This window comes from Arachis hypogaea, chromosome 1 (assembly GCF_003086295.3).
Source record: "Arachis hypogaea cultivar Tifrunner chromosome 1, arahy.Tifrunner.gnm2.J5K5, whole genome shotgun sequence".
NCBI lineage: Eukaryota > Viridiplantae > Streptophyta > Magnoliopsida > Fabales > Fabaceae > Arachis > Arachis hypogaea.
Window position 1 is genome coordinate 26,132,713 of NC_092036.1, and position 72,089 is coordinate 26,204,801.

General features: G+C 36.1%; 2 protein-coding genes and 1 long non-coding RNA gene across 6 annotated transcripts; all 3 read left to right on the plus strand.

Moving 5' to 3' along the window:
- Nucleotides 1-12,299: 12,299 nt before the first annotated feature.
- Nucleotides 12,300-15,386, plus strand: LOC112760932 (callose synthase 7-like). The gene is made up of 10 exons (XM_072233771.1): nt 12,300-12,379; nt 12,498-12,618; nt 12,833-12,977; nt 13,064-13,167; nt 13,247-13,343; nt 13,428-13,579; nt 14,044-14,132; nt 14,707-14,806; nt 15,078-15,122; nt 15,277-15,386. Exons 2-7 carry the CDS (start codon nt 12,539-12,541, stop codon nt 14,075-14,077), a joined length of 612 nt encoding a protein of 203 aa, XP_072089872.1. The 5' UTR covers nt 12,300-12,379; nt 12,498-12,538; the 3' UTR covers nt 14,078-14,132; nt 14,707-14,806; nt 15,078-15,122; nt 15,277-15,386.
- Nucleotides 15,387-38,192: 22,806 nt separating this feature from the next.
- LOC140183935 (putative callose synthase 6) lies at nt 38,193-39,908 on the plus strand. 4 transcript variants are annotated; one of them, XM_072233774.1, is made up of 6 exons: nt 38,227-38,394; nt 38,630-38,753; nt 38,840-38,921; nt 39,023-39,119; nt 39,204-39,355; nt 39,820-39,908. In XM_072233774.1, the coding sequence occupies exons 4-6, from the start codon at nt 39,027-39,029 to the stop codon at nt 39,851-39,853; spliced, it is 279 nt and encodes a 92-aa protein (XP_072089875.1). In that variant the 5' UTR covers nt 38,227-38,394; nt 38,630-38,753; nt 38,840-38,921; nt 39,023-39,026; the 3' UTR covers nt 39,854-39,908. The 4 variants fall into 4 exon arrangements, 3 of the variants coding, with proteins under 3 accessions (XP_072089873.1, XP_072089874.1, XP_072089875.1); XM_072233772.1 differs by lacking the exon at nt 39,820-39,908 and having other exon boundaries at nt 38,193-38,394; XM_072233773.1 differs by having other exon boundaries at nt 38,226-38,394; nt 38,840-39,119.
- Nucleotides 39,909-40,405: 497 nt separating this feature from the next.
- LOC112761989 (uncharacterized) lies at nt 40,406-41,162 on the plus strand. The gene is made up of 3 exons (XR_003182702.2): nt 40,406-40,582; nt 40,854-40,898; nt 41,053-41,162. It is a non-coding gene; the product is annotated as an uncharacterized lncRNA (long non-coding RNA).
- Nucleotides 41,163-72,089: the final 30,927 nt, after the last annotated feature.

Sequence of the window (72,089 nt, forward strand, 5' to 3'; positions counted from 1 at the left end):
ATTTAAAGGAAACCGAAACCATACCTTACCGATTTTCTCCCAAGCACAAAATCATCAAATTGATCCTCAAACATGTTCAATAATGCTCAGCCACCAAAATCAACTCCAAGCAATCCAAATCACCAATATTAACTCCAATCAACATGAATTTACTCTAATATCATACAATACACCCAAATTAAAACTATGATTCACAAATACATCAAACCACAAGGTTTTGAAGTGGCTTACCTCACCCAATGGTATTTGGGGCAAAATTCAACAATTTTCCAATGTTAGTTGATACCTAAAGAACCAAAATCACAAAACACACTCAACCACCATAGGCAAAAGCTCAAACTCTATTAAGACAGAGAAACGGGCAAGAAATTAAATTTTATTACCACTATATTTGGCTAGAAATAAAGAGCTCGCCGAGAGCTTCATGTGGCCGCAAACAACACGCAAATCGGAGCTCCGTAACTCAAGATATGAGCTAAGGAAGATGATGAGTGAATAGTGACTAACCCTCTCTTCGCTTCTTCCTCTCTTCACCGTCCCTCTCTCTCACTTTCAGCAAAGGGAAATTAGCTAAATGACTTATTAATGATGCATATATATGTTGGGCTTTGGCCAAACTTGGATCTGGTCCAACCGGTCTATATTTTTAGTTCGTTTGGCCCAACTTTAAGCCAAAACCTTTAAAATTAGAGGCCAATTTTCAATTCTAAATATTTTCTAAGTTTTTTTTGCAGTTTTGATTTCTCTTACGCAATACCGGACAGACCTGAGCCGGTACTGCCAGCTAAATTATCGGTATGCATTTTTCGCAGAAAAGTACACCTTTTCTCTCAAAAAAATCCGCTGAATCCAATTCTCACCTTCAAATTTTTAAATTAATATTTCTAAATTTTTAAACCTATTTCAGACAATTAAATTATGATTTCATTTTAATCAATCGGTTAATTGAACTTCCGGTTCTAACGATAAGCCTAGAGCTTCCTCCAATTAAACACACACGCCCGACTTCTGATCCACAAGCCCGACGTCTCCTTCTTGCTCCAAGCACAAGCTCGGCATCCCTCATTCTAAGCCCGAAAACCAAGTATCCTTAGAGGTGCAAATTGGGCCTACAAATTTAAGGATATAAGCACGACATGCCTCAAGCCTCAACTCCCAGGATTCAATACTTCAACACTTGACAAGGCCCAAATTCAGTTATCAAATCATTAGAAGCCTAAATCACATATGAAGATTGAAGATTCAAGATTCAAGAAGATTACCTATCATTATTTCCTTTTAAAAATATAAGGGATCTGGTTGTTAGGATTCATTTATAGATTAGATTTGGATTATTATTTTAATTTGAATTTGAAGAAGGTAGTTAACTATCTTATCTTTCCAAAAGATAAATATATGATTAGGGTTAATTTTGAATTTAAATTCTAGAACTTAGGCTATAAATAAGTGAACCTTGTTCATAGAGAAGGTATCACCCATCCATCAGACACCTTTCTCATCATTGGGATTAGTTTTCTTCATGAGTCACTAAACCTCCTCCGTTGAAGGTTAGGAGCTTTGTTTGGTTTTAAGATTAAAAATGTAAGTGTTTTCTTTATTTCAATACATGCTTCTTTACTTTTACAATATTGAGTTTTTCTCTTCATCAATAAGGGTTTGAACTATTGGAAAATATTTCTATATCTGTCTTGGATTCTAATTTTATATTTGGAAAAATTAATTTTGAAATTTGCTTAAACCTCATCCCATAATCTTTACTTATCTAGATCTAGTTCGAATACGTGACATATAATTTGGCTAGTGATAGTTCTTGAATGTTATACGACTTAAATCGAAATCGTTCTTTACCTCTTCTCTCAATTAGTTGACCAAGGGATTAGCTATTAATTAGATTTAGAGAAATTAAATCACCAAGAGATTGGGATTTAGTTATAAATGATCTGCTGTGAAAAGATTTTTGCATGAAATTAAATAAGAGAGCATAAGTATTGTTCTTCCAAGAATCAAACATCTCCGAAGCCTTCGACATTCTCATCTATTGATTTCTCTCAACATCAAGCATTCTCCCAATTCTCTTCTTCTTTTTCTACTTTTCTTCAAGATTCACAATCCAAATTCTAAGGTTGGATCAATCTAATTAGATACTTAATTAGACGTTGCTTGCCTCAATCCGTTAATTCTCATGGGAATGATATCCACTCACCGTGGTATTACTTAAACAATCTGGTGCACTTGCCACTATCCGTGAGCTTTAATTTTCACACATCAGTAGATAATAAAATTGAAACCCCAGAAGTAATTAAGTTTTCCAAGATCTTTAAGAGAAAAAATTTTGTTCAAATCACATACAAGAGTGTTAATTTTTGTAAATCACTTCTGGTAACTACAATGACATCAACATATGCTATAAGAAAAATAGTACAGCGAGGTCTATGATAAACCATTATTTTATGATTTATATTGTGTTTGATTGAGTGGTTTTACCAAGCTTTCACCCACTTATTCATATGATTAGCATGTATTTACAATTCCTTTCCAAATTGTTCTATGATTGAAAACTTGCTTCCTAAAGATCTTTTAATCGTATATTTTTATTCTCCTTTATACCATTCGATACCGTGATATGTGTGTTAAGTGTTTCAGGCTTCATAGGGTAGAAATGGCTGAGAGAATGGAGAGAAAATTCGCAAAAATGGAAGGAACACAAGAAATTGAGGAGATGTCCAGTGAGAAGCGACGCGGGCACAGGGCTCACGTGACCGCGCGAAATGGAGGAAAATGCAGTGACGCGCTCGCGTACCTGACGCGACCGCTTGGATTGGAAGCTGCACGAGTGACGCGAATGCGTGGACGATGCGCACGTGTGGCACGAAAAATGCTGAGTGACGCGAACGCGTGACTGACGTGTACGCGTGACATGCGCGATCTGCAGAAATTACAGAATACGCTGAAGGCAGTTCCGGGCCGCGTTTTGACCCAAAGTTTGGCCCAGAAACATAGATTAAAGCCAGGGAATATGCAGAGACTCAAGGTAGACTCATATTACACTTTTCATAATTTAGATGTAGTTTTTAGAGAGAGGTTCTCCCCTCTCTCTTAGGATTAGAATTAGGATTTTTATTAGGATTAGGAATATTTCATCTTCATCTCAGGTTCAATGTTTTCCTTAGCTATTTTCTCTTTTATTTGTTTAATGACCATTCATGCTATGATTTTCTTAATTAATATAATTTGAGGTATTTCAGACTCATGATTGCTTTTTCCCTATTTATAATTTAGATTATTTACTATTGGCTTTGGTTGATTAATTGGTAACTCTTGAGTTGTCAAACTCATCGTGATTGATAATTAATATCTTTGCTGATTGATTTAGATTCCTATAACTCTAGTCTTTCCTCAGGAGTTGACTAGAACTTTAGGTGTTAAATTGATTTGTCCACTTAACTTACCTTCGTAGTTAGAGGTTGACTTAGTGGTAGCAAAAATATAATTCTCATCACCATTGATAAGGATAACTAGGATAGGACTTCCAGTTATCATACCTTGCCAAGAGTTTTATTAGTTATTAATTTATTAATTCACTGCAATCTATTTCTCTTATTCAAACCTTTTTAAAACCCCAAAATATACCTTTGCATAACCAATAATAAATCATACTTCCCTGCAATTCCTTGAGAAGACGACCCGAGGTTTAAATACTTCGGTTATCAATTCCAAATGGGTTTGTTACTTGTGACAACCAAACGTTTGTACGAAAGGATTTCCTGTTGGTTTAGAAGCTATACTTACAACGCGATTATATTTTTATAAAATTCTTTACTAGCAAAAATCCTAACGTCAAAATGGCGCCGTTGCCGGGGAATTGCAAATGTGTGCCTTATTATTGGTTATTGTAAATATTTTTCAAAAAAAAATCAAATTTTTATTTTAAAATTTTTATCTTATCTTATCTTATTTTTCAAAATTCAAATCTTTTTAAAAAAATCATATCTTTTTCAAAATCTTATCTTATCATTTTTCAAAAGATTATATCTTTTTCAAAATCTTATCTTATCTTTTTTCAAATTCTTATCTTATCTATTTTTTTCCAAAAATCATATCTTTTTAGAAATATTTTCCTTTTTATTAATTTTTGTTTTTATTTTCTCTCACTACTATGAACTCTCACCCCTTTGGCTATGAGTCTGGTTATAATTATGTTGCTGGAAGAGGAGATTATAATGACAACATGCACCATGGTTGGAACAATCAAAGATGGGAGGAGCCACAAGGATTTGATCAACCCTCATGGCAACAACCACCTCCAATGGACTATCAACAACCATTTTGTGATGCATATCAAGGCAATGGCTATGGTGAACGCTCTTTTGATTATCAACAACCACCACCATATGCTTATGAACCCCCTCCTCAACATGACTTTGGACCACTATACTCACAAGCTCTTTTCTGCCATTCACCTCCATATGACCCTAATCCTTATCCACCACACCAACCACCATATGAACCATACCCAGAACCACCACCTCAATATTCACCATCTCCATATTCTTAACAAAAAGAACCACCTCCGTATTATGAATCTGTTTCCCAAAATAATGAACCCTCCTATCCACACCAAACCTCCATGGAGAACACACTTACTTCTCTCACTAGTCTCACCTTTACACTCCAAAATCTTATATCCCGTATGGACCAACCCTCCACCTCCAATGTTCAACCCTTAAGCTCCGGTGCACTTCCATCTCAACCACAGAATGATCTCTCCATCCCATCACCACCATCCATAGAAGAGCACCCACATCCATCAATCCAAGAGCAACATGATCCCAATGAAGCTATTGACATGGAACAAGAGAGAAGGGATCGTCTTCGCAAATCCATACTTTATAAGGAGCTAGAGGAGGCACTAAAGGTGAAGGTAGAAGAGACCTTTGCAGATGAAGGAGTAGTTGAAGGGAGTTATCATATAAAAGAAGCCATCAAGGAGGAATATAATTTCATACTTAAACACCTGGATCAAGTGATAAATTGATTACCTTTCCGACTTTCTGACATTCAAGGAACCCCCATGGCTTCATATGGAGAATCTAATGAAGAACGTAGCATGAATGAGACACTAGAAACTCCAGTGGACAATAAGGAGCGTGATTTTGTACTGGAACAAGTGAAGGAAGCTGGAATTATTGAAGAAGAAGGAGTGGTTCAAGACTCAGTGGATGCTGAACCTCCATGGGAAAGTCAAGTTATAGAGCCCCCTTCAAAGACGTTTGAAACTGATGTTGAAGAGGGAGTACAACCTCTAAGGCATCTCATGATTGAAGACTTTGAAAAGGATGGTCAAGAGATGGATTTGATCATTCATGAATTCTTATCTACATTTGTATCCTCTCCCACTGGACTTGACGTGGAGATGAAAGAAGAGAAAGCACAACCTCCCATGCCCTTGGTGAACAATGAAGAAGAGATTGAATTGGAAGATATCCACCAAGAGGAGGAGGTTGATATTGAAGAAGATTGCAAAGAGGTGGAAGTTGTCAAAGAAGAGCACAAGGGAGTAGAGCTTGCAAGATCATTAGAAACACCTCTCCCAAGGCCATTACCATCCAACACAACATTCAAATGGAACAAGAGGAAGATGGTTAGTGGTTGGAGTTGTCAAGCAAGGTTCAACATGGTTGTATGCTCCAAGTTGAAACGCAAAGTTTGGTGTAGAGCTCAATTGAATGGGTCTAGGAAGCTGTTTGGCTGCTTTGGTGAGAATTCAGATTGCTTACTACCTGGATGGAATCATGATGATCAACAAGAAGACGGGTGCAAAAGCAAGGTTTGGGACCCCGGAATTTATTCTAGCAATCAACACTCTTGGGGCCTTGCCACTTGCTTTAACTTACTTGAAGGCTTTCTGCGCCTAGTTTGGGATCCCGGAGGCTACTGGAATTCCAAACATTGGTGGAGATTTTTGGATGAATACAAGCACAAGCCACCATAACAAGGAGCTTCCCAAATGTCCATCTTAAGGACTTTAACTAAAAATGCTAGGTGGGAGACAACCCACCATGTATGATCGTCCCTTTTTCAGTTTTAATTCTAGTCTATTTTGTTTGTTTTTTAGTTTTGATTGAACCTGTAATCATGCATAGCATTTATATTAAACATTGCATTCTGCATACTGCATAAAAAAATTTCGTACGTGACGCGACAGCATCGCCGACGCGTCCGCGTCATAGGTGCATTGGCAAGAAAACAAAATTGAACAGAGAGTCACGCGAAAGTGCAGCTGGAGGCGTGCCTTTGGCACAAATTGGTCCATACGACTGCATCGATGATGCGTCTGCGTCACCCACGCGAACGCGTGCCTCAAAATCGACGTAAAAAGGGTGTATGGCCGAAAGTTGAGCTAGAATTGGGCTGGACTCGTGCTAGAAGCACAAGCCCTGCCACGCGTACGCGTGCCCCACGCGTTCGCGCGGTTTTCAAATTTAGGCCATCCACGTGATCGCGTCAACCACGCGACCGCGTCACCCAAAGATTTGGCAATATGAATTTCAAACAGAGAGTTGTGCGACCGCGAGGCTGCCCTCGCGCTAATGGCACAAATCAATCCACGCGACCGCGTGGATGATGCGTCCGCATCATTTCATATAAGCGCTATCCGCGCGAACGCGTCACTCACGCGTCTGCGTCACCTGCGCCGCACAGCTTATCCAAATCACCGCCAACTATCTTATCTTTTCTTCCCCATATCCTTCTCTTTCTTTTCATTTCTTAGTTCTGTCTTCTTCCTCCTTTACTTTCTTCTATTATCTCCACTCTTCATCTTATTGATTTTTTTTCTTCTTCTCTCTTTACTCTCTTCTTTCTCTTCTTCTCCCTTCCTTTTCTATATTTTCTGTTTTACATTGATGTTACAATCTTTTTACTCATCTGTTGCATATCTCCTGTATTATTTTAGGTGCTTCTTAACTTGTTGCTATCTAGTTGACATGCCATGTGCTTCTTTTGTTTTCTCACTTGCATGTTGTAGCTACCATGTAATTGAGACCCTCATTATTTGGCATTAACCCACCCAGACTTTATTTATTTTCTTATCTTTATTTCTGGGTTACTTTTTCTTCTTTTTCCTCTTCTTTCAGGCTGGCCACCAAGAGGGAAAAGACGAGCTTCTAACTGGAACAGTGAACAAGTCTACCGCACAATCTATGGGGAAAGACATCTGTTGGAGCAGCCCGTCCACTTGTACATCTCTGCATGCACCGAGGACGGTGCAATCTTTAAGTGTGGGGAGGTCGATACCGATCTCCGCGGGTTAGTTAGTCCCTTCTCAACACCAATTTTTATTTTTATTTGTTAGTTCATTGTTGCATTTGCATGTTTGTTTGATTTTATGCATTTAAGTGCTACTTGGTTGAAAAATAATAAGTTTCTTTTTAAGACCATATTTTTGAAAAATTTCACTAATTTAAATAAAAAAAATTTAAATTTTCTATGGGTTAAATTTGTTTGAAGATTGTAAATTGGAACATGGTTTTTGAGCTAAAGAATATACAACCCGTGAGATTTTGAGCTTAATTGCATGGTTACATTATTTAACCATAATATTTTATTCTTGTGTATTTTCTTATCTATGATTGCAATCTTTACTTTGTTCCATTCTATATGTCCATTGTTTAGTATATTTACATGCTTGCATATGATTGAGGCCACATTTTATTATTACCTCACATATCCCAAATAAGCCTACCCTTTTATGCCATCCTTGTTAGCCCCCTTGAGCTTTTTAACCCCCTTCTATTTTGTAACCACATTACTAGCCTTAAGCAGAAAAACAAAATAAAAATCCCAAGTTGAATCCTTGGTTAGCTTAAGATAGATATTGTGTATAATTTAAGTGTGGGGAATTTTATGGGGACATGAGATGATAAAAAAAAGTAGGGAATTAAATTGAATAAGTTATTTGAAAATTTGGGAAGCATGCTCATGTGAAATGACCTTGAAAAGGACCTCATGATGTTTGTATGTATACATTAAATATTTGTTGATTGGTTAGATGGAGAACAAGGTTTAGAAAGCATGATTAGAGAAGAATAGAGTGATTACCCTATACACTAGAGAGACTAGAGTGATATACACTACCAGTGAGGGTTCAGTGCTTGATTCTATGTTCCCTGCTTTCATGAGCTATATTCTTACAAGTTTACTTGTCTTTTATTCTGTAATTTGAATTAGTGGAATTCGATTCATATTTGTCTTGAAGAACTTTTTTACTCTTAACCAAGTAGGTAGAACATTTTGCATGTAGTTGCATTCACAATCATAGGTTGCATTGCACGAGTCTTGCTTTTTCCTATTCATTTATTTTATCTCCTTGAGCTTAGCATGAGGACATGTTAATGTTTAAGTGTGGGGAGGTTGACAAACCATTATTTTATGGTTTATATTGTGTTTGATTGAGTGGTTTTATCAAGCTTTTCACCCACTTATTCATATGATTAGCATGTATTTACAATTCCTTCCCAAATTGTTCTATGATTGAAAACTTGCTTCCTAAAGATCTTTTAATCGTATATTTTTATTCTCCTTTATACCATTCGATGCTGTGATATGTGCGTTAAGTGTTTCAGGCTTCATAGTGTAGAAATGGCTGAGAGAATGGAGAGGAAGTTTGCAAAAATGGAAGAAACACAAGAAATTGAGGAGATGTCCAGCGAGAAGCGACGCGGGTGCATGGCTCACGCGACCGCGCGAAATGGAGGAAAACGCAGTGATGCGCTCGTATACCTGACGCGACCGCGTGGATTGGAAGCTGCACGAGTGACGCGAATGCATAGCCGACGCGCACGCGTGGCACGAAAAATGCTGAGTGACGCGAACGCGTGACATGCTCGATCTGCAGAAATTACTGAATACGCTGGAGGCAGTTTCGGGCCGCATTTTGACCCAGAGTTCGACCCAGAAACACAGATTAAAGCCAGGAAACATGCAGAGACTCAGGGTAAACTCATATTACACTTTTCATAATTTAGATGTAGTTTTTAGAGAGAGAGGTTCTCCCCTCTCTCTTAGGATTAAAATTAGGATTTTTATTAGGATTAGGAATATTTCATCTTCATGTCAGGTTTAATGTTCTCCTAATCTATTTTCTCTTTTATTTGCTTAATGACCATTCATGCTATGATTTTCTTAATTAATATAATTTGAAGTATTTCAGACTCATGATTGTTTTTTCCCTATTTATAATTTAGATTATTTACTATTGGCTTTGGTTGATTAATTAGTAACTCTTGAGTTGTCAAACTCATCGTGATTGATAATTAATATCTTTGCTGATTGATTTAGATTCATATAACTCTAGTCTTTCCTCAGGAGTTGACTAGGACTTTAGGTGTTAAATTGATTTGTCCAATTAACTTACATTCATAGTTAGATGTTGACTTAGTGGTAGCAAAAATATAATTCTCATCACCATTGATAAGGATAACTAGGATAGGACTTCCAGTTATCATACCTTGCCAAGAGTTTTATTAGTTATTAATTTATTAATTTCCTGCAATCTATTTCTCTTATTCAAACCTTTTTAAAACCCCAAAATATACCTTTGAATAACCAATAATAAATCATACTTACCTACAATTCCTTGATAACATGTTTATGCCGTAATTCCACATTTACATCTTGATTTTTCTTTACGTACAAGGTATTTTAGGTGCTACAATGTTACATGAATTATGAAGAGATTGACTAGAAGATGTAAAAGAATATAAAGGAGCATATTTAGGAATTGAAACATTGTCAAATTTGTAAATGCCATTTCCAGCTTTGCCTTGGAGAAGACACTTACGAGAAACCTGGTCACGAACAACATAAAATCGTGGCCAAAATTCAAAGAACACTTCATTATTATCTTCAAAAAATTTAGAAATGCTTAATAAATTATGTGTTATATTTAGAACATGTAGCAAATTTGTTTATAAAAAGACTCAAGTTTTAATTTTTATTAATAAGAACTATAAAAACAATGGCTAAATTTGCATATATTGGCCACAATCTATGTAAAGATTATTTGAATCATATGTTGATGGTGTGGTAGTTAAGAGATTCATGGATTTTGGAGTGATGTATGACTAGCTCTAGAATCTGGACATTAGAAAGCACCATCAAAATTTGAAGGAGTGACCAAGAACGGGCGTGATTGATGGAAGGAAGCGGGTGGTGGAGGTTGGGTTGTGGTATATGAAATTTGAGATGGTAATGATGATTCAAAGATGATGATTAGAAATAAGGATCAAACCTATGATAGCAAGATTGGACAACGTGACCTATTTGGCCACAGAATTGCCACTGTGGCCTAAGATTTGAGTAGTAAAATCTTTCTCTATGAGCACTTTATCCTGTTTTTCCTTCTATCCATGGCTTGTCTTCCTCCTAGTACATGTAAGAAGTAGTGGATTGATAAGGATGTGCGATGGGAAAGCCTCTCTTAGGGCACTTGAATCAATCAAGCATATCTTCGTATGCAAGCAAGAATGACTCTGCTTCAGCGACACGAAAGGATTTGAGTATCGATATTATTGAGGTGATAAAGCCATTATATTCTTCGGAAAGGCCATTGAGAATTACTGCAATGTGATAATCTTCTTAAACTCCATACGCATTATAGAAAAAAAATGAGTCAACCAACTTTTGGAGTTTTGCCAAATATTCAGATGCAGAGCCTATCTTCTTGATAGATTTTAATTGGGATTTTAGGCTTTGAGTGCGTGTTGATGAAGAATTAGTAAAGTAGTCATTGATAAATGTCTCTTCATGAAACTTGCGTCGTGAACAATCTTGTTTTTAAACATGGTAGATATGGAAAAAGCTAGCAGGTAGACAATGTAAGATCACGAAGCCTCCATTCTTTGTATTATGTGATTTATGTTTTGAGTCTTCTTGGCTTCATCTACTTGAAATTGCTTTGGAAGGATCTAAGTGATCTTCAAAATCGAGGCTTTGTATGGTGAGTAATGCAAGATGTCTTTAGATTGTAAACTTATTATCATTGAGCTTTTCAATAATGGGTGAGATTTTTTTTGTATGTTGAATCACTGATAGTAATATACATGGTGGTGGGAAAAAAAGAATGACTCTTGATATATACCATGTAAAGGTTCTAACTTAGATGCTAGAAGATGCGAAAGAAAGAAACAAAGAAAATAGCGAGTAGAATTGAGAGAATCAAAATCTTGAGAAGGAAGTAATCATTTGTCACACATGAATTAGTGTATTTGCACTTATTAGCCACGGACGCTACACGGAGTATGGATGCCTACAAAGGACACTTTAACTCTTGAGTCATGTTTATGGTTTTTCTTTGGAATATATTCAAATGGAATTAGGAACATACCTGTTTTTTACACTCTAAAGTTGGATTTATACGTATTTGAGAATATAACCACTACAAAAAACTGGTATAAAATGGCATCAACAAAATGGCAATTTTAAAATACTGCCGTTATATTCATAAATTGAGGCGGTTTGTGTAGCTGCCATAATTTACTGGTGGAAAGCGGCGGTTTTTAGTGAATTTGGCGGTTTTAAACGCCAGTATCTCATTATCTGCTTCCTTAATATAAAACCTAACTCTTATTTTACTAATAAACGCTGTGCTACTCAATCTATCGAAACTCCATGGCAACGTGAGAACCAGGAAGAAACTCCATCGCAGCGTGAGATCTGCGATCTCATCCACGACGCTCTCCTCTGGCGGCAAGCTCCTCCATCAACGCTTTTCTTCCAGCTGCGATCTCCTCCATCAAAGTTTCCTACTCCATCGTGTTGTGTTCTGTGAAGCTTCTCCTTCTCCATCTTCGTTGAACTAGGTTTATATACAAATCCACATTCTCTTCTTTTAATTACTCATATTTTGTATTTGCTAATTGTTACTACTTCTATATCTTTAATGCTAGGTTTTGATTTTCTCTTTGTTAGCAGAAATTGGGGGTAAGGTCTTCATGAAATTCCTTCGATTTTTTTTCTTACATGCATGTATACAAATTTGCATTCGTTTTGCGGTTTTGATTTGTAAATATGCTTTTGGTTGGTGATTTATTGATTCGCATAGAACGTGTTTGATGAATTGCTTGAATGCTTATCTTTTTTGTTCCAAGGCAATCGAAGATTCTAGAATTTCGATCGTGGTTTTCTCCAAATGCTATGGGAATTTGACGTGGTGGTTGAAGGAATTGGAGAAGATAATGGAGTGTCGGAGCAGCAAAGGTCAGAAGGTTGTGCCGGTGTTTTACGGTGTTGATCCATCAGAAGCTGGGGCAGCGTTTGCATACCGGGAACCGCTCAAGGAAGCTGCTTGCCTTCCAGTTTTTGTTACATATATCAGCAGGTACTTTTAAGTTTTAAAGCTATTTGATTTGAAGAGAAAATAATGCTGAACTGAAAATCTTTTTTTTTGTCTATGCATTTATTTAATCATTGTTGTATGCGACATATCTCTTTTTCAGACATATCAACAAATTCTTTTATTAGCTTGAATGATAGCTACATGTATTCAGCAGTCGTCGAATGCTATGAATCTCTCAAGGATATCATTTATAACCTCCTGCAACATGAGGAAGATAAGATGTAAGGGAAAAAAAGATATCACTATCTCGCATGCTTACATATTTAGTTTCTATTTTTATTTCCTGATTTCATTTTTAGTATTCTCTGTTAGGATTTTGCGAAATCAGAAAACATGATTTTCTTGTTTTCAACTTTTTTCTTCTCAAAATGTGAAAACATAAACGAAACAGTAACTTTCTTTCTGCTTTTACCGAAATCCTCTTGATTATTCAAGGTCTTCCATGTATTGTGATAGGATTGTAAGCCATATTTGTGTTAAAGTTGAATGGAGCATACAAGAACACACATTTGTCAAGGAATTCAAGATGAGTGGTTTGCCTTCACTTAGTGAGAAATTGGAGAAATTCCTAACTCTATTGGTAACTCTTTCCTCTCAGAATATCTCAGTTTCCTATATAGACCCTTTGAAGTCTTTGTAATACTGTCTTCTCATTCTCATTGGCAGCAAGCTGAAGACGACAAACTCGAGACACTGAAGCCCCAAATAGTCAATGTTCTGCAGGATATTGTAGAAATTATCTTACAAGGTGTTATGCTTGATGGCCATTTGTATGTTCAAAACTTTATATATATTAAACATCATAATAAGTGCTGCATTATGATGTTGATCTGGTTTTGCTTTCTCCAGAGTCATGGAAAATCTTCGTCTCAACACCAAAAAAAGAGGACAGAGATTTGTCAACATAGATACTGATTTTACTGTCAACAAATCAGTGAAGGAGAAGGTAGTCTTCACAAATAAACTCCGGTTGATTCGCTGTATTATTCTTTGTGATTTTGTTTACTAAGTCTTTGTTTCTTCTATGTAGGTTATTAGGCTTCATTTGCTTTTAACAGTAAAGGAATCAGCCATCAATGTGCCTCAAAATCTGGATGCTCGCCGCCATATCACATTCTTTGCAAATTCCTTATTCATGAATATGCCGAAGGCTCCCAAAGTTCGAAATGTGTTGTCCTTCAGGTTAGTCATTATGTTTCTCTTTTCTTTCATTATAGCTCTGTTTCTTTTATTTATGTTTATGTTCACAATTTATTGATTGATCATTCCTTAATGAAAAATGATGGTTCTGGTTTTTAGTTCATGTTTCTTGTACCATCATAATTTTTCTTTATAGTTTGAATTTGACTAATTAATTAACTATATTAATAAAGGATATAGAAACGGTTAAATCCGTTTGGCCTAATTAATTGCAAATAATTAGATAACTATATTAACTATATTTTCAATTATATGCCTAATTTTGCAAATAATTAACTAATTTATTTTGGCCTGTTTAATTAATTTATTAATCCAACAACATACATAAATCAAAGATAATATATTTATTTACCTATTGTCCATATTCATTTTTCTTATAAATTGTAATTTGAGAATAACATATTTGCTCTATTTATTTAATTTTTTTGTCTCTTTTTATCTTGTAGAAAAAAATTAATTTGCATATACACAACTACTTGAGAAGGAAAAATTCACAAAGCCACTGTTACGACCACAAAATTATCATTTGAAAGAGGTAATTATAATTTTTTTATAGTTTCTTTTAGAATACTATTTAAATATTTAGAATTAAAAGTAGTTAGAAGCTGTTTAGTTAGTTATACTAGATGAATAGTTAGACTTAGCTAAGTGTAACTCATACATGTCTATTAGCATACCCTGGTAATACAGTGACCGTGCATTGATTAGAAAGTTTGGCTTTGTCATGACTCTAGATTCATTACTGAACTTTCAGTTGTAGAAATCAGTCATATGCTTATTAGTATCCATCAGTTGTAGATCATTTGCTGCTTCCAAGGTTTTTGTCATTACTAACCTTTCTAGCTGATTTATTATGATTTATTATGATTTCTTTAATTCTTTGGATGCTGAGAATGTGATCAAATTAATAACAAGTATTAGAATGCACTGTTACTGTTATAAACAAATTAAAGTTGGTTAAATTTCACTCATTCAACCTTTTAAAATTTGAGTTGTTTTGAGGCTGTGATTCTCAGCTATTTTGAGGTGTTGTGTATCTTGGTGAATATTATAAATCATGGCAAACAAAACTTTCAACTTCAGTGTTCTGATTTTTTTTTTTTTTACAGTTGAATGATTTAAGATGGGATTCAGATTTTGAGAAACTGTGGAAGCCTCCACCAAATCCTAGCTTTCTGCCCTGCACTAAGCTTACTCCTAATTATACAAGTAAGAATTCTAAATTTTTGTTGCAACTTTTCAACCAAATGCATACCGGAGTCTGATTTCTATCTCAAGTTAGCTCTCATATACAAGCTAGAGTTTGATTACCTAGAGTTTGATTTTGGTTTGTTGATTCAAAATCTGGTATTTGGTCTTGCCTTTAATAACTGAGTTCACTAACATGTGCCATGTTATTGCAAGTTCTTTTTTATTTAAATTACAAGTTCTTTTTTTATTTAAATAAATAGCTAAGCACATAAGACTTCTTTTTGGGCAGTGTGAGACTGTGCCTGAGCCAGGAAATAATCCTACCAGTGGGAAGGTATATTAAAGCAAATTCCATTACCTCCAGTATAGTTATTGCTACAATATTCTGCTTAAAAATGGCATGAATTTATAACAAAGATCCATGTAAAGTACTAGATATTTACCGAGCACTGAATATTTAATAGTCTGTATCTATTTTTTTATTTCAGAATGGATCATTCCTAGGGCTGCTGTCTGCCGTAAGGTATTTATTTATCTGATCAAGGCAAAAGCAAGTTCTCATACCTTTCACTCTCACCTTCCACAAACAAGGCAAAGCAAGGTATTTATTTATCTGATCTTCTCCCGTTTGAACTAATCATGATTCAGAATCTATATGCAAGTTGATGGTAAGCTTCTCTTAATTTGGTGTTTGCTTTCAGAGTTGTTGATGATACGAATCCAGAAGAGATAGAGATAACAACACCTGCTTTTAACGAAGCAAATTTTGAGAGGGTTGAAAGGCTAATCAAAGGTTGGTGTCTATTTCTTCCCTCGATACATATATATATATATATATATATATATATATATATATATATATATATATTTGAGATTTGTTTCTTGATTTCTTTATGCTTATGATCAAATGAGCGGAATTAAAATAGAGGAAATGTAGACAGACAATGAATTAGGAATGAAGGGAATGTTAGTTATTTCTCATGTCACAAAAGAAATATTTTCGGGACTGTAGACTCACTGAAGTCCTAATTCTGCTTTTTTATTATTGTCAGGTTGTGCCTAATACACGCAGTAGAAGTCAACTTTGAAGGCAATGCTAGTCTTTTACTTTTTTATTCCTAGTTTGACATTGTTGAAGAGAAGGTGTAGAGAACTCAGCATCAATCGCTGGCCTCATAGGAAAATCAAAAGCTTGCATTTACTCTTACAAAATCTTATACTTATAATTATTGGGCTGATCAATGATCGAGTGAAAACTGATTATTTTAATTGAATGTAAGAGATGAGTTTGGATGATGAAGTTGGAGTGTTGGAGCAAGAAACAAAGATGTTGGAGTAAGTCTCGGGATGGAAGTCACACAAGAGACCAAGAAACTAAGGCACTTATTATTTTCTTGTATATTCATATTCTAAGTAGTAAAAACAGCACTTATTAGATGGTTTAAATACATTATTAAATATTAACATAGTTTAGGGAACTCGATGGTAAATTTGACTAATTAGTGCTTATTGCAATGCTTGTATTTTGGTTAGTTTAGTAAGACAAGTTTTTGTATAGGAATTATTACTTTTTATTTCTAATAATAAAAAATTATATATTATATTAACACTTTGTTTATGAGTTATAATATTTCATTTATGGATTATGATTTTTTGTTGTGAAATTTTAATCATAAAATTATTTATTTAACGCGATAAAAACGTTAGGAAAAACAACATTTTTAAACGATAAAAAATGTCACTGTCAGGGTAAAATGGCGGTTGAAAACGCCATTTTAATCAACCAAAACGTCATTCTGTCAGGGTAATAACGGCGGTTCAAACCGCCATTTTAACCTATTCAAAAACCGCCGTTTTAACTCTAGAAATAACGGCGGTTTGAACCGCCGTTTTAACCTATTCAAAAAACCGCCGTTTTAACTTTGGAAATAACGGCGGTTTGAACCGCCGTTTTAACCTATTCAAAAACCGCCGTTTTAACCCAGGAAATTGTGGCGGTTTTTAAAAAACCGCCGTAATAACTAGAATGGCGCCCAGAATTACGTCGCTTTACAAAACCGCCATTCTTGGTAATAATGGCGGTTCAAACCGCCATAAATACCAAAAAAAACCGCCGTTTTTACCAGAATTTTTTGTAGTGAACTATCTTTGTACAAATGATCAATTACCAAAGGTGAATATAAATGATTATTTACGTTAATGATTATTCTCATGAACTAAGTTATTACATGTAACTCATTGATTTCTGAGTTGGATTTATACGTGTTTGAGAATATAACTATCTTTGTGCAAATGATCAATTACCGAAAGTGAATATAAATGATTATTAAAGAAGCTGGGAATCTAAGAGACGCAGCCTACAAGAATAGCACTGGAGATGGCTGACAAGTCTCAGAAGCAAGCGTTTGGGATAGTGGAGAACATATTGGTAAAGGTTGGAGAACTATTCCTCATGGCAGATTTTGTGATATTGGACATGGGTGAGGATACAAATGACTCCATCACTCTAGGAAGGCCACTCCTAGCCATTAGAAGAGACCTAATTGATGTTAAGAGAGGTGAATTGGTGCTAAGGTTACATGAGGATTGGATGGTCTTCAAGGTTTTCAAACCTCTACCACTCTCTGACAAAAGCGGTACCTGCATACAGAGCTCAGTGGTTAAGCCTTCTCACTTGGTGGAAAGCCATACAGTTTCCCTTGACATCAAACCTAAGTTTGGTGCTGGGCATTCACCACCCACAAAAGATGGAGGAGTCCCCAACAAGAAAGTACCTAAGGGCTGGAGGAACAAGAAGATTCCTACTACAAACTTATCACCTGGCATGAAGGTGGAGTTCACAAGAAGCCTAGTCATAGCACATACTGTGAACAGGATCCTGTCTCTGGAGTATATTGAACTAATTCATGAGAGCACATAAAATAAGTTCACAATGAGGGGTGAAGATCTGAGCCCCTATGATCCTCCTCCTTAGAGGAGCTGACCGTCAAGCTAGTAGCGGTAAAGAAGCGTTTATTTGGAGGCAACCCAACCACAAGTATCCTTTGGTCTGTTTCAGTTTTATTTCAGTTTGATTTCATTTCATTTTATTTTTCATTGATCTTTAAAGTTTTCCTAGTTTTTCTAATTTTTGTGATCATGTACAGCGCTCAAAATAGGGACAGGAAGACTTAGACAGAAAAAAAGAACACCCTGGAGGAAACCTACTGGGGGCACTAAACGTTAGAGAGGGCGTTTAGCGCCATGACAGGAGCATGGCTTGGGCGTTTCATGCCCATCTTGGGCGTATACTTCAATTTTAGCACCCCCCTTGGGGCACTAAATGCTAGCCCTAGCGTTTAGCACCAGGGGTGCTCGTCCCATTTAAAAAAAAGAGAGGTTGATCCCCTACTGGCGTTAAATGCCAGAATTGGCATTTAGCGCCCGACAGGGCAATTTCAAATTTGAGGAAGTGTTTTGGCCATTGGATAAACCCTAACTCCAACCACTTTATCCCTTCAAACTTATACACACTCTCTCCTCTTTACCCACTTTTCCATCCACATTCATCCATCCCATCACCCATCACTTACCTTGATTCTCTCAACTCACTTCCCACCCCACCCAATCTACTCTCATCTATCCCATCAATCTCTCTTCCCAACAACCCAAAATTCAAATTTAATTCATCCCCCACCCATTCTCATAACCGAACCACCCTCCTACCCCACCTATAAATACCCCACATCCATTTTCCCTTCTTCCCCCCTTTCCTTAGCTAAGGCCGAAACCCCCTTCTCCATTCTCCTTTATCTCTTTTCTTGTTCTTTTATTTTCCTTTCCTTAGTTTCTTTTCTTAGTTTTCTCGAGGACGAGCAAACCTTATAAGTTTGGTGTTGTGCGCTCTGTTTTTTCTTTATTTCACTATCTCCATGGTACCCAAGACCGGAGAATCCTCCTCAAGAAAGAGGAAAGAGAAGGCTCCTACCTCTGATCCATGGGATTTCACATAGTTCCTTTCCAAGACACATGAAGACCACTTTTATAAGGTGGTGCACAAGAAGAAGGTGATTCCCGAGGTCCACTTCAATTTGAAGCCAGATGAGTACCCGGAGATCCAGTACCAGATTTTGAGATGGGGTTAGGATGTTCTGGCCAACCCCATGACTGAGGTTGGAGTATTGATGGTGCAGGAGTTCTACATCAATGCTTAGGTTACTTACAAGTATGTCATAGGTGTGAACCTAGAGGCAAAGAATTGGCGCACCATGGTCAGAGGGTATGTCATAGATTTCAGCCCGAAAAATGTGACGGTGGCATTGCAGTTACCACCATCCAGAGAGGATCCTCATTCATACACTCATAAGGTCAATACTGACCAGCGGTTGGATCATGTTCTTGCTGATATTTACCTCTCTAGAGCTCAGTGGAGGAGGGATTCTAGAGGTAAGCCATACCAGCTGGGTAAGCATGACCTCAAGCCAGTTGCAAGAGGATGGTTGGAGTTCATCCAACATTCCATCCTCTCTACGAGTAACCGTTTTGAGCTTATAGTCGAGCGAGCAATGATGATTCCCTCTATCATGCTTGGCAATGAGGTGGAGGTGCACGAGGTGATCCCTTAGAAGTTCTGCAAGATAGCTGACAAGTCCTCCACCACTGCGAGACTGGCTATCCCTCATCTCATCTACCACTTTTGTGCAGCAGCTGGAGCTCACATTGATGGAGATACCCTGACAGACGTTGAGAGACCGATCACAAAGAAAGGTATGGAGCACGCTAGAGAGCTTAGGTATAGACCACAATAGGATCTAGTTCCACCGCCTCTGTAGGATCTTCCAGAGATGCCTCAGGGAGTCTATTTCCCTCCCTGTGACTACTAGGACAATTTGACCACATCCGTAGGAGAACTGACATCTTCTGTTGATGAGCTGAGAATAGAGTATCAGGATCACTCTGCTCTCCTCCACCAGCTGATAGAGGAGCAGAGGAGGCAGGGGTGCGACATAGAGGAGCTGAAGCTCTAGAGAGGATTCTTCGGAGGGAGCAACAACCACCATGACTGAGGTGGTTGAGTTTCATTCTCCTTCCTTTATCTTATTTTCATTTTTTAGTATTTTATTTTATTTTCTGTTCTCTATTATGAGTTTGTATGATCACTAGTAGGAGTTTCTTGCTTTCTAGTTTAGTTGTTTATTTTAATATTTTGTTTCTTTTTAAAAAAAATGTCTCATGTACTGTGCAATGAGCTTAAACAAAAATCAAAAGAAAATGTACTAAAATGCATGAGATTTTGAGTTTTCAATATATATATATATATATATATATATATATATATATATTGAGTTGTTCTAATTACTTTGATGAGGTGACATTATCTTTAATTCTGAATGTATGAATTAACTGTGCATATTTAATATTGAAAATAAGAATTTTGGTTCTTGAGGAATAGGATCTTAGAGAAGTATTATTAATTCTCTGAATTAAGAAAAAGATTGATTCTTGAAGCAAAAACAAACAACAAAAAGAATCGAAAAGAAAAGAAAAATCAAAAGAAACAAGTCCAAGGCTTTGAACATCAATGGTTAGGAGGGTCAAAACTGATCTAAAGTTCAAAAGAGTGATTTTCCCTAACCATATACTGGAGGTGTGAAAGTGTCAAGTAACCTTTGAGACTGAACACTTAAAGTTGTGACCAATTGCTGTTACAGAGTATGCCTAAGGCTATAAGCACTACAATTTGGGAGAAATGAGAGAAAAAATTGGAACTCAAAGAGTTCCCTAGTTAAGTGCTTGTGGTGTTCTTGCATAAAGTTATGCTTGAGGACAAAACTCTTAGAGTCACGGCTAATCTCAAGGTGCTAAGCACCAAAGAAAGGAAAATCTGTGTTCAAGAATCAATTAGAGCTTAAAGAAGAAAATCTATAATATCATCTGAGTTCTAGTTCTGAAGGAAACTAATATCTTTGAGCTTCAAAGAATAGTGAGATGCCGAAGCTATTTAGAATTCGAGTGTCATAAGCCTCACTCAGTGACTAGAAATGATCTTAAATGACAACTGAAGTTTCAGACATTTTCTCTTCTTGGTCCTATATTATTTTTGGTTGCTTGAGGGCAAGCGACAGTTTAAGTTTGGTATTTTGATGCGTGAACATATTGTACCCTATTTCCTAGCATTTTCTAGTTGTTTTTAGTTATATTTTATTTAGTTTTACTTGATTTTAGTGCAAAAATTCCCTTTGGATGCTACTTTGCGTTGTTTCAGTGTTTTTATGATTTTAGGTGAAATTTAAAGCAATTTGGCAGAGTTTGGAGCAAAAAAGAACAAAGCTGGCAGCACCCCCTAGGCGACAAACGCCCAACTGGCGTTTGGCGCCAGGAAGGGTATAAACCAGAATGCCACTACCCCCCTCCCCATTGGGCATTAAACGCCCAATATGGCGTTTAACGCCAGTAGCAATTTGAATTTCCTCCTCTTTGGCTTCTTAAGTGGATTTAGCATTTAGTTTTAGTTATATTTTATTTTCTTTTTGTAATTTTTAATTACAAACAATATCTTTTAGTCTTATGATTTTTTATTTTATTTTATCTCCGAATTAAATTAGATTAGTATAAAAGGGAAAAGATCTTTTGTAGACGTTTCTTCTCTCTTCCGCACTTTTTAGAACCCTAGTTTTCCTGTAAGTCATGAGCAACTAAACCTTTTGGTTAAGGTTAGGAGCTTTGTTTATTTCTATGAATTAAGATTATTATTCATCTATTTTAATTAATGTATTGATTCAATTTCAAGGATTGTTTTCGTTCTTAATCTTATGAATCTGGGTGGAATGAGAGTATGACCCTCATTCTACATGAGTTCTTGTGATTCTCGAGAGAGTTATCTCGCTTGAATAATAGGTTGAAAACAAATTCTTCCTAAATTGCTAATTACATGAACTAAATTGGATATATGACATATCCTCTTAGCTTTGGGTAATTAGGGTTTTTGTGGCCATAAACTAGTTTTTGAACTTAGCCCTCTAATCGGAATTAAGTGACTATGAAAGTGGCAGTTAATGAAGGTTAGAGGAGGCTAAATCACTAAGAGATTAGGGTTTAGATATTTACAGTTTGTCATGGATTGAATCATATATTGTTAAAATAGTTGGCAAGAACTTTTAATCGGGAAAGATAAACATTTCCAAAGCCTTAACTATTTTCTCACACTATTTTACACCAAACCTTTTTATCTACTTTATTAACTTTCGTATATACTATTTCATGCAAATTGCGACCTTCAAAACCCTTTTCTGTTCGCCTAACCAAGTCCAATTAGATAGCCATTGTTGCTCAATCCGACAATCCTCGTGGGATCGACCCTTACTCACCTGAGGTATTACTTGGATGACTCGATGCACTTGCCGGTTAAGCTGTGTGAAATCCTAATTCGCGCACCACTTATGTTGGACATGAAAGCTTTCACGTGGGCGGGGTTCTCAGTATGGTAATAGTTCCCAATAGATAAGATATAAGGTTCCAGGAAGCCAAAGGCAATCCTAGAACTTCACATCGATAAAAAGATTCAAACTTAAAGAAAATATATAATTAACCATAACAGGATAATCCAACATAAGGATTTCTATGCTAACTATAGCCACTGCTATCGCACAGCCTTCACCAACCTACCCTTCATGGGATCCCATCGCCACCACATACTGATCGTCCACAATCCCAGTAGAACACAATTAATGCAAACAAGTAAAGCACAATTAATATACATATACAACAGGTAGATCAATTAGCAATTAGGCATATATTTCATTTAGGCATAACTCAATTAATCAAAGCAAGCAAACATATAGAAAATGAATATGATGAATGCCTATCCTATTTGGCTTGTGATATCACTTGTTAGTTCAAATTGCCAACCCGACACATTGTTTTGGATGTCGCCTTTTTGCCACGTCCTTGGGATATAATGCCCGACTCACAGTGTGCACCCCTGGGATATAGTGCTCAACTCACTTTTATCCGCTCCCTGGGATATAGTATCGGCTTACTCTCAACCCTTGGATGTAGTACCCAACTCACTCTTATGGCAAGAAAGGTTATGCAAGCGGGATACTACCTCAGCCCTCACATCTAAACGTAGGCGGGAGACTGCCACAGCACCTACGCTAGCGCCGCTACCTCGATAAGCGAGATTAAACCACCATCCTTGCCAAGTAAATAACGACTTACCAATCAATGCATATCATAATTATCATTCAATGATCATTGCTCGTACTCAACGAATTCATCAACATCGATCTTCCAAAATTTCTCATTAACTTTCATTTTCTCAACTCATCACAATCATCCTCATTTCTCAAGTTCTTTCAAGTTCATAAATCATTTAAGTAAGATATTTCTCAACCTCATTCATTTCTTAATTCCTCATTAATGAAAATACTCCACAAATCAACTCTCATTGATTTTATCCACCAGCCTTCCAAAACCTAAATCACCGGTTCTAAACTCATCATCTAAAACACTTATTTTCAGCAAAATAAGGGTCTCACGTATGCATACCTGTTCCTGCATACGCATGAGTATCAAAACCAAAAAGTCGCATACGTGAGTTACGTCCACGTACGTGAACACTTGAAACAGAAAATGGGTCTTGCGTATGCACACCAATAGTCACGTACGCATGGGTGTAAAATTGGCATTTTCACGTAGGCATGCCAGGGTCGCTGATAAAAGAGAATTGCTCAATGGTCAAGATTTCCTTCTTATGGAAATAAGAACTACTTCGTTGTAAGCTTAGTTCTAAACCAACAAAGAATTCCCACATCAAAAATTTGAGTTGTCACAAGTACAAACCCCAAATAAGAATTAACTGAAGTATTTCAACTTCGGGTCGTCTCACAATGAATTGCAATGAAATGCTCAATTATTGGCTATGAGGATGCAAGGGGGTTTGATTTTATATTTTTTTGCAAGAAAAGTAAATGGCAAGAAAAGTAAATGAACAATGAACTAACAAAAGAAATAGAAAAGTACTCTTGGCTAGACATAGGTAATTGAGATCACCATCCTTGTCTACAATCCATATATTGATAATTATGAGAGGCCAACCTATTAAGTCTACTTCCACAAGCCTTAAGTACGTAATATCTACTCCTAGGCTTGAAGTACGTCAAATAGGCTTGATCACATCAACCCATAAGGTCTAACCTCACTACTAATTAACCTAGTAGTAGGCTAGTGTCATGGCTATCAAATTGATCACCAAGGATTCTTAAATCACCAATTCATTGAGACCCAATGACTCAAGGTCACTCAATTCTCTTAGCCTAGGCTAAGAGTAAAGGAAACTACTCAAAAACTAGTGTAAATATTTCATCAAATACTTAGAATGCAAGAAAAGTAAACATCACCAAATGCAAATGTTAACAAGATCCATAACTATTATCAACAAGAATTCAACAATAACAATGAAGGTAACATAAAAGAGACATAGAAACATGAAATTGCATTCAAAGATATAAAGATTCAACAATGGCTCATAAACATAAAAATGGCAAAATAGGGAAATTAACAACAAGAGCTAGAAGAACAAAGGTGTAACAATAAGAAATTAAAAGAGAAAACTAAATTGAAACAAGAATTGAAAGATGAATTTGAGAGAATTAAACCTAAACTACCCTAAATTTTAGAGAGAAGAGAGAGCTTCTCTCTCTAGAATTCTACCCTAAAACATTATGAAAACTCAACTATGACTACTTCGTTCATTCCCCCTTCAATCCTTGGGTTCAATAGCATCAGAAATGAGTTGGATTGGGCCCAAAATGAGCTAGAAATCGCCCCCAACGAGTTGCTTAAAGTGGACCTACGCTGCTCCATCAATGCGCACGCGTACAGTGCGCATGCGCATCCCTAGACGTCAGGAAATTATGGCAAATTTTATATCATTTTAAAGCCCCGGATGTTAGCTTTCCAATGCAACTAGAACTGCCTCATTTGGACCTTTATAGCTCAAGTATGGTCAATTGAGTGTCAGAAGGTCAGGCTTGACAGCTTTACGGTTCCTTCATTTCTTCATGAGTTCTCCCACTTTGCATGTTTTTCTCCTCACTTCTTCCATCCAATACTTGCCTTATGAACCTGAAATCACTCAACAAACATATCAAGGCATTGAATGGAATTAAAGTGAGTTAAAATCACCAATTTAAGGGCCCAAAAAGTATGTTTTTACACTTAATCACAATTCAAGGGAGAATTACAAAACCATGCTATTTCATTGAATAAATGTGAGAAAAGTTGATAAAATCCCCCATATTAAGCACAACATAAACCACAAAATCAGGGTTTATCAGTCGCGTATGCATGAGTGTTGTTTTGCTGCAGAATTTATTTTTTTACACCAAACTTCAAGCGTACATAACATTTTTGTTAATAATCATTTTTCACCCGTTCTTCGAATAGCATAAAATTCACAGATCCAATTTTCATTCAAAATACGTTTCATTAAATTTAGGGTTACGGAAGCCATGTTATGGCTCATTGAAGTTCGTGAAAAATAGGTTTTTACCAAAGTTATCAAAAGCCTCTAGTTTTCATAACATTCAAACCAAAACTATCCAACCATACCCAATTTGATGCCAACACAAACCTCCATCATTCCTCAAGCATTAAAACACCTAAACCATTATATTCTCACCTCATCAATGCATTATACACCAATTTCAACAATTATCAATCCAAGCCTCAGTTATACCACATTTAGACCATTCTAATCCTCACATTCATTATTCATTAATATATCATTATCAAGACTCATAATCCTCATCATATATCATCAACATCAATACTCATCATCAATCGTCATCAACATCAAAATCATTATTAATTATTATCAACATCAATAATTATCATCAATAGTCATCATCAACTTTATATCACCAACAATTAACTAATTCATGCAATTCATTCAATTCAATCCTATCATAAGGTCCACTAGTCTAAGTTGCCGACAACATTACATATTATTTAAAGGAAACCGAAACCATACCTTACCGATTTTCTCCCAAGCACAAAATCATCAAATTGATCCTCAAACATGTTCAATAATGCTCAGCCACCAAAATCAACTCCAAGCAATCCAAATCACCAATATTAACTCCAATCAACATGAATTTACTCTAATATCATACAATACACCCAAATTAAAACTATGATTCACAAATACATCAAACCACAAGGTTTTGAAGTGGCTTACCTCACCCAATGGTATTTGGGGCAAAATTCAACAATTTTCCAATGTTAGTTGATACCTAAAGAACCAAAATCACAAAACACACTCAACCACCATAGGCAAAAGCTCAAACTCTATTAAGACAGAGAAACGGGCAAGAAATTAAATTTTATTACCACTATATTTGGCTAGAAATAAAGAGCTCGCCGAGAGCTTCATGTGGCCGCAAACAACACGCAAATCGGAGCTCCGTAACTCAAGATATGAGCTAAGGAAGATGATGAGTGAATAGTGACTAACCCTCTCTTCGCTTCTTCCTCTCTTCACCGTCCCTCTCTCTCACTTTCAGAAAAGGGAAATTAGCTAAATGACTTATTAATGATGCATATATATGTTGGGCTTTGGCCAAACTTGGATCTGGTCCAACCGGTCTATATTTTTAGTTCGTTTGGCCCAACTTTAAGCCAAAACCTTTAAAATTAGAGGCCAATTTTCAATTCTAAATATTTTCTAAGTTTTTTTTGCAGTTTTGATTTCTCTTACGCAATACCGGACAGACCTGAGCCGGTACTGCCAGCTAAATTATCGGTATGCATTTTTCGCAGAAAAGTACACTTTTTCTCTCAAAAAAATCCGCTGAATCCAATTCTCACCTTCAAATTTTTAAATTAATATTTCTAAATTTTTAAACCTATTTCAGACAATTAAATTATGATTTCATTTTAATCAATCGGTTAATTGAACTTCCGGTTCTAACGATAAGCCTAGAGCTTCCTCCAATTAAACACACACGCCCGACTTCTGATCCACAAGCCCGACGTCTCCTTCTTGCTCCAAGCACAAGCTCGGCATCCCTCATTCTAAGCCCGAAAACCAAGTATCCTTAGAGGTGCAAATTGGGCCTACAAATTTAAGGATATAAGCACGACATGCCTCAAGCCTCAACTCCCAGGATTCAATACTTCAACACTTGACAAGGCCCAAATTCAGTTATCAAATCATTAGAAGCCTAAATCACATATGAAGATTGAAGATTCAAGATTCAAGAAGATTACCTATCATTATTTCCTTTTAAAAATATAAGGGATCTGGTTGTTAGGATTCATTTATAGATTAGATTTGGATTATTATTTTAATTTGAATTTGAAGAAGGTAGTTAACTATCTTATCTTTCCAAAAGATAAATATATGATTAGGGTTAATTTTGAATTTAAATTCTAGAACTTAGGCTATAAATAAGTGAACCTTGTTCATAGAGAAGGTATCACCCATCCATCAGACACCTTTCTCATCATTGGGATTAGTTTTCTTCATGAGTCACTAAACCTCCTCCGTTGAAGGTTAGGAGCTTTGTTTGGTTTTAAGATTAAAAATGTAAGTGTTTTCTTTATTTCAATACATGCTTCTTTACTTTTACAATATTGAGTTTTTCTCTTCATCAATAAGGGTTTGAACTATTGGAAAATATTTCTATATCTGTCTTGGATTCTAATTTTATATTTGGAAAAATTAATTTTGAAATTTGCTTAAACCTCATCCCATAATCTTTACTTATCTAGATCTAGTTCGAATACGTGACATATAATTTGGCTAGTGATAGTTCTTGAATGTTATACGACTTAAATCGAAATCGTTCTTTACCTCTTCTCTCAATTAGTTGACCAAGGGATTAGCTATTAATTAGATTTAGAGAAATTAAATCACCAAGAGATTGGGATTTAGTTATAAATGATCTGCTGTGAAAAGATTTTTGCATGAAATTAAATAAGAGAGCATAAGTATTGTTCTTCCAAGAATCAAACATCTCCGAAGCCTTCGACATTCTCATCTATTGATTTCTCTCAACATCAAGCATTCTCCCAATTCTCTTCTTCTTTTTCTACTTTTCTTCAAGATTCACAATCCAAATTCTAAGGTTGGATCAATCTAATTAGATACTTAATTAGACGTTGCTTGCCTCAATCCGTTAATTCTCATGGGAATGATATCCACTCACCGTGGTATTACTTAAACAATCTGGTGCACTTGCCACTATCCGTGAGCTTTAATTTTCACACATCAGTAGATAATAAAATTGAAACCCCAGAAGTAATTAAGTTTTCCAAGATCTTTAAGAGAAAAAATTTTGTTCAAATCACATACAAGAGTGTTAATTTTTGTAAATCACTTCTGGTAACTACAATGACATCAACATATGCTATAAGAAAAATAGTACAGCGAGGTCTATGATAAACCATTATTTTATGATTTATATTGTGTTTGATTGAGTGGTTTTACCAAGCTTTCACCCACTTATTCATATGATTAGCATGTATTTACAATTCCTTTCCAAATTGTTCTATGATTGAAAACTTGCTTCCTAAAGATCTTTTAATCGTATATTTTTATTCTCCTTTATACCATTCGATACCGTGATATGTGTGTTAAGTGTTTCAGGCTTCATAGGGTAGAAATGGCTGAGAGAATGGAGAGAAAATTCGCAAAAATGGAAGGAACACAAGAAATTGAGGAGATGTCCAGTGAGAAGCGACGCGGGCACAGGGCTCACGTGACCGCGCGAAATGGAGGAAAATGCAGTGACGCGCTCGCGTACCTGACGCGACCGCTTGGATTGGAAGCTGCACGAGTGACGCGAATGCGTGGACGATGCGCACGTGTGGCACGAAAAATGCTGAGTGACGCGAACGCGTGACTGACGTGTACGCGTGACATGCGCGATCTGCAGAAATTACAGAATACGCTGAAGGCAGTTCCGGGCCGCGTTTTGACCCAAAGTTTGGCCCAGAAACATAGATTAAAGCCAGGGAATATGCAGAGACTCAAGGTAGACTCATATTACACTTTTCATAATTTAGATGTAGTTTTTAGAGAGAGGTTCTCCCCTCTCTCTTAGGATTAGAATTAGGATTTTTATTAGGATTAGGAATATTTCATCTTCATCTCAGGTTCAATGTTTTCCTTAGCTATTTTCTCTTTTATTTGTTTAATGACCATTCATGCTATGATTTTCTTAATTAATATAATTTGAGGTATTTCAGACTCATGATTGCTTTTTCCCTATTTATAATTTAGATTATTTACTATTGGCTTTGGTTGATTAATTGGTAACTCTTGAGTTGTCAAACTCGTCGTGATTGATAATTAATATCTTTGCTGATTGATTTAGATTCCTATAACTCTAGTCTTTCCTCAGGAGTTGACTAGAACTTTAGGTGTTAAATTGATTTGTCCACTTAACTTACCTTCGTAGTTAGAGGTTGACTTAGTGGTAGCAAAAATATAATTCTCATCACCATTGATAAGGATAACTAGGATAGGACTTCCAGTTATCATACCTTGCCAAGAGTTTTATTAGTTATTAATTTATTAATTCACTGCAATCTATTTCTCTTATTCAAACCTTTTTAAAACCCCAAAATATACCTTTGCATAACCAATAATAAATCATACTTCCCTGCAATTCCTTGAGAAGACGACCCGAGGTTTAAATACTTCGGTTATCAATTCCAAATGGGTTTGTTACTTGTGACAACCAAACGTTTGTACGAAAGGATTTCCTGTTGGTTTAGAAGCTATACTTACAACGCGATTATATTTTTATAAAATTCTTTACTAGCAAAAATCCTAACGTCAAAATGGCGCCGTTGCCGGGGAATTGCAAATGTGTGCCTTATTATTGGTTATTGTAAATATTTTTCAAAAAAAAATCAAATTTTTATTTTAAAATTTTTATCTTATCTTATCTTATTTTTCAAAATTCAAATCTTTTTAAAAAAATCATATCTTTTTCAAAATCTTATCTTATCATTTTTCAAAAGATTATATCTTTTTCAAAATCTTATCTTATCTTTTTTCAAATTCTTATCTTATCTATTTTTTTCCAAAAATCATATCTTTTTAGAAATATTTTCCTTTTTATTAATTTTTGTTTTTATTTTCTCTCACTACTATGAACTCTCACCCCTTTGGCTATGAGTCTGGTTATAATTATGTTGCTGGAAGAGGAGATTATAATGACAACATGCACCATGGTTGGAACAATCAAAGATGGGAGGAGCCACAAGGATTTGATCAACCCTCATGGCAACAACCACCTCCAATGGACTATCAACAACCATTTTGTGATGCATATCAAGGCAATGGCTATGGTGAACGCTCTTTTGATTATCAACAACCACCACCATATGCTTATGAACCCCCTCCTCAACATGACTTTGGACCACTATACTCACAAGCTCTTTTCTGCCATTCACCTCCATATGACCCTAATCCTTATCCACCACACCAACCACCATATGAACCATACCCAGAACCACCACCTCAATATTCACCATCTCCATATTCTTAACAAAAAGAACCACCTCCGTATTATGAATCTGTTTCCCAAAATAATGAACCCTCCTATCCACACCAAACCTCCATGGAGAACACACTTACTTCTCTCACTAGTCTCACCTTTACACTCCAAAATCTTATATCCCGTATGGACCAACCCTCCACCTCCAATGTTCAACCCTTAAGCTCCGGTGCACTTCCATCTCAACCACAGAATGATCTCTCCATCCCATCACCACCATCCATAGAAGAGCACCCACATCCATCAATCCAAGAGCAACATGATCCCAATGAAGCTATTGACATGGAACAAGAGAGAAGGGATCGTCTTCGCAAATCCATACTTTATAAGGAGCTAGAGGAGGCACTAAAGGTGAAGGTAGAAGAGACCTTTGCAGATGAAGGAGTAGTTGAAGGGAGTTATCATATAAAAGAAGCCATCAAGGAGGAATATAATTTCATACTTAAACACCTGGATCAAGTGATAAATTGATTACCTTTCCGACGTTCTGACATTCAAGGAACCCCCATGGCTTCATATGGAGAATCTAATGAAGAACGTAGCATGAATGAGACACTAGAAACTCCAGTGGACAATAAGGAGCGTGATTTTGTACTGGAACAAGTGAAGGAAGCTGGAATTATTGAAGAAGAAGGAGTGGTTCAAGACTCAGTGGATGCTGAACCTCCATGGGAAAGTCAAGTTATAGAGCCCCCTTCAAAGACGTTTGAAACTGATGTTGAAGAGGGTGTACAACCTCTAAGGCATCTCATGATTGAAGACTTTGAAAAGGATGGTCAAGAGATGGATTTGATCATTCATGAATTCTTATCTACATTTGTATCCTCTCCCACTGGACTTGACGTGGAGATGAAAGAAGAGAAAGCACAACCTCCCATGCCCTTGGTGAACAATGAAGAAGAGATTGAATTGGAAGATATCCACCAAGAGGAGGAGGTTGATATTGAAGAAGATTGCAAAGAGGTGGAAGTTGTCAAAGAAGAGCACAAGGGAGTAGAGCTTGCAAGATCATTAGAAACACCTCTCCCAAGGCCATTACCATCCAACACAACATTCAAATGGAACAAGAGGAAGATGGTTAGTGGTTGGAGTTGTCAAGCAAGGTTCAACATGGTTGTATGCTCCAAGTTGAAACGCAAAGTTTGGTGTAGAGCTCAATTGAATGGGTCTAGGAAGCTGTTTGGCTACTTTGGTGAGAATTCAGATTGCTTACTACCTGGATGGAATCATGATGATCAACAAGAAGACAGGTGCAAAAGCAAGGTTTGGGACCCCGGAATTTATTCTAGCAATCAACACTCTTGGGGCCTTGCCACTTGCTTTAACTTACTTGAAGGCTTTCTGCGCCTAGTTTGGGATCCCGGAGGCTACTGGAATTCCAAACATTGGTGGAGATTTTTGGATGAATACAAGCACAAGCCACCATAACAAGGAGCTTCCCAAATGTCCATCTTAAGGACTTTAACTAAAAATGCTAGGTGGGAGACAACCCACCATGTATGATCGTCCCTTTTTCAGTTTTAATTCTAGTCTATTTTGTTTGTTTTTTAGTTTTGATTGAACCTGTAATCATGCATAGCATTTATATTAAACATTGCATTCTGCATACTGCATAAAAAAATTTCGTACGTGACGCGACAGCATCGCCGACGCGTCCGCGTCATAGGTGCATTGGCAAGAAAACAAAATTGAACAGAGAGTCACGCGAAAGTGCAGCTGGAGGCGTGCCTTTGGCACAAATTGGTCCATACGACTGCATCGATGATGCGTCTGCGTCACCCACGCGAACGCGTGCCTCAAAATCGACGTAAAAAGGGTGTATGGCCGAAAGTTGAGCTAGAATTGGGCTGGACTCGTGCTAGAAGCACAAGCCCTGCCACGCGTACGCGTGCCCCACGCGTTCGCGCGGTTTTCAAATTTAGGCCATCCACGTGATCGCGTCAACCACGCGACCGCGTCACCCAAAGATTTGGCAATATGAATTTCAAACAGAGAGTTGTGCGACCGCGAGGCTGCCCTCGCGCTAATGGCACAAATCAATCCACGCGACCGCGTGGATGATGCGTCCGCATCATTTCATATAAGCGCTATCCGCGCGAACGCGTCACTCACGCGTCTGCGTCACCTGCGCCGCACAGCTTATCCAAATCACCGCCAACTATCTTATCTTTTCTTCCCCATATCCTTCTCTTTCTTTTCATTTCTTAGTTCTGTCTTCTTCCTCCTTTACTTTCTTCTATTATCTCCACTCTTCATCTTATTGATTTTTTTCTTCTTCTCTCTTTACTCTCTTCTTTCTCTTCTTCTCCCTTCCTTTTCTATATTTTCTGTTTTACATTGATGTTACAATCTTTTTACTCATCTGTTGCATATCTCCTGTATTATTTTAGGTGCTTCTTAACTTGTTGCTATCTAGTTGACATGCCATGTGCTTCTTTTGTTTTCTCACTTGCATGTTGTAGCTACCATGTAATTGAGACCCTCATTATTTGGCATTAACCCACCCAGACTTTATTTATTTTCTTATCTTTATTTCTGGGTTACTTTTTCTTCTTTTTCCTCTTCTTTCAGGCTGGCCACCAAGAGGGAAAAGACGAGCTTCTAACTGGAACAGTGAACAAGTCTACCGCACAATCTATGGGGAAAGACATCTGTTGGAGCAGCCCGTCCACTTGTACATCTCTGCATGCACCGAGGACGGTGCAATCTTTAAGTGTGGGGAGGTCGATACCGATCTCCGCGGGTTAGTTAGTCCCTTCTCAACACCAATTTTTATTTTTATTTGTTAGTTCATTGTTGCATTTGCATGTTTGTTTGATTTTATGCATTTAAGTGCTACTTGGTTGAAAAATAATAAGTTTCTTTTTAAGACCATATTTTTGAAAAATTTCACTAATTTAAATAAAAAAAATTTAAATTTTCTATGGGTTAAATTTCTTTGAAGATTGTAAATTGGAACATGGTTTTTGAGCTAAAGAATATACAACCCGTGAGATTTTGAGCTTAATTGCATGGTTACATTATTTAACCATAATATTTTATTCTTGTGTATTTTCTTATCTATGATTGCAATCTTTACTTTGTTCCATTCTATATGTCCATTGTTTAGTATATTTACATGCTTGCATATGATTGAGGCCACATTTTATTATTACCTCACATATCCCAAATAAGCCTACCCTTTTATGCCATCCTTGTTAGCCCCCTTGAGCTTTTTAACCCCCTTCTATTTTGTAACCACATTACTAGCCTTAAGCAGAAAAACAAAATAAAAATCCCAAGTTGAATCCTTGGTTAGCTTAAGATAGATATTGTGTATAATTTAAGTGTGGGGAATTTTATGGGGACATGAGATGATAAAAAAAAGTAGGGAATTAAATTGAATAAGTTATTTGAAAATTTGGGAAGCATGCTCATGTGAAATGACCTTGAAAAGGACCTCATGATGTTTGTATGTATACATTAAATATTTGTTGATTGGTTAGATGGAGAACAAGGTTTAGAAAGCATGATTAGAGAAGAATAGAGTGATTACCCTATACACTAGAGAGACTAGAGTGATATACACTACCAGTGAGGGTTCAGTGCTTGATTCTATGTTCCCTGCTTTCATGAGCTATATTCTTACAAGTTTACTTGTCTTTTATTCTGTAATTTGAATTAGTGGAATTCGATTCATATTTGTCTTGAAGAACTTTTTTACTCTTAACCAAGTAGGTAGAACATTTTGCATGTAGTTGCATTCACAATCATAGGTTGCATTGCACGAGTCTTGCTTTTTCCTATTCATTTATTTTATCTCCTTGAGCTTAGCATGAGGACATGTTAATGTTTAAGTGTGGGGAGGTTGACAAACCATTATTTTATGGTTTATATTGTGTTTGATTGAGTGGTTTTATCAAGCTTTTCACCCACTTATTCATATGATTAGCATGTATTTACAATTCCTTCCCAAATTGTTCTATGATTGAAAACTTGCTTCCTAAAGATCTTTTAATCGTATATTTTTATTCTCCTTTATACCATTCGATGCTGTGATATGTGCGTTAAGTGTTTCAGGCTTCATAGTGTAGAAATGGCTGAGAGAATGGAGAGGAAGTTTGCAAAAATGGAAGAAACACAAGAAATTGAGGAGATGTCCAGCGAGAAGCGACGCGGGTGCATGGCTCACGCGACCGCGCGAAATGGAGGAAAACGCAGTGATGCGCTCGTATACCTGACGCGACCGCGTGGATTGGAAGCTGCACGAGTGACGCGAATGCATAGCCGACGCGCACGCGTGGCACGAAAAATGCTGAGTGACGCGAACGCGTGACATGCTCGATCTGCAGAAATTACTGAATACGCTGGAGGCAGTTTCGGGCCGCATTTTGACCCAGAGTTCGACCCAGAAACACAGATTAAAGCCAGGAAACATGCAGAGACTCAGGGTAAACTCATATTACACTTTTCATAATTTAGATGTAGTTTTTAGAGAGAGAGGTTCTCCCCTCTCTCTTAGGATTAAAATTAGGATTTTTATTAGGATTAGGAATATTTCATCTTCATGTCAGGTTTAATGTTCTCCTAATCTATTTTCTCTTTTATTTGCTTAATGACCATTCATGCTATGATTTTCTTAATTAATATAATTTGAAGTATTTCAGACTCATGATTGTTTTTTCCCTATTTATAATTTAGATTATTTACTATTGGCTTTGGTTGATTAATTAGTAACTCTTGAGTTGTCAAACTCATCGTGATTGATAATTAATATCTTTGCTGATTGATTTAGATTCATATAACTCTAGTCTTTCCTCAGGAGTTGACTAGGACTTTAGGTGTTAAATTGATTTGTCCAATTAACTTACATTCATAGTTAGATGTTGACTTAGTGGTAGCAAAAATATAATTCTCATCACCATTGATAAGGATAACTAGGATAGGACTTCCAGTTATCATACCTTGCCAAGAGTTTTATTAGTTATTAATTTATTAATTTCCTGCAATCTATTTCTCTTATTCAAACCTTTTTAAAACCCCAAAATATACCTTTGAATAACCAATAATAAATCATACTTACCTACAATTCCTTGATAACATGTTTATGCCGTAATTCCACATTTACATCTTGATTTTTCTTTACGTACAAGGTATTTTAGGTGCTACAATGTTACATGAATTATGAAGAGATTGACTAGAAGATGTAAAAGAATATAAAGGAGCATATTTAGGAATTGAAACATTGTCAAATTTGTAAATGCCATTTCCAGCTTTGCCTTGGAGAAGACACTTACGAGAAACCTGGTCACGAACAACATAAAATCGTGGCCAAAATTCAAAGAACACTTCATTATTATCTTCAAAAAATTTAGAAATGCTTAATAAATTATGTGTTATATTTAGAACATGTAGCAAATTTGTTTATAAAAAGACTCAAGTTTTAATTTTTATTAATAAGAACTATAAAAACAATGGCTAAATTTGCATATATTGGCCACAATCTATGTAAAGATTATTTGAATCATATGTTGATGGTGTGGTAGTTAAGAGATTCATGGATTTTGGAGTGATGTATGACTAGCTCTAGAATCTGGACATTAGAAAGCACCATCAAAATTTGAAGGAGTGACCAAGAACGGGCGTGATTGATGGAAGGAAGCGGGTGGTGGAGGTTGGGTTGTGGTATATGAAATTTGAGATGGTAATGATGATTCAAAGATGATGATTAGAAATAAGGATCAAACCTATGATAGCAAGATTGGACAACGTGACCTATTTGGCCACAGAATTGCCACTGTGGCCTAAGATTTGAGTAGTAAAATCTTTCTCTATGAGCACTTTATCCTGTTTTTCCTTCTATCCATGGCTTGTCTTCCTCCTAGTACATGTAAGAAGTAGTGGATTGATAAGGATGTGCGATGGGAAAGCCTCTCTTAGGGCACTTGAATCAATCAAGCATATCTTCGTATGCAAGCAAGAATGACTCTGCTTCAGCGACACGAAAGGATTTGAGTATCGATATTATTGAGGTGATAAAGCCATTATATTCTTCGGAAAGGCCATTGAGAATTACTGCAATGTGATAATCTTCTTAAACTCCATACGCATTATAGAAAAAAAATGAGTCAACCAACTTTTGGAGTTTTGCCAAATATTCAGATGCAGAGCCTATCTTCTTGATAGATTTTAATTGGGATTTTAGGCTTTGAGTGCGTGTTGATGAAGAATTAGTAAAGTAGTCATTGATAAATGTCTCTTCATGAAACTTGCGTCGTGAACAATCTTGTTTTTAAACATGGTAGATATGGAAAAAGCTAGCAGGTAGACAATGTAAGATCACGAAGCCTCCATTCTTTGTATTATGTGATTTATGTTTTGAGTCTTCTTGGCTTCATCTACTTGAAATTGCTTTGGAAGGATCTAAGTGATCTTCAAAATCGAGGCTTTGTATGGTGAGTAATGCAAGATGTCTTTAGATTGTAAACTTATTATCATTGAGCTTTTCAATAATGGGTGAGATTTTTTTTTGTATGTTGAATCACTGATAGTAATATACATGGTGGTGGGAAAAAAAGAATGACTCTTGATATATACCATGTAAAGGTTCTAACTTAGATGCTAGAAGATGCGAAAGAAAACAAAGAAAATAGCGAGTAGAATTGAGAGAATCAAAATCTTGAGAAGGAAGTAATCATTTGTCACACATGAATTAGTGTATTTGCACTTATTAGCCACGGACGCTACACGGAGTATGGATGCCTACAAAGGACACTTTAACTCTTGAGTCATGTTTATGGTTTTTCTTTGGAATATATTCAAATGGAATTAGGAACATACCTGTTTTTTACACTCTAAAGTTGGATTTATACGTATTTGAGAATATAACCACTACAAAAAACTGGTATAAAATGGCATCAACAAAATGGCAATTTTAAAATACTGCCGTTATATTCATAAATTGAGGCGGTTTGTGTAGCTGCCATAATTTACTGGTGGAAAGCGGCGGTTTTTAGTGAATTTGGCGGTTTTAAACGCCAGTATCTCATTATCTGCTTCCTTAATATAAAACCTAACTCTTATTTTACTAATAAACGCTGTGCTACTCAATCTATCGAAACTCCATGGCAACGTGAGAACCAGGAAGAAACTCCATCGCAGCGTGAGATCTGCGATCTCATCCACGACGCTCTCCTCTGGCGGCAAGCTCCTCCATCAACGCTTTTCTTCCAGCTGCGATCTCCTCCATCAAAGTTTCCTACTCCATCGTGTTGTGTTCTGTGAAGCTTCTCCTTCTCCATCTTCGTTGAACTAGGTTTATATACAAATCCACATTCTCTTCTTTTAATTACTCATATTTTGTATTTGCTAATTGTTACTACTTCTATATCTTTAATGCTAGGTTTTGATTTTCTCTTTGTTAGCAGAAATTGGGGGTAAGGTCTTCATGAAATTCCTTCGATTTTTTTTCTTACATGCATGTATACAAATTTGCATTCGTTTTGCGGTTTTGATTTGTAAATATGCTTTTGGTTGGTGATTTATTGATTCGCATAGAACGTGTTTGATGAATTGCTTGAATGCTTATCTTTTTTGTTCCAAGGCAATCGAAGATTCTAGAATTTCGATCGTGGTTTTCTCCAAATGCTATGGGAATTTGACGTGGTGGTTGAAGGAATTGGAGAAGATAATGGAGTGTCGGAGCAGCAAAGGTCAGAAGGTTGTGCCGGTGTTTTACGGTGTTGATCCATCAGAAGCTGGGGCAGCGTTTGCATACCGGGAACCGCTCAAGGAAGCTGCTTGCCTTCCAGTTTTTGTTACATATATCAGCAGGTACTTTTAAGTTTTAAAGCTATTTGATTTGAAGAGAAAATAATGCTGAACTGAAAATCTTTTTTTTTTGTCTATGCATTTATTTAATCATTGTTGTATGCGACATATCTCTTTTTCAGACATATCAACAAATTCTTTTATTAGCTTGAATGATAGCTACATGTATTCAGCAGTCGTCGAATGCTATGAATCTCTCAAGGATATCATTTATAACCTCCTGCAACATGAGGAAGATAAGATGTAAGGGAAAAAAAGATATCACTATCTCGCATGCTTACATATTTAGTTTCTATTTTTATTTCCTGATTTCATTTTTAGTATTCTCTGTTAGGATTTTGCGAAATCAGAAAACATGATTTTCTTGTTTTCAACTTTTTTCTTCTCAAAATGTGAAAACATAAACGAAACAGTAACTTTCTTTCTGCTTTTACCGAAATCCTCTTGATTATTCAAGGTCTTCCATGTATTGTGATAGGATTGTAAGCCATATTTGTGTTAAAGTTGAATGGAGCATACAAGAACACACATTTGTCAAGGAATTCAAGATGAGTGGTTTGCCTTCACTTAGTGAGAAATTGGAGAAATTCCTAACTCTATTGGTAACTCTTTCCTCTCAGAATATCTCAGTTTCCTATATAGACCCTTTGAAGTCTTTGTAATACTGTCTTCTCATTCTCATTGGCAGCAAGCTGAAGACGACAAACTCGAGACACTGAAGCCCCAAATAGTCAATGTTCTGCAGGATATTGTAGAAATTATCTTACAAGGTGTTATGCTTGATGGCCATTTGTATGTTCAAAACTTTATATATATTAAACATCATAATAAGTGCTGCATTATGATGTTGATCTGGTTTTGCTTTCTCCAGAGTCATGGAAAATCTTCGTCTCAACACCAAAAAAAGAGGACAGAGATTTGTCAACATAGATACTGATTTTACTGTCAACAAATCAGTGAAGGAGAAGGTAGTCTTCACAAATAAACTCCGGTTGATTCGCTGTATTATTCTTTGTGATTTTGTTTACTAAGTCTTTGTTTCTTCTATGTAGGTTATTAGGCTTCATTTGCTTTTAACAGTAAAGGAATCAGCCATCAATGTGCCTCAAAATCTGGATGCTCGCCGCCATATCACATTCTTTGCAAATTCCTTATTCATGAATATGCCGAAGGCTCCCAAAGTTCGAAATGTGTTGTCCTTCAGGTTAGTCATTATGTTTCTCTTTTCTTTCATTATAGCTCTGTTTCTTTTATTTATGTTTATGTTCACAATTTATTGATTGATCATTCCTTAATGAAAAATGATGGTTCTGGTTTTTAGTTCATGTTTCTTGTACCATCATAATTTTTCTTTATAGTTTGAATTTGACTAATTAATTAACTATATTAATAAAGGATATAGAAACGGTTAAATCCGTTTGGCCTAATTAATTGCAAATAATTAGATAACTATATTAACTATATTTTCAATTATATGCCTAATTTTGCAAATAATTAACTAATTTATTTTGGCCTGTTTAATTAATTTATTAATCCAACAACATACATAAATCAAAGATAATATATTTATTTACCTATTGTCCATATTCATTTTTCTTATAAATTGTAATTTGAGAATAACATATTTGCTCTATTTATTTAATTTTTTTGTCTCTTTTTATCTTGTAGAAAAAAATTAATTTGCATATACACAACTACTTGAGAAGGAAAAATTCACAAAGCCACTGTTACGACCACAAAATTATCATTTGAAAGAGGTAATTATAATTTTTTTATAGTTTCTTTTAGAATACTATTTAAATATTTAGAATTAAAAGTAGTTAGAAGCTGTTTAGTTAGTTATACTAGATGAATAGTTAGACTTAGCTAAGTGTAACTCATACATGTCTATTAGCATACCCTGGTAATACAGTGACCGTGCATTGATTAGAAAGTTTGGCTTTGTCATGACTCTAGATTCATTACTGAACTTTCAGTTGTAGAAATCAGTCATATGCTTATTAGTATCCATCAGTTGTAGATCATTTGCTGCTTCCAAGGTTTTTGTCATTACTAACCTTTCTAGCTGATTTATTATGATTTATTATGATTTCTTTAATTCTTTGGATGCTGAGAATGTGATCAAATTAATAACAAGTATTAGAATGCACTGTTACTGTTATAAACAAATTAAAGTTGGTTAAATTTCACTCATTCAACCTTTTAAAATTTGAGTTGTTTTGAGGCTGTGATTCTCAGCTATTTTGAGGTGTTGTGTATCTTGGTGAATATTATAAATCATGGCAAACAAAACTTTCAACTTCAGTGTTCTGATTTTTTTTTTTTTTACAGTTGAATGATTTACGATGGGATTCAGATTTTGAGAAACTGTGGAAGCCTCCACCAAATCCTAGCTTTCTGCCCTGCACTAAGCTTACTCCTAATTATACAAGTAAGAATTCTAAATTTTTGTTGCAACTTTTCAACCAAATGCATACCGGAGTCTGATTTCTATCTCAAGTTAGCTCTCATATACAAGCTAGAGTTTGATTACCTAGAGTTTGATTTTGGTTTGTTGATTCAAAATCTGGTATTTGGTCTTGCCTTTAATAACTGAGTTCACTAACATGTGCCATGTTATTGCAAGTTCTTTTTTATTTAAATTACAAGTTCTTTTTTTATTTAAATAAATAGCTAAGCACATAAGACTTCTTTTTGGGCAGTGTGAGACTGTGCCTGAGCCAGGAAATAATCCTACCAGTGGGAAGGTATATTAAAGCAAATTCCATTACCTCCAGTATAGTTATTGCTACAATATTCTGCTTAAAAATGGCATGAATTTATAACAAAGATCCATGTAAAGTACTAGATATTTACCGAGCACTGAATATTTAATAGTCTGTATCTGTTTTTTTATTTCAGAATGGATCATTCCTAGGGCTGCTGTCTGCCGTAAGGTATTTATTTATCTGATCAAGGCAAAAGCAAGTTCTCATACCTTTCACTCTCACCTTCCACAAACAAGGCAAAGCAAGGTATTTATTTATCTGATCTTCTCCCGTTTGAACTAATCATGATTCAGAATCTATATGCAAGTTGATGGTAAGCTTCTCTTAATTTGGTGTTTGCTTTCAGAGTTGTTGATGATACGAATCCAGAAGAGATAGAGATAACAACACCTGCTTTTAACGAAGCAAATTTTGAGAGGGTTGAAAGGCTAATCAAAGGTTGGTGTCTATTTCTTCCCTCGATACATATATATATATATATATATATATATATATATATTTGAGATTTGTTTCTTGATTTCTTTATGCTTATGATCAAATGAGCGGAATTAAAATAGAGGAAATGTAGACAGACAATGAATTAGGAATGAAGGGAATGTTAGTTATTTCTCATGTCACAAAAGAAATATTTTCGGGACTGTAGACTCACTGAAGTCCTAATTCTGCTTTTTTATTATTGTCAGGTTGTGCCTAATACACGCAGTAGAAGTCAACTTTGAAGGCAATGCTAGTCTTTTACTTTTTTATTCCTAGTTTGACATTGTTGAAGAGAAGGTGTAGAGAACTCAGCATCAATCGCTGGCCTCATAGGAAAATCAAAAGCTTGCATTTACTCTTACAAAATCTTATACTTATAATTATTGGGCTGATCAATGATCGAGTGAAAACTGATTATTTTAATTGAATGTAAGAGATGAGTTTGGATGATGAAGTTGGAGTGTTGGAGCAAGAAAAAAAGATGTTGGAGTAAGTCTCGGGATGGAAGTCACACAAGAGACCAAGAAACTAAGGCACTTATTATTTTCTTGTATATTCATATTCTAAGTAGTAAAAACAGCACTTATTAGATGGTTTAAATACATTATTAAATATTAACATAGTTTAGGGAACTCGATGGTAAATTTGACTAATTAGTGCTTATTGCAATGCTTGTATTTTGGTTAGTTTAGTAAGACAAGTTTTTGTATAGGAATTATTACTTTTTATTTCTAATAATAAAAAATTATATATTATATTAACACTTTGTTTATGAGTTATAATATTTCATTTATGGATTATGATTTTTTGTTGTGAAATTTTAATCATAAAATTATTTATTTAACGCGATAAAAACGTTAGGAAAAACAACATTTTTAAACGATAAAAAATGTCACTGTCAGGGTAAAATGGCGGTTGAAAACGCCATTTTAATCAACCAAAACGTCATTCTGTCAGGGTAATAACGGCGGTTCAAACCGCCATTTTAACCTATTCAAAAACCGCCGTTTTAACTCTAGAAATAACGGCGGTTTGAACCGCCGTTTTAACCTATTCAAAAAACCGCCGTTTTAACTTTGGAAATAACGGCGGTTTGAACCGCCGTTTTAACCTATTCAAAAACCGCCGTTTTAACCCAGGAAATTGTGGCGGTTTTTAAAAAACCGCCGTAATAACTAGAATGGCGCCCAGAATTACGTCGCTTTACAAAACCGCCATTCTTGGTAATAATGGCGGTTCAAACCGCCATAAATACCAAAAAAAACCGCCGTTTTTACCAGAATTTTTTGTAGTGAACTATCTTTGTACAAATGATCAATTACCAAAGGTGAATATAAATGATTATTTACGTTAATGATTATTCTCATGAACTAAGTTATTACATGTAACTCATTGATTTCTGAGTTGGATTTATACGTGTTTGAGAATATAACTATCTTTGTGCAAATGATCAATTACCGAAAGTGAATATAAATGATTATTTATGATAATAATTAGAATCCAGTTAGAAAGACAATGAGAAATCTTGACAATATATACAATGGGCTGTTTATTTAGTCCAATAAGAATAAATAATGAAAACCACCCAAAATTAAAAAAATTCTATTCAGTTATTTCACATCAAATTTTAATATTCAAATCTCCCAATTTCAAATTTTAAAAAAATCCATTAGTTATTCTAAAAAAGTAACCATCCCAAACCTTAATTTACTAAAGCATTTCACTCAAATACCCTCTTCTTTCTCAATTGGCTGCCACCCCACCTTCATCAATAATCATTCCACTTCACTCCTAGTAAAAATAATCATCTATTTAAGGATAAAAATAATCATCCGCATACATAATATATTGAACATCTAACATTTTTTAATTATATATAACTAAACCCAATCCAATCAAATTAATCATCCACATAAGAATTAAAATAATCATCCACATAAGAATTAAAATAATCATTTACATACCTACTAAAATGGTTATCCTAAACTGGCCATTAAAATAGAAGAAGATGAATGAACAGAAGAAGCAACCATGATCAAACTAGCTGCGGGGAAGGCTGCACGGCCGGCGGTGGGCTGGTGCAGCACGATTGGACGTTCGCGGAGAGGCTGGGCGGCGGCGGGTAACAATGTTGACATCGTACCATATGCAAGGTTGCGAAAACCGGACCGATCATCAAATCGGTCAAGTGACTGGTTCAATAGTTCAATGGTTCAACCGGAGTTGAACCGTGGTTGAACCAGTTTAATTAAATATAGAGTAAAGTTATAAAAAATTTTAATACATAATTTTAAAAATTTAAATTCAATAATTTTTAAACTAATAAGATTCAAAATTTAACAATTTCACAAAATGAACAATACATATTTTATCATTAAAAGGTCATAAACAACTTCAAATATCAAAGTTTATAACTAAAGAATTGTTATTGTTAATTCTGGTCTAAGAATCTCTGAGTTGTTAGGACAGTTTTTTCCTTTCCTCATATATATCAATTGTGCACAGTGAATATCATAATGCAATACAATCTCTCTATTCAGTCTCCTTTCACATTCATCTTCCTTATACAATCCATCAAACCAAGCTCAATGTAACTTCTTCATGAATTGAATCCTTTAGTTTAACAATAATTTCATCATCTAATGAGACCTCATGAAATGAACTGAATTCTATTTGAATCTGAATTTATAATTAACCAGTTCTAAGAGAAAAAACTGAATTTAAATTCTAGAGCAACAGAACTAACCAAGCTCACATCTTTAGCAGCAACTACTAATAATTCATTATAATTATGCAAAAACCCTAAGCTAGATAGAATTGAATTTGCGTAAAAAAGTAGAAAACGGAAGAAGCAGAACCTTTGTGAGCTTGGCATTGAGCAGAATTCTAAAATCGAACCTAGATCGAATTTATTCAACATTACAGAATGATTAATCATATAATTAATAAAATAAAAAAAATTAAAAACCGGAACAAGAACCCCGAAGAACTCTGCATCTGAAGAACATCAACCTACTTCAAATCTGTCCTAAATTCATCACTAAATAAAAATTTAATTGAAAAACATCAAAAACCAAAAAACTCAAAATAAAAACTCAAAAGGATTGAAAAAGTTAACAACCGAACAAGAGAATTTATTCAACATTACAGAATGATTAATCATATAATAAACAAAATAAAAAATATAAAAAATAGAACAAGAGAGCAGAAGAACTCTACATCTAAAGAATATGAACCTACTTTAAATCTACCCTAAATTCTTCACTGAATAAAAAATTAATTGAAAAAAGAGTAAAAAACCACAGTACTCAAAACAAAAACTCAAAAAGGTTGAAAAAATGAAAAACAGAAGAGCAAAAGAAGAGCCAGAAACCAAAAACTAACCTCAAGAGAATAAAAGACCAGAGCCAGACGACCTCTCTTTGGTGACAGTGACTATAACAAGCTGACGACCCGCGACGGTGAGGCGACGACCCGCGACAATGGCGCTTGGCTCCAGTGTCTGTTTCGTTTGATAGTGGCGGTTGTCCTTCATAGGCAGAAGCTCGAAGAGATTAGGGTTAGGAGTGGGAGGTGACCAGATCCAGGTGTCTTTCGAAGAGATTAGGGATTTAGGGTTGGAAAGTGGCTGTAATGCATTCTTCATCCTTCTTTTCTTTTTTTTAAGCCAAACGACGCTGTTTCGTTACCTGGAGGGGGGAACTGGTGTAGAACCTATGCATAATTACTCAAGAGGGGGGGTGAATTGAGTATTGCAACAACAATGAATCTTTTTACGAAAGTTAAAGACAATATACAAAAGTGTTATTGTACTAGTATTTTTCCAAGAGCTTAACTCAATTGCTAAGCATTTATAAGGAGCTTTTACTTTCCAATAGACACCAACTCAAATAAATTGATCAAGCTTTTCACCAATCGGACTTAAGCCACTCCTTAAGTACTTACGAAGCTACTTTACGATCACAATTTATTTGCTTAAAGGTAAAAGACAATAATATTGAAGAGATGAGTTTAGAGAGATGCAAACGCTATTTAGAGTGGTTCGGCACAATCCTTGTCCTACGTCCACTTTCTTTCTCAATCGCAATTGAGAAGTTCCACTATTGCCAAGCTTCAAGGTGCTCGCGCAAAACCTTTTACAATCTGAGTCCTTAGTTTCTAACACCTCACGGTATATGATCACCACTCGTATACTAACCCACTCCACTTAGAGATACCTTCTCTAAGTTTGCCTTGAGTACTTAGTATACCTCTTTGGTATCCTCACCGACTATAGTGTTTATAACTCTTGACTCAACCTTGGAGATCACACTCCAATTTACAAGGTGTACAAGAAAACAATTCTCAAAGAATTGTTGAGATGAAATGAGTACTCTCTAGAAGAGTGTATGATTACAAGTTTAGCACTATTGAACCAATTGATATTGCTCTCACAAATTGTGTATTATATCACTTTAAAAAAGTGTAGAATGAAAGAATATGACACGATAGCTTTCAAATACTCAAAATTAGTGAAATAAGGCTTCAATCCATCTATTTATAGATTCCCCAAACCTTAGAAACGTTGGGGAATTAATGGGATGAAGCCTTTATGTCAAAACTAGCCGTTTTTTATGTTTTTGAATTATTTGCATCGATGCATAACACTTTGCATCGATGCAAATGTGTCTTTGACGCTGAAATTTGAATTTTCAGCTAGGTTGCATCGATGCAAACATCTTTGCATCGATGCAACAAGTCGTTGCATGCTTTGCATCGATGCAAGATGAGTGTGCATCGATGCAAACCTTAAAGAATGGCTTAAAATCACTTCAAAATGCTTAGGATTGATCTCAAACTTGTTGGAGTCAATTCCTATGCTTTTGTACCTTTGAAAACAAGTTTTAAACCATTTGGCTAGCATCGAATTGCAAGATGTGCATATGATATGATAATCAAAACATTTTGTGAGTGTGTGTTGAGAGATTTAGCAATTGGTTCTTAACAAGAAGTTACCTAAGTCCTAAGACACTATACTTGTCTTCAAATGTTGTGGACTTGAGTTTCTTGTTGTTGTTGTGTTGCTTTCAACTCTTCATGCTTGTTCATTCAAGTTGTTTGTTGGTTTGTCTTTTCATGTCGTTTGTTGGTTTGTCATTCATCAAAACCTACGAATACAAACTTCGCATACAAGCAACATGATTTACAATTTCCCCCTTTTTGATAATGACAAACCAATTTTGAGGATATGTATTTATAAATGATTTTGAAAGCAACAATAATGCACTTTGTTTTATAGAAAGCTTTGGAGAAGACTTCACAAAAAAAAATTTGCAGGAGTTCCCCCTAAATATGTGCATTTGTTCCCTTAAAGGGCGTTTATCAAAGAAAACGATTTAGATATCAAAGTTTTTGCTTAGCGGAAGTCTTTTTGAAATCATTGTTTTGCAAACTTATTTCTTCTTTTCAAATCCTCAAACTTCTTCTTTTTCAAAAGTTCAAAACTTTTTCAAAAGTTCAAAACTGCAAATATCCTCAAACTTCTCTTCCCCCTTTTGACATTATCAAAAAGAAAGGAGTTTGAAATGTGTCATAGAAGCATGCATAAAACAATGAATTTTTTTTTTTTGGGTTCAATTTCTCTATTAATCTCAAGGATGAGATATTCCCCCTTTCAAAAAGAATTTGATTTCCTCTTTTTATATATAACAAGCATGCATAATTCCCCCTAAAGAAGTGAAATATATCAAAGCATGCACATTAACTTAAAATAGGGGTACCAAGCCAATTTTGAGTTATTCACCAAACAAGCATACAAGCATTAATCATTTAAACAAAATTATGAAGGAAATATCAAAGTATTTAAACCATAATAGAAATCCTTAGCTTACTAGGAGTTAGTTTAACAATTCAAATAATCAAATAAATATAAAGCAATAAAAAGTGACTTGATGAAGAGGAGACAATCAATCTTGGTCTTCATCATCATCATTATCCTCTTCATACGGTAGGTGGATGCCGAAATGCTCATATAAGTCATCAATAAAACGTGGGGTTTTGTTGCTCAAAAATGCCAAATTCACGTGTTTTTGTGCAATTTGGTCGAGTTTGCATCGATGCAATAGGCTTTGCATCGATGCACATAGCACGTCGTGTGCTTTGCATCGATGCAGAGCTTGGTTGCATCGATGCAACATACATCATTTTGCCCAAAATCACCAAATTTTCATCCTTTGGTGGTTCTTTCTTCAATCCTTTGAGTTTCATCATGTATATACTCACTTAAACTATGATAAACTTCAATTTGTTGATCCTCCATTGTTTATAATCTTCAAATTCTTCAATCTACCTCAAGATTAATCACTCATTCATCAACTCATAAACCTACAAAACAATGGCTAATTGGATATCTCCAATGCTTAAGTTAGTAAGAGATACAAAAAAAATAGCAATATGAATACAATGAATTCAAACAAATCATATTAGATTAGAATCCAAGATACCAAGTTCATTTCGGATGTTAAAAAAACTTTCTTTACATAAAGGTTTAGTGAAGATGTCCGCTAGTTGTTTACTAGTTTCGACAAATTCAATAACCACATCACCCTTTTCAACATGGTCTCTTATGAAGTGATGTCTAATCTCAATATGCTTGGTTCTTGAATGTTGAACCGGATTCTTGGTTAAATTTATTGCACTAGTATTATCACATTTGATAGGAATGTGATCAAGCATGAGTCCATAATCCATAAGTTGTTGTTTCATCCATAAAATTTGGGCGCAACAACTACCGGCGGCTACATACTCGGCTTCGGCGGTAGACAAGGCTACACTTACTTGTTTCTTACTATGCCATGAAACAAGAGAGTTTCCTAGCAAGTGACAAGTGCCGCTAGTGCTTTTCCTATCCAATTTGCAACTGGAAAAATCGGAATCGGAATAACCAATCAAATCACAAGTGGATCCTTTCGGATACCACAATCCAACATTTAATGTTCCTATGAGATACTTCATAATCCTTTTTACCGCACTTAAGTGAGATTCCTTAGGATTAGCTTGGTATCTCGCACACATGCATACACTAAACATGATATCTGGCCTACTTGCCGTTAGATAAAGTAATGATCCTATCATGCCTCTATACTTCTTTACATCTATGCTTTTACCTTGTTCATCTTTGTCAAGGTAGCAAGTAGTGCTCATTGGTGTGTCCATTGCCTTAGCATTGTCCATTCCAAATCTTTTGAGCAGTTCCTTGCAATATTTGGTTTGGCTAACGAAAGTTCCTTCTTTTCCTTGTTTGATTTGCAGACCAAGGAAGAAGTTGAGTTCGCCCATCATGGACATTTCAAATTCACTTTGCATGAGGTTTGAGAAAAACTTGCAAAGTGATTCGTTAGTTGAACCAAATATTATGTCATCGACATAAACTTGTACCAAAAGGATATTTTTGTTTTCAATCAAGATAAATAAAGTTGTATCAACCTTCCCTCTTCTAAAACCCTTTTCTATTAAAAACTTGCTCAAACATTCATACCAAGCTCTTGGAGCTTGTTTAAGACCATAAAGAGCTTTCTTGAGTTTAAAAACATGATTAGGATTTTCATAATCCTCAAAACCGGGAGGTTGTTCAACATATACTTCTTCTTTAATGAAACCATTAAGAAAGGCACTCTTAACATCCATTTGATAAAGTTTGAAGTTATAAGAGGATGCAAAAGCAAGTAGCATCCTAATTGCTTCTAATCTAGCTACAGGAGCATAAGTTTCGTCATAATCAATGCCTTCCTCTTGATTATAACCTTTAGCTACTAATCTAGCTTTGTTTCTAACAATTGTACCATTTTCATCGAGTTTATTTCTAAAAACCCATTTTGTTCCTACAATTGTTTGATTACTTGGTTTAGGCACCAATTCCCAAACGTCATTTCGTTTGAATTGGTTAAGCTCCTCTTGCATTGCCATAGCCCAATGTTCATCATCAATTGCGGACTCAATGGTAGATGGTTCAATTTGAGAAACAAAAGCACTATATGCAAATAAATTTCTAAAAGTGGATCGAGTTGTTACCCCTTTCGAAATATCACCAATGACGTTGTCTAGAGGATGATCCTTTGAAGTACGCCAATCCTTTGGAAGTGCATTTATTTGTGCTTGTGATGGTTCAATTTCTTCAACTTGAACACTATCCTTTGTTGAGCTTGTAGAGGCTTCATTTAAATCTTTTTCTTTGTCTTCACCATTCAAATTTAGTGAATCAAAGTTTTCTACATTTTCATCAAAATCTTTTCTAGCACAACAACGGTTAGTTTCATCAAAGGCGACATGAATACTTTCTTCCATAGTCATGATGCGTTTATTATATACTCTAAAAGCTTTGCTAGTTAAAGAGTAGCCTAAGAAGATTCCTTCATCAGCCTTAGCATCAAATTTGCCTAAGTTATCTTTTCCATTATTTAGAATAAAGCATTTACAACCAAAGACGTGAAGGTGGGAAATATTTGGCTTTCTTCCTTTGTACAATTCGTACGGTGTTTTCTTAAGAATAGGTCGAATGATAATCCTATTCATAACATAACACGCGGTACTAACCGCATCCGCCCAAAAGTACTTAGGAATATTAGCCTCATTGAGCATAGTTCTCGCCATTTCTTCTAAATGACGATTTTTCCTTTCAACCACACCATTTTGTTGTGGTGTTCTAGGAGAGGAAAAATTATGCTCAATGCCATTTTCTTCACAAAAAGTTTCAAAAAGATTGTTTTCAAATTCTCCACCATGATCACTTCTAATAGATGATATATGCAAATTCTTTTCATTTTGAATAACTTTGGCTAATCTTTTGAATGCTCGAAATGCATCACTCTTGTTTGCTAGGAACAAGGTCCATGTAAATCGAGAGTAATCATCAACAATAACTAAAGCATAGTAATTGCCACCAAAGCTCATAGTCCTAGAAGGACCAAATAAATCCATGTGCAAAAGTTGTAATGGCCTTGTTGTTGAAACAATGTTTTTGGATTTAAAAGAGGCCTTTACTTGTTTTCCCTTTTGACATGCGTCACAAAGGACGTCTTTTTCAAAACGTAGCTTTGGTAAGCCAATTACTAACTCTTTAGAGACCAACTTGTTAAGATGGTCCATGTTAGCATGAGCTACTCTACGATGTCATAGCCAAGTTTCATCTTTTTTTACTAACAAGGCATTTCACATCATTTGAGGAAACTTCATTTAGATTAATCATGTATACATTGTCAACACGGTGCCCAATTAGCACAATTTCATTAGTGTCTTGCCTTTTTATCAAACAACATTTTGAATCAAAGGTGACTAAGTTTCCTTTGTCACAAAGTTGGCTAACACTAATGAGATTATGTTTGAGACCTTTGACAAGTATAACATTATCTATGGAGGTAGAAGGATTTTTACCAACTTTTCCAACGCCGATTACTTTGCCGGTGTTGTTGTCTCCATAGATCACGTTTCCTCCGTTTGTAGGCTCTATTGCGGTGAACTTTGATTCATCGCCGGTCATGTGTTTGGAGCATCCACTATCAACATACCAATTTGTATCCTTAGCTCCAACACGTACCTTTTCTTCGCTTGCCATTAAGCAAAGATTTGCAACCTCGTCGTTATCGGAGTCGGATTCATCCTCGTTCTCCGATGATATGTATGCTTTCTCCTTCTTCTTAAATTTCTTGTTTTTGTCCTCCTTTTGAAGTTTTGGACAATTGGGTTTGATGTGTCCAACTTCTCCACACTCATAGCATTTTGGTACCTTTGTTTTGCTCTTGAAGTTTTTCTTCATTGCAAACTTATTGAATCTTTTTAATAAGAGTGCAAATTCTTCATCTCCTTCTTCTTCATTATCATCACTCTCTTCTTGCAGTGATGTTGTTTTAAGGGCGAGACTTTTCTTCTTGCTTTCTTCACCTTTTTGTCTATTTAGCATAGTCATTTCATAGGTGAGAAGATTACCTCGTAGTTGATCAAATGTAAGTTGATCATAGAGCCTTCCTTCCACAATGGCGTTCACTTTGGAGTTCCATTTTGGTGTAAGGCTTGTAAGCACCTTGGTCACAATTTGTTTATCATTGTATTTTGTGCCAAGCATGCTTAGATTGTTGAAGATCTTCGAGAGTCTTTCAAGAGCTTCTTCAATGCTCTCTTCATCTTTCATTTTAAAATTTTCCCATTCATGAACCAACATAAATACCTTTGATTCTTTAACGTGGTCGGTTCCTTCGTAAGTGATTTGGAGTTTATCCCAAATCTCTTTAGCGGTGTCACATGTAGAGATCTTCATATAATCATGCTCGTTAAGTGCACAATGAATGAAGTTGATGGCTTTATCATTCATTGCCACTTTCTTCCAATCATCGTCACTATATTCATCTTCTCCTTTCGGTACTTGCTTTGAGACGGAGACTTCTCCTTCTTTAGCGCTTGTTGTCTTTGTTGGAATGTGATTTCCATTCTCAATCACTTTCCAAATTCTCACATCTTGAGAACGGATCCAAATTCTCATCTTATTTTTCCAATAAGAGTAATTTGTTCTGCTAAAAAGAGGAGGTCTAGCGGTTGAGTTACCTTCGCTAGTGTTGTTGTTGTTAAAGCCTGTGCTTGCCATGATCTTTTCCCTTAAACGGTTAAGTCTTTCAAAGGGTTAAGCTCTGATGCCACTTGTAGAACCTATGCACAATTACTCAAGAGGGGGGGTGAATTGAGTATTGCAACAACAATGAATCTTTTTACGAAAGTTAAAGACAATATACAAAAGTGTTATTGTACTAGTATTTTTCCAAGAGCTTAACTCAATTGCTAAGCATTTATAAGGAGCTTTTACTTTTCAATAGACACCAACTCAAATAAATTGATCAAGCTTTTCACCAATCGGACTTAAGCCACTCCTTAAGTACTTACGAAGCTACTTTACGATCACAATTTATTTGCTTAAAGGTAAAAGACAATAATATTGAAGAGATGAGTTTAGAGAGATGCAAACGCTATTTAGAGTGGTTCGGCACAATCCTTGTCCTACGTCCACTTTCTTTCTCAATCGCAATTGAGAAGTTCCACTATTGCCAAGCTTCAAGGTGCTCGCGCAAAACCTTTTACAATCCGAGTCCTTAGTTTCTAACACCTCACGGTATATGATCACCACTCGTATACTAACCCACTCCACTTAGAGATACCTTCTCTAAGATTTGCCTTGAGTACTTAGTATACCTCTTTGGTATCCTCACCGACTATAGTGTTTATAACTCTTGACTCAACCTTGGAGATCACACTCCAATTTACAAGGTGTACAAGAAAACAATTCTCAAAGAATTGTTGAGATGAAATGAGTACTCTCTAGAAGAGTGTATGATTACAAGTTTAGCACTATTGAACCAATTGATATTGCTCTCACAAATTGTGTATTATATCACTTTAAAAAAGTGTAGAATGAAAGAATATGACACGATAGTTTTCAAATACTCAAAATTAGTGAAATAAGGCTTCAATCCATCTATTTATAGATTCCCCAAACCTTAGAAACGTTGGGGAATTAATGGGATGAAGCCTTTATGTCAAAACTAGCCGTTTTTTATGTTTTTGAATTATTTGCATCGATGCATAACACTTTGCATCGATGCAAATGTGTCTTTGACGCTGAAATTTGAATTTTCAGCTAGGTTGCATCGATGCAAACATCTTTGCATCGATGCAACAAGTCGTTGCATGCTTTGCATCGATGCAAGATGAGTGTGCATCGATGCAAACCTTAAAGAATGGCTTAAAATCACTTCAAAATGCTTAGGATTGATCTCAAACTTGTTGGAGTCAATTCCTATGCTTTTGTACCTTTGAAAACAAGTTTTAAACCATTTGGCTAGCATCGAATTGCAAGATGTGCATATGATATGATAATCAAAATATTTTGTGAGTGTGTGTTGAGAGATTTAGCAATTGGTTCTTAACAAGAAGTTACCTAAGTCCTAAGACACTATACTTGTCTTCAAATGTTGTGGACTTGAGTTTCTTGTTGTTGTTGTGTTGCTTTCAACTCTTCATGCTTGTTCATTCAAGTTGTTTGTTGGTTTGTCTTTTCATGTCGTTTGTTGGTTTGTCATTCATCAAAACCTACAAATACAAACTTCGCATACAAGCAACATGATTTACAACTGGTGCCTGCTGAAACCTGGCCGGTTCGCCTGGTTCTCCAGTTTTTTGCAAGGCGATTTTACAGGTGGAACGGACTGGCTAGGTAATCGGTTTTTGGTTAACCCGGTTAAACCAGCCGGTCCGTTTCGGTTTTTAGAACATTGACCATATGTATCATGAGTGACACATGAAGATGGTGCAAAAGATCCTCCTTCCCCATATGAACATTCCATATCGGCTTCCCACCGATTTCCTTGGCTCAATTAATTTCCTATTCACTAGCCTTCAGCAACGGCACCCTCCCCCACCTACAATACAACATTTGGGGTCTATGGCCACAGTTTTTTTGTCACGGTAAAAAACTGTGACTATAGACCCTCTATGGTCACAGTTTTTTAGGGTGACAAAAAAAAGCTATGGTCACGGTTTTTTTGGAAAGGGTGACCATAGAGCACCTATGGTCACAGTTTTTTAAAAAAGGGTGGCCTAAAAGGGTCTATGGTCACGGTTTTGACCACAAACCACATTCATCAGGAATTTGGGTGCATACTTAAGAGAGATTAGAAAACCATGTGCATTGATATGTTATGTTTATTTTTATTTTCATATTAAAAAAAGAAAGAAAATTGCAATATAAAGGGACAAAAATTTCCCCAGTATTAAGTTTAATAAAAGATCAATGCATATGTGGTAAGAAATTAAAGAAAAATATGATACATGAGTATGTGATGCAAAAGTGGGAATTTTGGGTAGCTAGGCATGATTTTAGAGTTATATAGAGTATGTGTATGTTATGTGAGAACTTAGGTTAGTCAAGGATTCATGTTATAGCTCACTTGGCCATACATATACCCTCACCTTTACCTTAGCCCCATTACAACCTTGGAAAGATCTCATGATATTTGCATTGGTATACTAAACAATGTTGATTGGTTAGATGAAGAACAAAGTTTTAGAAAGCATGACTAGAGAAGAGTAGAATGATTGACCCTAGACACTTGAGAGACTAGAATGAATATACAAATCCAGTGAGGGTTCAATGGCTCATTTCCATACGTCCATATTTGACCATTGCTTGTCGTGCAAGTTTGTAAACTCTTCTGATTAACTCAACTCAATTGTGAATGTGTATTGATGTGATTTAGTCCTTGATTGTGCATCTATGATTTCTTGAAAATTTTACTCAATTTGACCACATGCATGCTTATATATATATAGATAGATAGCAATTAAAACAGCATGATGCATGTAGGTAGCTCACATTTAAATAGGTTGCATTGCATAAGTTCCACCATTCTGCCTTCACTCTTTTATAGTTGCTCTTGAGCTTAGCATGAGGACATGCTAATGTTTAAGTGTGGAGAGATTGATAAACCACTATTTTATGGTTTATCCTGTGCTAATTTAAGTGGTTTTTATCGATTCTTTGCACACTTATTCATATAATTTGCATGGTTTTACACATCCTTCCTAATTCTGTGACATAATTGAAAACATGTTTCCTATGCCTTTAAACTGTCAATTTTAATTATCCTTTATTACCATTCGATGCCGTAATTTGTATGTTGAGTACTTTCAGAAATGACTTAGACGATGGAAAGGGAACATGCAAAAGTAGAAGGAACGTGCGAAAATAAAGTTTTGAGAAGCCACGCCTACGCGTGCCTAGCGCAGAAGACAAGCGACGCGTACGCATGACAATGAATTTCGCCAAACGACACGCATGATCTACGCGTACGCGTGATATGCGTCACATGCAGAAAATGCAAAAAGCGCTGGGAGCGATTTTTGGGCTCCTTTTTCGCCCAATTCCAAGCCCGAGAACACAGAATAGAAGCTGCAGAGTGGGAGAATCAAGGAGGGGGAATCATCCACACATAATTTTAGGTTTTAGATGTAGTTTCTAGAGAGAGAGAGGCTCTCTCCTCTCTCTAGGTTTTAGGATTTCTCTTAGGTTTAGGTTTATTTCTTCCCAATTCCAGGTTCAATGTTCCTTTAGTTTAGTTTCTCTTCTACTTTTATTTATTCTAGTATTTGTGTTCATCTATTATTCTTGTTAATTTCTCTATTTTTCCAATTTAGTTTATGAATTCTCATGTTAGATTTGATTTTCTATTTAATGCAATTTGAGGTATTTTATATTTGTGATTGTTTTCTTCAATTTATGTTATTTATGCTTGAAGTTGGTTGTTTGGATTTTATTCTCTTTTGTTGCTTTTCTATGCTTTGGTGTTTGGTGCGTTTGGGAATCGGCTAAGGTATGATTTCGATTTCCTTTATGTAATATGTAATGATCATGGACACTTAGGCAAGTTGACCCTAAGATAGGATTGAATGTTGTGGGGGTATGAGTAATTATATGTGAATTGATGTTAATTGTTGGTGTATGGAATTATTGTGGATGATGATGAGTTAATGTAGAATTTTATGGTGGGTTGGAATAAAGGATATTAATGATTATGATGTTTGATGACATATAATGATGATGATATTTGATTGTTGGTTGTTGTGGTTGTTGAGGATTATTGGATATCATTGGTGTTAATGAGCTTTATGATGGATTTGGTTAATTATGGATAGGGTTTGATAATGATTATTGGAATTTATGAGGGTTTATTTTGGTATTTTGAGGTTGTGGTTGATTGATTATGATTATGAGTGTGGAATTATGATTAAGAAGGAAATTATGGATTTGATAGTGAAATATGGTATAATGGTTGAATAATTTAAGTGAAGTTGAGAAGAATTATATGAAGAGGTAATGTGCTATGTGTGGTGGTGGATTATGAAGATTTGGTAGATTTTGATTTGGTTTTGGTTTGAAAGTTGGTTAAATTGAGATTGTGTGGTTTTTGGGTAAAAATGGATTTTTTGTGATCTTTGTCTGATCATAACTTTTGCCTCGGTTTTCAAAATTTGTTGAAATTAGATTAGAATTAAACATTATTGAAAACCTTTTGATTCGATATAAAGTTTGCAAAATTTGGAATTTTCTAGAGGAAGTTATGATCATTCAAAGTAGGAGTTGAAAAACTGAAATTCTACAAGGTTGCAGAATTCAAGATTTTCTGATATGTGCGGACACACAGCCTTGTGCGCACGCACAACTCTGCGAAAATCATGGTCTGTGTGGATGCACAGACCTGTGCGCACGCACATGCAGAGGCAGACATTCTGCTTGCAGTGCCAGCACAACTTGTGCGCGTGAACATCAAGGAGAAATTGCAACCTGTGCGTACGCACAGACTTGTGCGCACGCACACTTTGGGAAGGCCAGTCTGTTGGAGGCGCTAGCACACCTTGTGCGAGCGCACAAACCTTATAAAATTTTGTACTTGTGCGTACGCACATCCCTGTGCGTACGCACACTTTGAAAATATTCCTGGGCGTGCGCACGCACATCCCTGTGCATTCGCACACACCCTATTTCACAAATTTAAGTTTTGTTTTCAACTATTTCACCTTCCCAACAAGGTTGTAAGCTTCTATAACACCACTTTAAGATTCTTGGGCTTATCTTTGAGTATTGAAATATGGGGGAAGATCTTAGGAGAGTTTATTTGGGTTTTTAATTAAAAGTTTAGCGAACGGAGGCTTAGGTTTCTGGTGTATTGAGGATGAGTTTGGTTGAGAGAGAAGGAAGAATAGTGAACTTGATGATTACGAACGACAAATTGAGAAAGTGAGGAATTGAGGGATTCAGAATGGAGAATCATGAATTAATGATGGTTGTGATGAGTCAAGGACTCGAAGAGAAATGATGATCTTGATGGATGTTGAGAGTGTGCCAGGCACTATATCCTTGGGTTAAGTACGATGAGAACTTAAAGAGGAATGATGATCTTGTTGAATGAGAAAAGTGTGCCAGGCACTATATCCTTGGGTTAAGTATGATTGTGTGCAGGGTATTATGTCCATGGGATTGAATTATGATTGATAATCTTTTCTGCTGCAAGAGTGTGCCATGCACTATATCCTTGGGTTATGCATGCAAGTGTGCTCGGCACTATATCAGTGGGTGAATAGGGTGTGCCCGGCACCATAACCGTGGGTAAGTAGAGTGTGCCCAGCACTATATCCGTCGGTGCAACAGAAAAGCTACATCTGAAAGGATGTGTCGGGTTGGCATTTATAGACCGACAAGTGATATCACGAGCCAAATAGGGTAGACATTCATTATACGCATTTTCTATATGCTTGCTTGCTTTGCTTACTTGAGTTTGCCTAATTGTATAACATGCCTAATTGCTTCTTGAACTCTTTGCTGTAGATGAATATTATCTGTGTTTTATTTGCTTGCATTAATTGTGTTTGACTGGTGCTTAGGAGGTTAGGTAGGCGGTGGCGATGGGATCGTACGGAGGTTAGGTTGACGAAGGCTATGGGATACAGTGGTGTGATTAGTATTAGTTAGAACTCCCCTAAGTTAGATATCCCGGTTTATGGTTTAAGTTCCTTATTTATTTATATAATTAAGCTTGAATATCCGTATGTGATGTGGAGTTCTAGGATTGCCTTCGGCGTCCCGGGGCCTTACATCTTACATCATTGGGCACTGTTACCATACTGTGAACCTCCGGTACTCATTCCATACTTTGTTGTTATTTTTCAGATGCATGTCGTAATCTACTTCGGTGAGATTGCGGATATGGTGACAGAGCGGAGCATGGTTTGTTCCTTGTTTATTTCTGTTTTACTTTCGTCATAGTATTCTCTCACCTTTTGTATATTTATCTTTATGGCCTTAGAGGCTTACTTGAGAGATAGGATGTATAAGCTGTTTTGATTCTAAAACTCTGTATCTCTCTATTTGTAACTAGTCGGCTTAAACTCCGCAAGCTGCGTTCTATTCTCTTGCACCTATATCTTGTATATTAGTTTCATGTGAACGTTTTGCGCTTCTGAAATTCTTTTTTTGAGCTCACTCCTTCATCAGGCTTCTAGATTATATTATTTCTTCCTATATATAAATATGTATAAGCCTTAGAATTGTCGTAACCTCTGATTAACCTTTTCCTTACGACTAGAGTTAAAGCTTAGGGTGATTGGGGTGTTACATTTAGTGGTATCAGAGCGGTTCATCCTCGTGAGCCTGAGGGATGGACCGATTGTGCTTCATTGCATACTCTGAGTGTTTTTCGTGTATTAGGTCTTGTCGAATGACGAGAATTAGAGCCTTATGCACATGACGATCTATTGATTAATGCCATTAGTCTTGCATTGCATAATTCCTGATATTAAGTTTGGCCGGCTTAATACTAGTGAATTATGTATATGAAAGCACTGATGGATTATCATAGATGATACACGAGTTTTGAGTAAGGTAAATCACGGGTTTTGGGAACGTTAGGAACTATTTCTCGAGGTTGCTCAGTTATGTGCTTTGGATTCTGTTGGATGTCCTATGACTTATTGTTTCTTAACCTATCTTGATGTTCTTGTTGCCATTTCTTTTGGGGAGCAGTTTGGTGTTTTCAATCCTATTTTTCTATTCATATGCTTTCTTCTTTGCTTTTAAATTGCATATTCTGGTTGAATTCCTTGGTGTATCTGTCTTCCTCTGTTTGAACTCTTTTTCTTGATCCATGTAATTTTTTGACCTGACTTTGAACTTATCTTGATGCAGTGTGCCCTTTTTATGTCCTTACTCCTAGTCCCTCTTTTTTTAAAAAAGAAATGGTGATTCAGTTTTTCTCTTGATTGACTATATTTATAACTAATTTTCAAACTTTTATAAAAATCGCTTTTGATTTGATATACACCTATCTATATAAAACTTTGAAAATTCCTTATGCAATTTAAAAACTATTTATTTTTAATACCTCTCATGTTCTTTTACTGGTTTACGGAACTACACTTACTTTAAGTACAATTTGACTTTTCAAAATAATTTTATTACGGTTCCTATACGTAACTCTACTTGATTATGTACTTAGGTATTTTTAAATTCTTAAAGGAGAGGCTTTTCGCTTTTATTCCAGTTAGTTTTCATTTGACAAATTGACTTTAATTTAGCATGATGCATTATTTACGCATTTGTTGTTCTTTTGAAAATATTGGGTTCATACCTTTCCTCTCAAGGACGGGTTGGTTCTTTAAGCTTTTGTTTCTATGGTTGCGATACTTGATTTTGTTTTTAACTAATCTTTTTCTTTTATGAACACCACCAGTAGTCTCAGTTTTGCTTCTCTTGTGAATTTCATACTCCTCTAAGTCAGCTTGGATTTATTTCTATCTAGTGTGTTGTTTGTCCTCTTAATTGTCCTTCTTTAGTCAAAGGTTCCTTCTTGAAACTTACTGTCGATTGAGTTGTCTTTCCTGATGAGTGTTGCATTCTTTTGGACCAATGGAAAGCTTTTTTGGTGTCCCATGCTTCGTGGACCTTATTTGAACTCCCTATATTTAAGATATTTTCTTGTTTGATATGATTTCTTTTAAGTACATCTTGAATATTCTTGAATGTTCTTATGTGAATTTCAAGTGTATTCTTAGAGTTTTGAAGTGAATTTTTGAAACAAGTTTTGGATTCTCTTAAGAAATTTAAATCAATTCTTCTCGCTTAAAATTGCATCTATAGCTATTATTTAAATTGAAAAAGTTGTTTTGAAGTTGGCATGCACTATTTTAAATAAAGTTTTGAAATCGACTGATAAGCAAATTTTTACCACAGAGTTTCCTTTTCTAAATAAAGTTTAACTTATTCCATATTTGCTATTAAATTTCATACCCGCTTGTTTGAATTTAAACTTTGAGAATTCTTGAACAAAATTTTGATTTTCTTACAACCTTGCCACCATATCAGTGTATACCTTTATCTGGATGAGTACCTAAATGTCTTTCAAGATTTTCGAAAAATTGTTTTGGCCTTAACCCAATTGACTTTCATTTTTCAAACCTCACCTATTCACTCCTTTACTTGGAAATTATTTAGACAAAATTCAATTTAGTTTCTTTTAACCATATTGCAGTTTTAATATATGTTTCTGTCACCCTTCTGTGAAATGCGAGTTACATACCTTTCTTTTAGAACATGAGATGATCTTCTTACAGTTTTTCATTTTTTTATGTATTCAAACGTATTATGTGTACTTAATCATAAATTTTAAACCTTGAGAGTGTCATCACTAGCTTTAATTAACATTCTTCTATGATTTCATACTTGTTAACTCAGCTTGATTTAGTTCCAAACTACTGCCTTGCTTATCCTTTTTGTGTTCCTATCGGTTATCTCTGATTCAAGAGTCATCCTTGAGGTTGTTAAACTAAATTTCTTTCCAATACTCTTCATTGATTGTACATCCTTGTTTACTTGTAGATTCAGTAGTTCTTTCAAAACTCTTGCGGAGATTATCCTTGTTGTTTGCCTTCTTTTTTAAAATCTTTTATCTTTCTGAGTAAACTCGAGAATCGTTTTGATGTCACGTGCGATCTTTAGGTATAGTAATGCGATGCGTTAGTTCTTTAAGACCTGTTTGTGGATACGGAAGGTGAAGCGGTAAGTGTATAACGTTATGAGAAGTTGTGGGAGTTTCGTTTCTCGTGGAAGAGTGATGACTTGTCATCATGTCATGTTTTTCTATGCTCTTTCATACAAGAAATTAATGATTTGTGCTTAAATATTGAATGCTTTGGTGCTTAAATGGTATATTTCTTTGATCTTTTGATTTGATAAACTTTGTAGGAAATAAGAAGAAAAAAAAGCAAAAAGAGCACAAAATAAGCTAAAAAAAAGGAAAAAAAAAAAGAATTTTGGGCACACTAATGACATTACTAATTAATGCTGATAGATGCATTGAAAATTTATGCCATGCATTATCATAAAGGCATGCATTTAACTAAGAATGAATTAAATGAATGCATGCTACGTTGGCTTAACTAGTATCATTGGCTTATTCATTAAATAAATGCCACGGCCAATGAAAGTATGCAAGCATTTAATCATTTATGCTAAGTGAGAATGAACGTAATGCATTGGCATTAATTAATAAATGCATGCATGATTATCAAATGCCAATGGATAAATAAATGAACACTAGCGTTCATTAGGAAATGATCGTTACATTCACAAGCAAGGAAGCGCGCACAAAGAAGCGCTGCGCTTTCTTCACCAACCGAGCGCTACAAATCCAAGGAAGAGCGTTCAAAGAGAGTATGCTAAGTTAACTTGGTTAACTTTATCAGGGCTTGGCACAAGAAAATGCAAGGGTAAATGTTTGCTAGTGAAGGCCATAAGATTTGAACCCATGAACCAAGAGAAGGAAGGAGCACTGCTCCAAAGGAAAATGAGCCAAAAGGTGCTCAACAAAGTTTGAACCCAGGACATGGAGGACCCAAGAGGAGCGCTACTCTTCAAAGAGCTTTTCCAAAATGCTCCTAGCAAGCCTCGAAGCTGAGGACCTCACCAACGCAACAAAGGAGCTGTGCTCTCTACATTCACCGAGCGCTACATTGCTTGACACGGACAAGTAGCTGGGATGCACCAAACTTGGCAAGGCCAAGGCCCAGGGAGCGCTACACTCTTTGTGACAACCGAGCGCTACCCTGATGCTTGGTCCAAGGAGCTTGTCACACAGATTGGAAGGCCAAGGAAACAAGGGGGAGTGCTGCGCTCTCTTAGTTAACCGAGCACTCCCCTGGAAGGTTCCCACACACCAAACCAATTGAACCAAGGCCATCCGGATCCACTCTTCCTCAAATCGAAAGCAAGCAAATCCCAATTAACATCACTCAAAGGCACAAGGATCAGTTAGCTTAGGAATTTATTTTAATTGTAATTTGTTTTAATTTCATTTTTATTTTTTAAAAAGCCTATATAAGGCATCATTTTCATTTTTGAGAGAGGCTGGCTCCACTAGGGAGCAGTAGGAGTAGAGAGCTCTCTCTTTTAGTTTTCCTTTTTGATTGGGATTGAAGGAATTCTATTTCATTCTTGATCTGAAACTTCTCTTTGTTCTTCTTTTGCATAATCTTAGTGATTTGAGAATTGAATCTGAGTTTTCATTTACTGCTTCCATCTTTCTTTCTTCTTCAATTCATTTTCTGCTGGATCAAGAAAGGAATTGAGATCTAGACTTGTTCTCTAGTCTCATTGATCCCCCGAGATCTTCACTTGTCTTTTTGGATTTCACAATTGAGTTGAGTTTTCTTGCTGTTTTGAATTTTTCAAGCAATTTCCCTTTTCTGTTTAGATCTGTTACAAGTTATTACATCTTTTACTTCTCTGTTTGATTGCTATTTACACTTTCTTGTTTGAATTTTTGAAAACCAGCACCCAATTTCCTTTATTCTTCTTGCAATTTAAATTTCTAGTTGCTTGATCTATTGCTTTCTTTAATTTCCAGCACCCACTCCCCTTTACATTCACTGCAATTTACATTTCTTGTCATTTAAGTTTCTGTAATTTATATTTCTTGCTATTTAGGTTTCTGTCCAATTCACTTTCTGCACTTTAAATTTTCTTGTCATTTACTTTCTGCTGCATCAATTATCACTCACCAATGTTAGCTTGACTAAACTAATCACCCACTAAAGTTGTTTGATCCATCAATCCCTGTGGGATCGACCTCACTCTAAGTGAGTTATTATTACTTGATGCGACTCAGTACACTTGCCGGTGAGTTTTGGTGTTGGAAATCCGTTTCCAACACATCAAGTTTTTGGCGCCGTTGCCGTGGATTGATTTAGATCAACAATGATTAAGTGGGTGAGAAGTCTAGATCAAGCATTTTCTTTATTTTTGTTTTCTATTTTAAGCTGAAATCAAGGTGTTTGTGTTTTTGCCCCACTAAGCAAAATTCATCTCTGATATGAGTAATTTCAATTTTCGTTGGTGTTGTGTTTTACAAAATTCAAATGGAGTTCAACTCATCTACTGATCAAACAAATTTTATGGTATATTACCCACCATCACCAATTCCCAATGATGGATGGGCATATCACCAACAAATTATAGATCCTGAGCACTCCAATCCATGGAAATATGCCTTAGAACCACAAGATGAGCAAGAGAATCATATGGGATACTTTCCACCACCACAAAATGATTTATATCATTATCCTCATGGTGGATGGGAGTATCACCAAGAATTAAAAGAATATGAACATTTTCCAGAGCCACAAAGTGACTCATACTGTGATGACAGTTACACAAACTATGGCTGGGAAGGGAATTTCAATGATTCATATTCCACTTATCAAGAGCTATCATCACTTGAGTAAACCTTCAATTCATTCATGGAAAGCTGTCAAACCTCACCTTCCAGTTTTCCATCTGAAAATTCTTCATCACTGGACTTTGTCTCCACACAAAATCCTTGCCAAAACTCACAAAACACCAACTTCCTTGAACCAAAGACTCTAACAGCTTGAGTCTGTGTTTGAGAGATATGAAGAGGATACGAAGAAAGCTTGGATAGTACAAGAAACCTTTGTCAAAAACATGGAAGTGGTTTTAGATCAATTGTTAAGTGCAAAGGAGGAAGTAGAAGAGCAAGATGAGGAGGCCGCTGTATCAAGTGAACTTTTAATAAAGAATGAGGTGGTTGATAATGAAACTGCACTTGAGGTGACAAAGGAACATGAACATTCACAACCCTCACAAACTTCCTTTGAATCTGTGATCAAAAAATATGAAAAGGAGATGAAGAAATCTTGGGAAAAACAACAAACCTCCTCCATGAAAGTGTTATTAAGTCAAATGTTGAGTACAAAGGAAGGAGTGGTGGAGCAAGAAAGTGAGGAAGACACTCCAGAGAAGTCACACTCAACTGAAGCAGAGAAGTGCATAGAGGAAAAGCTAATGGAACCACCAATGCAAGAGGCTCTTGATGAAGAAATCACTCCAACAATTACACAACCACCAAGTCTTGAATCCAAAGAAGTGAAGGTAACTAACAAGAGCACCAATTCTATCCCTGATCCAGCAAGCAAACTCAATCAAGCCATTTACAAAAGGAAGCCTGCTGAGGAGAGGCCAAGACAAGGGACAATAGCTGAATCTTCTCCCCCCTTGAGGTCATTCCTTTTAACAAACTGGAAGAAGAGGAAGAAAGTGAACAACATGTCAACCGTAAGAAACATTTCTCTTCTCTGCTTTATTTTCTTTCTTTGCTTTGTTTAAATTCAATAAATTGGCATATGGCTACATTCTAAGTTTGGTGTTGCCCTGCAACAATTTGTTTTCAATCCCTTTGGATAATTGCATCAATTCTACATGGAAGTGTCACACTAAGATTCTAAGTTTGGTGTGTCACCTATTTCTCTATGCAATTCATTCAGCAACACCACTTGTCTGCATAATTGATAGGCAAAATTGTGATTTCTGATAATGGCATTCATGTTTGTTCTCTCCCTGGTAATGGCGCCAAAAACTTGGTGCATGATACCATGGTCCAAACATAACTTCACAACTTCGCACAACTAACCAGCAAGTGCATTGGGTCGTCCAAGTAATAAACCTTACGTGAGTAAGGGTCGATCCCACGGAGATTGTTGGTATGAAGCAAGCTATGGTCATCTTGTAAATCTCAGTTAGGTGGGTAATAAATGGTTATATTGGTTTTCAAAAATAATAATAAATAAAACATAAAATAAAGATAAAGATACTTATGCAGATCATCGGTGGGAATTTCAGATAGGCGTATGAAGATGATGTGCTCCTTCTGAATCTCTGCTTTCCTACTGTCTTTATCCAATCCTTCTTACTGCTTTCCATGGCAAGCTGTATTTAGGGCATCACCGTTGTCAATGGCTACATCCCATCCTCTAAGTGAAAATGGTCCAAATGCTCTGTCACAGCACGGCTAATCATCTGTCGGTCCTCGATCACGTCGGAATAGAATCCATTGATTCTTTTGCATTTGTCATCACGCCCAACAATCGCGAGTTTGAAGCTCGTCACAGTCATTCAATCCCTGAATCCTACACGAAATACCACAGACAAGGTTTAGACTTTCTGGATTCTCAAGAATGGCCACCAATAATTCTAGCTTATACCACGAAGATTCTGATTAAGGAATCCAAGAGATATGCGCTCGGTCTAAGGTAGAATGGAGGTGGTTGTCAGTCATGCGTTCATAGGTGAGAATGATGATGAGTGTCATGGATCATCACATTCATCATGGTGAAGTGCAACGAATATCTTAGAAAAGGAATAAACTGAATTGAATAGCAAATAGTAGTAATTGCATTGAAACTCGAGGTACAGCAGAGCTCCACACCCTTAATCTATTGTGTGTAGAAACTCCACCGTTGAAAATACATAAGTGATGGTCCAGGCATGGCCGAATGGCCAGACCCCAAAACGTGATCACAGGATCAAACTACAATCCAGGATGATCCAAAGATGTCTAATACAATAGTAAAGTGTCCTATTTATACTAGACTAGCTACTAGGGTTTACAGAAGTAAGTGATTGAGGCAGAAATCTACTTCTAGGGCCCACTTGGTGTGTGCTTGGGCTGAGCTTGAGCTTTACACGTGCAAAGGCTTCTCTTGGATTTGAATGCCACATTGTAACGTGTTTTTGGCGTTCAACTCTGGTTTGTGACGTGTTTCTGGAATTTGACTCCAGAATGCAACATGGAACTGGCGTTGAGCGCCAGTTTGCGTTGTCTAATCTCAAATAAAGTATAAACTATTATATATTTCTGGAAAGCTCTGGATGTCTACTTTCCAACGCCATTGAGAGCGCGCCATTTGGAGTTCTGTAGCTCCAGAAAATCCATTTCGAGTGCAGGGAGGTCAGAATCCAACAGCATTAGCAGTCCTTTGTCAGCCTTCTATCAGAGTTTTGCTCAGGTCCCTCAATTTCAGCCAGAAATAACCTAAAATCATAGAAAAACACAGAAATTCATAGTAAAGTCCAGAAATGTGAATTTAGCATAAAAACTAATGAAAACATCACTAGATGTAGCTAGATCCTACTAAAAATTACCAAAAAACGATGCCAAAAAGCGTATAAATTATCCGCTCATCACAACACCAAACTTAAATTGCTGCTTGTCCCCAAGCAACTGAAAATCAAATAGGATAAAAAGAAGAGAATATACTATAAAGCTCAAAATATCAATGAATATTAGTTCTAACTAGATGAGTGGGACTTGTAGCTTTTTGCTTCTGAATAGTTTTGGCATCTCACTTTATCCTTTGAAGTTTAAAATGATTAGCATCTTTAGGAACTTATAATTTCAGATAGTGTTATTGATTCTCCTAGTTAAGTTTGTTGATTCTTGAACACAGCTACTTCTATGAGTCTTGGCCATGACCCTAAGCACTTTATTTTCCAGTATTACCACCGGCTACATAAATGCCACAGACACATGACTGGGTGAACCTTTTCAGATTGTGACTCAGCTTTGCTAAAGTCTCCAGTTAGAGGTGTCCAGGGTTCTTAAGCACACTCTTTAAAAGATCACGACTTTAACCACTCAATCTCAAGCTTTTCACTTGGACCTGCATGCCACAAACACATGGTTAGGGACAGCTTGATTTAGCCGCTTAGGCCTGGATTTTAGTTCCTTAGGCCCTCTTATTGATGAATGGATTTTTGACGGTTTAGAATTTCACTAATGAAATCTCGTTGTAAAGTATAGTTTCTAAACCAAACAATAATCCTTTCATACAAAAAAGTTGTTTGTCACTAGTACAAACCCCTAAAATTTATACCAAAGTATTGGACCTCGGGTCGTTCTCCCTAGGAATTGTAATGAAGTGTCTTGTTATTGGTTGTGAGTTATAATTGGGGTTTTTAAGATTTTAGACAAGAAATGTAAATGGCAAAGAAAATAAACTAAACTAATAACTAGCAAAGCTCTTGGCAAGATATGAGTACTAGAAGTCCTATCCTAGTTACCCTCCTCAATTGTGATGACAAATTGTCCATTACTCCCACTTAGTTAACCATGAAGGAAAGTCAAGTGGATGAATCAATTTAATTCCTCAAGTCCTAATCAGCTCATAAAAGAAAGACTAGCTTTAGAGGCATTCAAATCAATTAGCAACTTCTAATTGTCAATCAACAAGGGAATTAGATAACTCAAGAGTCACTAATTACTCTACCTAGGCCAAAAGGAACAAAACCTACACTAAAATCCAACCAAGCATTTCATCAAACACTTGGAAGGCACAAAAGAAAAACATAGTAAATTGAGAACAAGAATAGAATCTAACAACAATTATTGCAAAGAATTAACAACAACAATCAAGGAAATCACAATTATCATGAATTACCTCAAATTGCATTATTGAAAGAAAACAAAGAAACAACAATCTATCCAAAACAAAATGAAGAATTACAATTATTAAAGCACATAACTAGAAAGAGGAAGATGGGAAGATTAAGAATTGATAAAAGAAAAGTGGATCAAAGCATGAATTAAACCTAGATCTAAGAAGAGAGATTAACCTAAACCTAATCCTAATTCTAGAGAGAAGTGAGAGCTTCTCTCTCTAAACTACTCTAAAACTAAAACTATGACTAATGGTAATGAACTCCCCCTTTTCTCCCCCCAATCCTTGATCCTTTTATTCCTTTCTATCAGCAATTGGCGCCAAAATGGGTTCAGAAACCCTTCAAATCGCCAGGCACGTGTTGTTTTAATGAAGTCATGTGCCGACGGCGACGCGTGCGCGCCCCTGGCCGATTCTGCAATGTGCGTGTGAGCGCCTTATGCGCGTGCGCGTGCTTGGCTGATTTCACTTCTTTGACTTTTCATGCTTCTCTACACTTGTATGCTTCCTTCCTTGCTCCCTTTGATCCATGCCTAGCCTATTTCAATCCTGGATTTACTAGCAAACACATCAAGGCATCTTATGGAATCAAAGAGGAATTAGAATTCATCAAAATAAGGCTTAAAAAGCATGTTTTTACACTTAAGCACAAATACGGGAGAGATTACAAAACCATGCTAATTCATAGGTTAAATGCGAGAAAAGGTCATCAAAATACTCTAAATTTAATACAAGATAAACCGTCAAATTGGGATTTATTAACCTCCCCACACTTAAACCTTAGCATGTCCTCATGCTAAAATAAGAAGGAACTAAGGGGTATGACATTTATTTGAATGCACTAAACTATGTGAACCTATCTAAATGCAACAACCTAAAGTGAATGCAAATGCTTAGTTCAAACAAATCAATTCCCAAGAGAACATGTGTAGGCACACGAGCTAGGGTAATAGGGATCAAGTCCAAACCACAATTGTACTAAATTATCAAAAGAAATTCATGCTTGCAAGAATATAAACAATATGAGTGAACACATGTGATTGAACTTATGAACCCTCACCGAATGTGTATCTGCTCTATTCACTTAAGTGTTTAAGGGTTAATTCACTCAATTCCCTTCTAATCATGCTTTCCAAAAATTGATTTTCTTCTAACAATCAACATCTATTCAATGCATGCATACATTCATCATGAGGTCTTTCATTTAGGTTGTAATGGGGTTAGGGTCAAGGTAGGATCATTTATGGTTAAGTGGACTAGAGTTTAGATCTTGGCTTAGCATAGACTTTCCCACCTAACTATATAATAATCTATACAAATTCAAACTACTCTAACTACCCATTCTTCACTTTTTTGCATACTCATGCATTCTATTCCTTGATTTTTAACACTTATGCATTGATTCCCTTTATTGAGCTTCACTTTAGGGCATTTTGTCCCCTTTTTTTTATTACTTTTCTTCTCTTTTTTTTCTATATTCCTTTTTTTTTCTTCTTTTTTTTTCTTTTCTTTTTATACTTTGTACAAGGACATCAATTACATAAGGTCTTATACATTCAATCAATACATATGTTCCCAATTCCTAAATATGGAAGTGTACTACCCTTTTTATCCCATCCAATGTTCCCAAGCCTTACCAACTTTGAATAATAAACACTCTCACTAGCCTAGGCTAATCAAAGATCCAAACAAGGGACTTTCATTGGTTTTCCGTCTTGGGCTTGTAATGTGCTAAAATGAGAATAAGTTAGTTAAGCGTAGGCTCAAAATTGGCTAACAATGGAGAGTAAAAGGTAGGCTATTTGGGTATGTGGGCTAATGAAATAATGGCCTCAATCATACAAATGCATGAATACAAGAAATAAATGGACATATAGAATCAAGCAAATCGAGGGTCACAATCATAGAAGGAGAACAATTACACACAAAAATGGAAAATAAGTGGTTATGAAATGTAACCACATTAATAGGCTCAAGTCTCACAAGCTTGTGTTCTTAGCTCAATACATGATCCACAAAGTATGAAATTCAAGCAAGTTTCACCAAAAATTTTCTTCAATCAATTGGGTTGGTGCCCTATAAGTAAGTTTTCTTGGAAATCTCAATATTTGACTAAGCATTGTTGTGATTGAAAAATTCAAAATTTTCCTTTGTTTACCCTTTTCTTTTTCACTTAAAACCAATTTCTTATGCGAAAAGGGTGACTAAGTTTTTGTAATTTCAAACATGGTTTCTAATCACAACCACAAACTAAAAAGAAAGATATACAAAAGAAGATATGCAAAAATGTATAAAGAAAAATCCAACTAAAAGTATGGAATCTATCATCCAAAACATCTAAAAATCCAAAATAATCAATAAAGGTATCCAAAACGAACCAAAATAGTAAGAGTATTCGAAATAAACTCAAAATGCATCAAATATATACAAAGGTATGCAAAGTAAGATAGCTAGGAAAATGGCCAAAATGTTCATCGGTCCTCTAATGATGCTACCGGTGACCTCCCCACACTTAAGATCGAGCATCGTCCTCGATGCTAAATCAGAGGATCAGGGGAAGGTACAACGGTAGGTGCTGACTCTGGCAGAGGCTGTGGGACCGGCTCCTCATGGGGCTGCGGAGTCTCTGTGGTGGCAGGTGCAGCTAGAGGTGCGACCTGCTGAGTCGGTGCGTCAGCATCCTCCTCCTGATGATCCTGCTCATCGAAGGCTGAAGAGTCGGGAAGGGGAGGTAACTCAGCGCCCAGGGAGATGAGTGCCTGATCCATCTGATCCAGTCGGTGCCTGATGTAGCACTTTTCGTGCTCCAGAAACCGAAATAGACGCTGAACCAGTAAATATGTGGGCTCAGGTGCTGAAGAAGGGGCTATCGAAGAAGATGGAGCTGCTGTAGAAGAAGATGGGGCTGCTGAAGGGCCAGCAGTCCCTACTACTGCTCTAGCCCTAGATCGGCGTCTAGCCGGGGGCTTCTCGTGCACCCAACTACCCCAAGGAATAGTAACCTCCTTGTCATCGTCATCTGGGGGTAGTGGTGTCACATCATCATCCAACCAGGGGACCTCAGCCAAGGCGGCCATACTGGTAACCAAGGTGGGAAACGGAAGTAGGCCACGAATATGTGCTCGCCACATACACTGCCGAATCAATCGAGGAAAATACACTTCCTTGCCCTCCATAACACAACCAATCAAAAGTAGCATCTCCATAGGGATCTCAGAAAAGTGGGTGGTGGGCAAGACGTAGTGAGCAAATATCATCTGTCAAGTCTTGGCCTCTCTAGTTAGATGAGTAAAGAGCATCCCTTTAGGCTTAGTGTTGGTCGCATCCATGACCCAAGTGGCATCCGGTAAACCAATCACGCGCCTAAGCGCCTCATAGTCAAAGGTCATGCTGTGAATAGCTAACTCAGCCTGCTGATGAGCGCAGGTGCCATCAGTGAGATGTCGGCACTGCAATGCCTCCTTTATGGCTAACTCAGTGATCATAATCTCTCTACCCCTCACCTGAACTGAATCCAAAGTGGTGCGGAAGAAGTTGCAATAGAATTCCTTAACCCAAGAAATGTTGATATCTCCCAAATCTCTATCCACAAAGTCCATACCCAACTATAGGATGCGACTAGTAATGGCTCATCTCACATCATTAGGTAGGAGTAATTTCTTCTCAGTATTCAGCTTCGTCGTCCGATACTTTTGGAAGCGAAGCTCACAGTAAAGATTGGGAAACTTTGTTGGATCGGTAGAGGGTAGCAACTGATTTTCCTTTTCTTCATCATTCAATGGATTCTTAGCATAATTCTTGTAAGTGGAGGGAATAGAGGGTGTAGAATGTTTTCTTTTCTTGGAGGTAGTGGCTATAGCTTTTCCTTTATCCGACATCCTGAAAAATATGATAAAATATAAGGAATGAAACACTTAGCATGTAACAGAGAAAGCATGTTCAGGATGACAATTGGCTAATAAACAATCATGATGTGAGCTGAATTTGAAAAGAGTTGGTAAACAAGTAAGCATAAGTGAACAAGTAAATCAAGAATGCAATGTTCACTAAAGTTAACAACTCTTACTCATTAAGCAATAATATCATCATACTTTTGAAAGAATGGTTAAAGAAGGTTAAATGTGAGTAGAGGTTAAATGGTTAAAGGAATTAGTAAGTTAGAAAGGTGGGTGAGTGGTATGATGATATTTAGGCTCAAATAAAAGAGAAGTTGTGGTTCATGTTCACAATGATTGGTGCAAATCCGGGAAGTTGAAAGGAAACGGAAATGAGCCCAAATTACAATAGAGATTAAGATGAAAACAAATTTCTTGAAAATTGGGTAGCATTCCGGCT

Bases quoted from the DNA above. Each gene is read 5' to 3' on its own strand.
- LOC140183935 (XM_072233772.1), top strand. From the start codon at position 38,228: ATGCATTTATTTAATCATTGTTGTATGCGACATATCTCTTTTTCAGAC. The intron at 38,754-38,839 runs GTAACTCTTTCC...TCTCATTGGCAG, and splicing joins AGAAATTCCTAACTCTATTG to CAAGCTGAAGACGACAAACT. The intron at 38,922-39,022 runs GTGTTATGCTTG...TGCTTTCTCCAG, and splicing joins TGTAGAAATTATCTTACAAG to AGTCATGGAAAATCTTCGTC.
- LOC112760932 (XM_072233771.1), top strand. From the start codon at position 12,539: ATGTATTCAGCAGTCGTCGAATGCTATGAATCTCTCAAGGATATCATT. The intron at 12,978-13,063 runs GTAACTCTTTCC...TCTCATTGGCAG, and splicing joins AGAAATTCCTAACTCTATTG to CAAGCTGAAGACGACAAACT. The intron at 13,344-13,427 runs GTAGTCTTCACA...TCTTCTATGTAG, and splicing joins ACAAATCAGTGAAGGAGAAG to GTTATTAGGCTTCATTTGCT.